At 41.1% G+C, this 72,089-nt stretch overlaps 1 protein-coding gene across 1 annotated transcript; it reads left to right on the top strand.

The window, feature by feature from the left end:
- Positions 1–3,897: 3,897 nt before the first annotated feature.
- On the top strand, positions 3,898–57,617 carry LOC124744161. The gene is made up of 3 exons (XM_047248916.1): positions 3,898–4,152; positions 26,114–26,263; positions 57,123–57,617. Exons 1-3 carry the CDS (start codon positions 3,898–3,900, stop codon positions 57,615–57,617), a joined length of 900 nt encoding a protein of 299 aa, XP_047104872.1.
- Positions 57,618–72,089: the final 14,472 nt, after the last annotated feature.

Below are 72,089 nucleotides of genomic sequence, written 5' to 3' on the forward strand. Positions count from 1 at the left end.
CAAAATAAATTGTCATGGAAACACAGAAGTTGTTACGTTTGTAATGCTTTTATTATTATTGACTGAAAAGCGCACAATGCGCAAAGAGAAATTACAAATTACAAATGAATATTGCAGAGCAAGTTTTATAATTGAGGTCTTCCTCATTTTGCAGTTTTGAGCGTGGTATCTCCCACAATGTTTCTTACACAAATCACAGACATAGTCTTCGTTCGGCTGGTGAAATATCTTGTTTTGGCAGAGTATCGAGGGTAATGAAATTTCTTCTTAGAAGCTACACCAGCATTGGACTCGCATTGATGTACGAAACCTTTAAAAGTTTTTCACGTTTGTGCCCTGTGTACCAGACTCATAATTTTTACTTTTCTTTTTTTCTTCTGGTATGTCTAAACGTATATTTTATACTTACATGTTAATATTGCCGTTTTATAATGTGCGCCGTACGATAAATAAACAAATAAATAAATAAAACCAAACAGTGACTGATGCAGCTTTACTTGCTTATACGTCTAGATCTGTTAGAACCTTGCTGACATTTAATCTTCTGTAAGCAAAGCTATATGAAACAAGTTTTAAACAATTATAAAGAATCAACGGTTGTTGTGAGAAGCAAACTTTTAAAAATCCTGGCATCACCCAGGAGTTCTGAACTATGGTAGGACGAATATATTATTTTCGGATTAATATTAATAAACATGACGACGTGCTGAAAACTAATGAGCGCGAATTTTTTTATGTGAAAATTCTCAAACTTTTTAAATAAAACGAACGTTATAGGCATTCTACATGTTCATTCTTCGCAGTTAGCTATTTGCACCCCTCTGCCACTAGATGGCTCCGAATTGAAGTGTATAACATGGCGGTGTGTAAAATAACTACGTCTGTCCATGAGAAACAGCGTGCTGTAATCGAGTCTCGAATTCGAAGAGTTTGTCCCAATATGGAGCACCCTCGCCTTCAGCGTGACAACGCAAGACCACACCGAACGCTGTGATATCTGCAACAATCCGACGCCATCCGCTGTACGGTCCCGACTTGCCCCCTTCCGATTTTCATCGGTTTCTAAAACTTAAAGATCACCTTCGGGGACTTCACTTTGATGGCGATGAAGCGGTGCAAGAAGAGATGAGTTTATGGTTCCGTCAAGTCAACATTCTAAGGTGACTGTAAGCCACTGGCAGAAATGTGTTCGTCCCCACTGTGACTACGTTGAGAAATAAATGTATAGACACGAAGAGTAAATATGTAGAATGTTAATAAAGTTTTTCTTATTTGAAAGAGCTTTAAGAGCTATCGCATAAAATATTCGAAGACATTAGTTTTTAGCACGACCTCGTACGTTTGGAACTATGGATATGTTCTGACTGGCTGGAAGAGACATCTAACCTCTGAAGGAGATTCCGATCAGCAGGAAATCACATAATTCTCGTGGACTTAGAAATATTAGCCGCCCAAGTTTATTTACGGAGCAGCTCAGTTTAGGTATACGTCATAATGTTATTCATTTCTTCCCGTATTGTGCCAGTTCTTTCTTCTCTGTATCTCAGAATTCCATTTGTCATGTGTTTTACAAACTCTTTCAGTGTTTAATATTACAGTTATTGCTCGCTTTCATTCAATTCAGTAATAATTTCAGTACTCTTACAGTTGTCTAAGCTATTCCTTTTTTTATTAAGCGTGTTATTTATTCCTGTATTACCTTTTCTTGACTTTCACTTCGCTCTCTATCCGGCGCTAAGTTGGAATGTCAAACTGATGTTTGATACAGGCAGTGGGCAGCACATACTGATGATACAAAACATTACGACCAACTGCTGAACAACGTCTTGGTTCCTCTTTGGTGACACAGTCCAGCAGCGATCCTGCGGGTCATGGAATCGACAAGTCACTGGTAGATTTCCGGAGGAATTCGGCAGCAGATGTCTATGCACAGCTTACGCAGTTCCCGTAAATTACGGGCCTGTGGTTAGTGGGCGCGTGACAGATGTGTTCCATCGGGTTCAGATCAGGCGAATTTGGTGGCGAAGACTTTAACTTGAGTTCATTTCATTCTAGGACGAGTCTGGACTTGTGCCACAGACTTATTCTAATGAAAGACGCCATCGCCCACGGGAATGACATCAGTCAGGCAGGGATGCAGGTGGCCTGTTACAATGTTCACGTAGTCCATAGCTCTCATGGTATAATACCGATCCCATTGGCCTACGTCCGCGGAGCAGTGCATGTTTCGAGCAACCTTTGGCCTGGCTGATGGTGTATCCAGATCCGGCATCGACCTAGCGTAACAAGAAACGTGATTAATCCGTGATATTTGAAAGAGAACACGCGATTCAGTGAATACGGGCTTGAAGTCTTAAAAACTTTGCTTTAAAATCATTGAATTAAGTTTCTACAGTCGCGCGATCTTTAATGAGCAGTGTCTTGAAGTCGTAATAACAGTAAGTTTAAACGGAAAAAATTAGCTTATCATATCAGGCTAAAACCAAAGTCCAAATCAGTTTCAATCAAGAAGAATAAACACTTAACAACTCTTATGCTGTACTTCGCTGAAGAAATATCGAGAGCCGACACAGTGAAATATCTAAGTCCGATAAGGACAGGAACTTCCAGTCTTACACAATCCTGTTGGCTACCAAACAATTGTACAATTTCTACCAAGTATCAACGAGCCTGCCGCTGATCACTTAGAGTCTCAGCTGAGGAGGTGGCGTGCTGTATAGAAGTCCTTCTCACGACATAGTGGAGATCTTGCTATTACTGGCTGGGACGGAATTGCTCTCTGGAGCTCGAGCGCCAAGCTAATAGCTGCCTCGCGGACGGATACATGCTGGCCATTTTAGGCACTTAACATGGCGGATGCATGAAGAGGCGCAGTTTACCAATGACCTGTACCGTCGGCATGTATGACACCAGGAGACCTGGCAGGAGTGATACTGACAATTTTTTTCTGGGCTGATCACGAGTATTTTTTGCTTTCAGCACGTGCCCCTATAGCCATCTCACAACCGTAATGTCAATTATGACGATACGAATGTAAGGATAACACAAAACCCAGTTCCCAAGCGGAGAAAAATCTCTGACCATACCGATAATCAAACCCCTACCCCCTTGGTTAGCAATCTGCGGCGCTGTCCGTGCAGCTATCCAGCTGAGCAGGCGCTGGAGTTCTCGGGTTGTGAAGTTCCACGTCTTCTGCACTCTGGAGGTTGAGCTAGCTGCAACCTGCACAACGAATACGTTGTGCGTGATGCCTTCAGCTCTTCCGCTTAGGTCGCCCCTTGTCAGTAGCCGGCCTTTGTGGCCGAGCGGTTCTAGGCGCTTCAGTCCGGAATCGTGCTGCTGCTATGGATGCAGGTTCTAATCCTGCCTTGGGCATGGATGTGTGTGATGTTCTTAGGTTAGTTAGGTTTTAGTAGTTCTAAGTCTAGGGGACTGATGACCTCAGACGTTAAGTCTCATTGTGCTCAGAGCCATCTGAACAAGCCCCTTGTCGGCATCGTTTATGTCAGTGGATTTTCCTATTTGCGGTTAGTATCGTTGCTGGAATGATTTCCCATGGTCTGCCTGGCTTATGCACTTTCCTTACTGAGCCATGTAAGCAGGCTGCGTTCAGTCTCGCGGTCGTCAGTGGTGATAATGTTTTGGCTAATCAGTGTATATTAGCAACACAAGGACAACAAGGACGCTACAACTGCGAAACCACATTGTTTGGTCAGCAAACGGGGCTTTGGTATACTATAACTTTGTAGGCTAACATACCAGTTGACAAAGAGATTGTGAAATACAAGTAGGTGTTTTCTTTGAGACTGTCACTGCACAATCACTGCTACCGTTGGTACTGCTTGCCGCTAGCTCAGAGTGGGTTTGAAGACCGCACCTCTTAAAGTAGGAGCCATCATGGAACACCATTCGGCGGACAGCGACTCGCTGCTGGGTCCCGGCGCCACCCTGCGGCGGCTGATGGGTCTCTGGCAGCCGCGAGGCCGGGCCGCACGCGTTCTCAACCGACTGCTCGCCGGTATGACGCTCACGTGCATCACGTTCCTGGTGCTGTGTGCCTCTCTCAAACTGTACATGGACCCTCCAGAAGACCTCGAGCAGATCGCGCTGTGTACCCTCGTTGCTACTGTCGGCGCTGGATTTATCATCAGGGTAATCTTGACAATCTATTCTTCATTTACGCCTTCATGTTATTTACAGATACTGCATGTGCTGGGTGACTTTTCGATGTGTAAAGAAAATAATATGCAGACGAAAACTTGTCTTCCATTGATATATTTGTCGAACTGTTTAATCGATTCTTGCATGACAGCACACACTACCAATGTACTCCAAAAAGCCTCGTCGAAAATCCGAATTTTTTGATGCTTTTATCTCGCGTTCAGTTGATCACAGAGATCAAGGGTCAAGTGTTTTGTACAGCCCTTGGTCTCGCGATCAGTCGTATACCTATCGGAAGAATTAGCATACCGTAGTTATACTACAGTACAGTGCTAAAATTTGAACTATACGTACTTCCTCCAGCCCAGGCAAATTGAGGAAATCCGTAGTTCTTTTGCATTAGATGTGGTCTGTGATCTACCTAAGGCTGATTATAAAAGCATCAATTTTTAATGGGCTGTTCCTGTGAAGACCCAGAAAACCGTGATTTTTAGGTACGAAAAACAGCAATTCAGGGAATGGCTAATTCTATAGTTCCTATTCATGGCAGATCTTCGAAATTCTTATCATGACCTTCTCGGGGAACTTAGAAACTTTTTTCGGTACCATTGTCCGTTACCGCGATGCAGAGATTAAAAATACTGTACTTATGTACGTAAGATATCCACTAATATCCGGTCTGAGGCGTGACTGTAGTTTTTCTGATGCTGTGAAAATATGGGACACTACAAGGGTCCTGAGGTCACCAAATTATACTTTTAGTCATCGTTTTTTCAGCAATAAAACTGTATGATGCGCTGTCTCTTTACGAGTATAATGGTCACTTCAAGCCTACACAAATATCGCCAAAGTGGTACTGTAATGAGAAAAAATTGGCCTAAAAAGTGTCTTAACATGCCTGAAGAGAACTTAAAATGATTGCCCAAAATTACGTAAAACTGGAAAGACTGCAAATTCAGTAAAATACTTCTAACAACGTATTTACTCTTTTAAGATACAAATCACAAGGTGGATGTTTTAGGTGAATCGAGATCATTCAGCAAAGGAAAAAATGTAACGTGAACGATTTTGTATTAACCTTACATTATGTGTACTTGTTTGTTGTTGATATGTGTCAAAGTATGTAATTGTGTCGATGTATATAAATACACTGTCAAAACCCTACTGACCTATAGGATTCGTTTTATGTAAACAGCACACGCTGATGTAGCGGGAAAAAGAAGAGAAGCAGTGGAGAAATGCTCCTGTCGGAGCGCAGAAAAGGCGAATATGATCTGTTTTAAAAGACACTGACAGAAAAGTGGGGAACCAATTGCCTCTTTCTCATTCCGCCTGCCTCTCCAAAATTTTTGGCATGTGAAATATATTCTCAAATTTTTGTCTGAAAGAGAGTAGCAGATTGACGTTGGAAGAGATGGGAAACAGTGCCAGTGGGAGAAGAGAAACTGATGGCGGAAGAAAGAAAGTGGCAGCGAGAGAGCAAGAGAGACCGATGAAGGCCGTAGCAGTCGGATCCAAAGAGGGCTGCGATACTGGTGGTCAATGACAGTCGCAGAAGAAGAGAAAGAACAATGGTTGCAGGTACAACCAGTGGGAGCAATAGGAAGGAGGAAGCAAGCTAGCGTTTAACGTCATTAGAGACGGAGCACAAGCTAGGATTGTGGCAAGAATGGGGAAGAAAATCGGACGTACCCTTTGAAAGAAGCCATCCCAGCAATTGCCTGGAGCGATTTAGGAAAACCATGGAAAACCTAATTTTGGCTGGCTGGACGCGGTTTTGAGCCATCGAAATGCGAGTCCAGTGTGCTATCCACTGCTCCACCTCGCTCGGTAGAAGTAAAAGAGAGAGGAGACATTGGAAATGAAAAATACAGGTGAGTTGAGACTAGCGGACTAGGGGTATGAACCATAACAGACTGGCAAATACATCTGTAAAGGGGAGAGCGCATTTTGGACCGAACTTTGAAACGCGTGGCAACAGGGAAAAATAGCTTGGGTCCCCCAGAATATTTGAACTGCCCAAGTATGGTGGAGACAGCGGTAGTGGGAAAGAGAAGGAGACATCGTGAGTTAGAGAGGACACAGTGGCTACGCGGTATGCCGTAAATCAATGGGAGATTAAGGAAGCAGTGGGAGAAAAACATATATGAACAGTGGCAGTGACAGCGAGTTGCTGAGTATGAAGTTTTAACTACAAGAAGAGACTGGGTAAAAATATTCATAATGTTCTGCGTTAAAAGAGCGCGACTATGTTCGAACGCCAAAACTTTTGTTGAGGAAAGGGAATGAGGACTAAGACAGCCGGTTCCCCACTTTTCTGTCAGACTCTTTTAAAGCAGAACATATTCGCCTTTTTTGTGCTTCGACAGGAGAATTTTTCTACAAGTCAATAAAGAATGTTCCGAGCAAACATGTGCAAATGTCAGAACAAGCAATAACACTGGAGACTTCCAGGTTCCTGTTGACAATACAAGGAAGGTATGCAGAAAGCCAAGGCTATAGGAAATTCGGTGTTTCTAAAGATGCATCGCTCTATCTCTTGGATCACCAAAGAAACTTCTTGTGGATTTTGCGACCAATTTCTAGACTGTTTTATAAGTAATTTATAAAATTACACTGTATTCATTCCAAAGTAACTAGATTATGTTCTAAAAAATGAATTTATCTAGGACGAATGAAAGCGCTAAGACTTCTAATTCAGAAATGGAACATTTCCTTTCAAGAGGTGACAAGTACCGAGATGCATATGCAATCAGACTCCTCTTAACCTGATGCATTTACAACAATACTGCAGTAACCCGTGAGAATGATGCACTAGTCTGATAAATAAACGGTTTGGCAAAATCTGGAACAGGCATTGCTGGTGTATTACATAACGCATACTCAGTATTTTCAAAAGTCAGCTCTTGTAACTCAGGCCATTGGAACATGCAGCCTGTCTTCCACCACCCATTAAACAGTACTGCCATCTGTGCGAAGTTTAGATCAACGTACAATAAAAAAATCCACGCCAGTAAATTTAGCAGTCCCATAACAGCCTTTCACTGGAGGAAAGTTAGCGATAGCCGGTGTGTGAGACTGCCCCATCTGCACAACCCATTCAGAAAGATATTTCCCACTGCGCCAAATTAATCTTGAGTGACTGCATAGTTAATCCAATCTCCCACAAATGCTGTAATACCCCGTAGTACGCTGGACGTCATCCCCAAATGTTTTACAGAATACTTCGTCATCTAAGAGAATTATACAAAAATTTAAACTTTATTGAACCAGTAAGTAAGAATGCTATGTATGCTCTGGATTCAAAATGACATTTGACCGTTTGGTTGCCTGCATTCAGGGGTAGGGCCAATCACCCTTGGCTTTTAACCTTGACCTTGACCATGTGACGTCTAGCACCCACTTTCCAACCAATCACAGTGAATTATTAAAGTGAGGTTTGTAAATGGTGCTAGATGTACAGTAAAAATTACGTAACCGCAATTTGAAAGTAAAAAGATATGTATTATTTCTGAGAAATTCTAATGTATTTACATACCTACGGTGTAATAATTAAAATAATATGTAAAAATGGTGTCGAGGTACATTATTTATGTGTAGATATACACCAGAAAAATGTGATGCATTGGGCAGAAGACAGCTAATTTTTTACCGTTTCACTGTAACATGAGGCAATTTGTTATAATTGTACTGTGATTTGGGCGGTTTGTAAGAATTTTTGTTACTATTTATGATGATCTCCATATTTTGTATTTCGGAAGATGACTTTGTAATGTAATCGAAAGTGGGTATTTGGATGACTCTGAAAAATGGTTGAACTAATGTGAGTCTCGTTTTATAGCTACATAAGCTATAAGATGACTGAGATAGCTAGTGTCTTGTGAAGTTTCTTATTATATAGTTTTCAGTGTGAAGGATAAGTCTGAACTTAAAGAAAGGATGGCAAACAAGTGCACAACTCCAAAACATTTGCGGCAATCAATGAAAATTTCATGAAATGTCTTATATTTATGAGACATGGTCTTAGTTGTTTGGAGAAACCAATTATGGCGCCTTTAATAAACTTTCTTTATAAATTTCGAAGAGTTGTTTACAAACAGTTTTATATGTAATCCACTGAAACAAGTTGTAAGCGTCTGCAGAAACACCTCCTTGTCATTAGAGCAACTAAATTCCATAGTTTTCCTGCTGCAACGTTATGGCACCTTTCAGAATAATTTGTTTCACAATATTTAGAACGATTAGGTTCATTAAACGTCATGGAAAAACGTCAGTGTTTAGTAGTGAGTATGAGGGCAGTCTGCCACAATTTTACTGTAACATGGGGTATATGAATTAGCAGATGATTGTGTCACTTGCATTTGTGTGCAGTCCTATAGACATAAAAACTAGCTGCCCAACTGGATTGAATGTGATAAATGCAGAGTTTATTGCAAAGTAAACAGTTAATATTTAAATAATATTGCAGGGTGAAAAATTGTGGTAATGCGAAAAATAAGAACAGAGAGAAATAAAAGTTTATCAATAAATGTGTTTCCATTCATTTTATAAATCATTCATTCTTATAATGTCACAGATATTCAGTCTTTTTCAGCTGTGATGATGAATCTTGTGAACACACTTCCAGTGGGCCATTACGTTTTCAGACGATTAATGTATAAAACGTTTCATTTAAATATTCAATCAACAAAACAAGTGTAATAAATGGAGAGAAACTTAAGAGTTTTAACGCATGACGTTGACTTTCTAATAGTTTACCATATGGGGTTATCGATCCCATAATGAAGTGGTGTAGTAAGAATATGGACCTAGTTAAACATTGCCAAGAAGCGCTACCAGAAATCAATCACATGAACTATATATATATATATATATATATATATATATATATATATATATATATATATATATATCTTGGCAATTTTATACCATAAGATTGGCGCAGAGCATGTCTTCCTCTCTCTCTTTTCGATAATATGCCTGCTTCTTACACTTGAATACCATAATGCCTACTCACTAGCACATACTCTCTTCTGCTGCTCCACGTCTTCCTCAGCCATTTCTAGAAAAGAGACGATCTATTTGTAATATCAGAGTGGGATTCTTAAACCACTAATTCATGTAAAATGTATATACTTAAAACCCTCCTACTTCTTAAGTCAGAAAGATAACTAGTGCACTGTCTACATTCAATAGCATCATGTACAAACCGTCCACCCATCGAACAAGACACCTGGGGATGTCTGGCGCACGGTGAACTGTGTCCCAAAAAGTTGTGTTGAGTACACCTAAGTGAGCGCAAACAGCTTTGCATTTCGCTATTGTGTCTTCTGAATTTGTTTAAATAAACGACTGAATCTTCTTTTACGAACTGAACTTTAAAGCCTATTCTCCAGGTCAGATGACGAGGCATCGTCAGTAGCTCACTGTATTGACTATCTGAGGAACCACCATGAAACTTGTGTACATGAACCATTATTACAATTGAGCATCACATAAATGTAAGTTTTTCAGCACATACATTTATTTGCGTAATAAAAGAGCAGAATTCTTAGAGTCTACAAGTAACTGATAAACAAAATTTATGTACCGGTTTTTGGTATTAGTAAATGTTGTACTTACATTTTTGTGAAGACGGCAACTGTGAAGGTCACAGTGTCTCGGTTGAGCATCATCTTAGGGAGTCTTTACACTGTTATAGCATACCACGATGCTGACTCAGCACGCAAAAATGTGATTCCTAAGAAAAACTGTGATTAGTAAAGCATTACTTATCAGGAGAAAGGCATTACTCATCAGGTTTCCTATCTTATTCTGAGCTTTTCCCCTAGGTACATGAGCTCCCTAAGAGAGAGAGAGGTAATCCGCAAATTGAACCACTTGTGGATATGTGAATTGAATCCCTTAGTGGGAAACAGATAAACTGGACGTCGCTTCTCTGTGCCGCAACTTTGCTTTAAAATTTTTATAGAAAGAATAATTTTTCATATATTAAAACGCACATAATAATTCAAGGTAGCAGCAAGTATGTCGCGATTGACAGTAATATAAGCGTCCCCAACACTCGGCGTGGTTTTGCCTATCTCGCAGCCTCGTTTGGGCACATGCTTGGTTGTTAGCTGCAAACTGTATATGCAGAACTGGTTCAATTACTCGACCGATTTTTCAATTCTTCTACGGAAGTGAATACGACCCTTCACCATCTGTTCCCATAACCAAATGTCAGCTGTTCGTTGCGCAAAATCCCCTGCGGTAACTACAGGAAGCATTTCCGAATTCCAAAAATTACTTTATTATTTTGTAAAGTCAGTATTAAAATCAAAGCATCTCAAAACGATCCAGCAAGAAGAACAACGTTCTCATTATTTCACTGTCATGTGAATTATTGCACAGTTGGTCACGTTTTAACAGCTGTATCTACCATAATGAAATCAAACTGACAGTGAATTGTATTTTGTGGGCAATCACATCTTCAAACACATTGTAGCTTCAGGTGTTTTAACACAGTGTGCACATTTCCTTCTAAGCTCCGCTCCGATTCATTTCCACTCTTCTGCATCCATTTTCTATTCAAGTAAACATAAAAAATGGATAAGATTAGTTCACAAAATGATCACCTCATGGTTTTATTTGACAGCTATGTATACAGGTAAGATTTACCTTCGGGTCCGGTTCATTCCACCCTTCAATCTGTCTTACAGTGCGCTGAGAGGCATGTTAAAGTTTCAGCTGCATTTTTAATCGATGACTCTCCAGCTGGTTTCACCTTTGTGAAATCTTCGCAGGCCTTTTAGTTCGCTTTGTTTTCCTTAAATATTTGCTGACCATCTGAAACGACATAAAGAAAACTGATATTATTAGGGCATGCCATTCCCCCAAAATTGATTTCATTCAACAACAGGTATGTAATGCAAAGTAGGGCTTACCTTGATGCTGTGTAATTAGTGCCATGAGGACATTATTTGTGATCTGTACTATGTCTCCGAATACTCTTACTCACCCAAGGTCCAAACAACAGATAGTTCTCACTATACTGCTTAAATACAGATGACCGCTGCAGTCCCCATTGTGAACAACGGGGTAACCAACATTACTTGTCTTTCCGAACACTCTAGAAGTATATCTTTCATTCTTGATGCAACACATGTGGTACATCATTTTGATGAAGTCTTTGTCTGTGGAATTACTTGTCGGTATCGGGCTTCATGTCGGTTGTAAGTAAATATTGATCTTTTGGTATGGTTTGCCACGATTATTTTTAAAGAGTGTCCATGCACAGATTCTGAGTCACAAGTCATTTATAGGAGTGGAGTCCTCACCAGACTTTGTTTTTGTTATAGAATCCGAATTTTGAGTAACCTTGCCTTCTGGAATTCTCTAGGATTTCATTCGACAATAAAAACAAATATTCATATTTTGAACCATTTCACCACTTTTTTTTCATTTTAACGCCGAACAGCTCTCCAGCTTCTAGAGACTCGAGGCTGGAGTTGGAAACTGAGTGCGATAAGCGAAACTGTAGGGAACAAATCTTAGTTTTCTTGTTCTTCCTGTCGCAACCTGTCGCGGAAAACTAGTCTCAGCATGCTTAGGTTTATTTGTTTCGTACTGGGAGACATGCCTGGTTGGTGGGAAACTGGTGTTTTCGGTAATGTACTTTCACAAGCCCTGATTCAGCATGCGAGATAAAGAATCTGCTTCCCCACCGAAAAGACTGAAGTATAAGAAAAAGAAGTTCAATTTAAGAAAGGCCTTGATGGCCTATCATCGCAGCTATCAACATCACGAGCAGTTGAAGTGAGAGAACAGAATCGAAAATTCGCTAAGAAAAAATGTGCATCTTCTTTTTATTTCTGCTTGTGCAGTCTGTCATTTTTATACACGTATCATATCTGTGAATGCAGCTCAGCTATGCATTTTCATTCAGCGTTACAGGATCCTCGGTCTAGTACCCTCCTTCACCTCCTCGTAATCGAAGAGATGAAAAAAAATCTACAAGAAGAACAAGCAGCGCGACCGCTACGGTCGCAGGTTCGAATCCTGCCTCGGGCATGGATGTGTGTGATGTCCTTAGGTTAGTTAGGTTTAAATGGTTCTAAGTTCTAGGTGACTGATGACCTCAGATGTTAAGTCCCATAGTGCTCAGAGCCATTTGAACCATTTGAACAAGCAGCAGCTGCAACGGGAAATCAGCAGAAGGAGAAGAAGAACATCTTGCTAGGCTGAACTTTGTGGAGATTATCGTTGCTGTTGTCATGGGCTTGAGTCTAAGTGAAGTAATACTATATATAGTTATAAAGAGCCATCTACGAAGCATGTTAAAATCAGTGATAATAAACTAGAAGGTATTTGTGAGGATTCAGCTTTAAAATTCGAATATGTACTGGTGCATAGACAGTCATGATGAAATCAAAAATCCCTAACAATTTCTTGCTAGATATCTTCCGGTTTTCACCAAAAAAGTGCTGAAGCTGAATCAGTCAGTTAAGACAAACGTCTAATTTCTGTGTAAGTTCCCATTGACCTAGCTAAGTGCGATTAGGGAAATGCATATGCACACCATGGACGTGAGATATCACCCTCTGATGACATTAGTGAATGGTATTTAGTCCGTGTCACAGAGTGACTTGCGACCTTTTCAAAAAACTGGAATCTTTACAAATTATGAAAATTTGCGTTAACGTAAATATAAATAGAGCATTTTTCGCAGGTACGCACAGAACACTGCCAAAAGTTCTTGCAGAGAAGGAAGTTGTAAAAGTCTATTCAAAGGACGAGGATTATTGCTCCAAGTGGTGAGGTGTGTAGCCAGCAAATAAGTGTGAGCTACAGCTCTAAATATCTTCATTATTTAGATGTATTAAACTTTGCAGGTATTTCATTTCCTACTGAACTGAATCATGTGGGTGTATTTGAGAAAAATGTGTAAATTGATCTCCAGAATGAGATTTTCACTCTGCAGCGGAGTGTGCGCTGATATGAAACTTCCTGGCAGATTAAAACTGTGTGCCCGACCAGGACTCGAACTCGGGACCTTTGCCTTTCGCGGGCAAGTGCTCTACCATCTGAGCTACCGAAGCACGACTCACGGCCGGTCCTCACAGCTTTACTTCTGCCAGTATCTCGTCTCCTACCTTCCAAAAACAGTTTTAATCTGCCAGGAAGTTTCATATCAGCGCACACTCCGCTGCAGAGTGAAAATCTCATTCTGGAAGCATCCCCCAGGCTGTGGCTAAGCCATGTCTCCGCAGTATCCTTTCTTTCAGGAGTGCTAGTTCTGCAAGGTTCGCATGAGAGCTTCTGTAAAGTTTGGAAGGTAGGAGACGAGATACTGGCAGAAGTAAAGCTGTGAGGACCGGGCGTGAGTCGTGCTTCGGTAGCTCAGATGGTAGAGCACTTGCCCGCGAAAGGCAAAGGTCCCGAGTTCGAGTCTCGGTCCGGCACACAGTTTTAATCTGCCAGGAAGTTTCATATCTAAATTGATCTGTTAATGTCTACGGCGTACTCTGAGCAAGAGTGGATGGTTATAGGAGGGACGGAGGAGGAAGACGAAAAAAAAAAAAAGTTTGAAGTTGTTCCATTGCACTTGTCGAAAAATTATAAACATGAGAAGCATGTGAATCTCTTAATGCTGCCTGTCGCAAACACAGAAATTTACCATTTCTGCTACGTTAATATCTTACGAAGCTCACACGGAGTAGAATCACTGTCCATAGTAGTCCCATTGTGGTATGTAAATGATGTTTATGCTACTTCCATTCTAAAGAGAAGTTAGCTGCATATTTAGTTGATTATTCACAGTTCAAAGCAGTCAAAAATATCATGCCTCACAGTGAGAAACAGTTCATAAAAATCGAGTTGCGTAACAAGGAATTATCTCTACCATTTGTCATTGGTGCAGATATTGAATGCTTGCTGCACCTATCAGTGACGAGAGTCTGCACATAAAGTGTGTAGTATAGCTTTCTATGTGCACTACAGTTGTAGTGTCGAATATTCAGAGTTTAAGCTGTACCAAGGTGCATGGAACGGTTTATTAAACAGCTGTAGCAGAATGCCGAGCGTATAAAAAGTTGCTTGTTGCGGAACAAGCAGATGATTACTGGCGCCGAAGAGGAAGAAGCGTTTCACATAGAAGAAATCTGCAATGAATTCTACTCAAAAATAAATGTGAAGCACAGGGGTCATTGTCATCCTACAGGCAGATTTCATGGAGCCGAGCACGAAATCTGTAATTTAAATTATAGCGTAACTTTAGAGTGCCTGCTGTGTTTCACAGTCGAACACATTGTGACTCACATTTTATAATCATGAATATCTGAGAACGAGTGGAAGAAACAGCTAAAATAAATCCTGGCCATGTTCCTGTGATAGCGGAGAATATGAAAAAATACGAAACATTTACTAAATCTGTTATGGTGGGTTATCATAATGACATAAATTTCAACTTTCTGGCACACTATCTGAAAAAAAATCATCTTAAAGTTAATGTCCAAGGAGTTAAAAATAACAAGCGGTTATTTTACTGATAGTGAACAGTTTTATTTAATCAATAAGAAAGGCATTTTCCCCTTTTGATTGAAGAACAGTTTCCACCAATTGAGGAGTTCAAAAGCATACCGACAGGTGAAACAACAGTTAAAGAAAAGGATTATCAAGAAGTGTGGAGCCTAGTAAATGCAATACCTCGGTAGATTACTCTGACTTACATTTTAAAATCGATATCTTGCTTCTGACCGGTGTGTCTGAAACCTTCCACGTACTCTGCCTTAGAACATATGAACAAGATCCTCTGTATTATGTAAGCTCACTTGGCTTGGCATGGAAGACATTATTGAAAACCACTAAAGAAATTTTGCAGCTTGTTACTGACATTGAGTAATTACAGTCTGCTGAGTGCGCCATCAGAGGTAGTGTTGTTCATTGTTTCCACAGCCATGCTGTTTCAAACAATAAATACATGGCTGAGTACGATGAAAATAAGGATGAATTGTTTGTTATATTCCTCACTGTTAACAGTCGGTACAGAGTGTACCTACCATACTCTGATATTGCGTCTACACACGTCGAACATTTTGATGTAATGAGCATACCTCATGATTCAGAGATAGGCTATATTTTAGAAGTAGGTCTTGTGGACCCAGAAAAATTGTGCCACCTTCTAGGATCAATATGCCAGGTGTTCCAAAGAAACTCATTTCCGCATTATATGGTCAGAAAAATTATATGATTCACTATAGAAATTTAAACAATGTCTTAAAAATAATCTTATTCTACGAAAAATTCACTTTATATTGTCAGTCTGCCAATCAAACTGAATGAAACCGTATATAGACATTAATGCTGAAAATATGTTTGAATTCAAAAAAGAATTTCGAAAACAATTTCTTCAAACTCATGAATAATGGTGTTTTCTCCAAAATTAAGCAAAATGTGAGAAAAACGAGCGATGTGAACTGATAAGTTGGGAAGGCTGACATGGAGCAGCTGCATCAATCACAAAACCAAGTTTCCAGCATAGCCTAATATTTAAAGAAATTTTGGTTGCAATTGATTTCAGTAGATTTAATATTGTTTTCGATAAACCTGTAGCTATAGGAATGTCCGTTTTAGATATTTGCAAGACACTGCTTGAAGATTTTCATTATGACAATATATCGAAGAAATTTGGCCCAAAAATGTGAAAATGTGTAATACAAATATAGATGGTTTAACACATCATGTAAGCACACGAAATATTTTTGCAGTTATTAAAAAGGATGTGCAACACATCCTCTTAACCTGATGACAACATTTACAGCACCCCACACTTCAACAAAAAGAGAGTTGGTTTAATCATAGATGAATTGTCAGTGGAGCTAATTACTGATTCATAAGGCTGAGACTGTATGCTCTGAAGACTGAGACACAATGTGTAATGCTTAGAGCAAAAGGTGTGAAATGTTCGTCAACAAAAGACCATATCATTGAAGATTATTGGGAATATTTGCTAAATGATCTTGAAAAATCTATTGTGCAGTACACATTGTTTCCACTATTAGACAACATAAATTTGCTTTATTCGCACACGATGATAAACGTTTCATACATCGTTGTAAGGTCAATACAATGCTTTGGGGTCAATATCGTATGAAAATGATGATAACGATAATTGTAAGGAATATAAAACCTGTAAAAATATAAATAATGTGAAGTTTAAGTAACTTAAATAGCTGTGAATTGTAGATTGCGTCTTGAAGTGAATATTACCTTTATGACAGAAATTTAGCGTTCCGTCATAATTAGCTTGTACTGCACACAACTGAAAAATGTAAATAATATAAACTGTAGGTTGTAACTTGAGGTTAATACCACGTTTATGATGGAAATTTAGTGTTCCATCCTAAATGCTGAATGTAAATACACCAAATGCAAAAAAACCTTGCTTACAAAAATGTAAATAACATAAATACCAGGAAAATGTAAATTGTGTACTTGTCAATGAAAATTTAGCGATCCATCATAATTTCGTTGTATGTAAAAAAACATTGAATGTAAATACGTGATATGTAAAAACATTGCACATATTGCATGCATTATTGATAATACATTTTATAGGATGTATGTTTTTGTTTCTTTTTTTCCTTCCATTTCTCTGTAGTTTGTTTCTATCATGCAACATAATGAGAGTGAGAGGCACTTAACACAACCAATTATACTGTATGTATGTTTTCAGGAAGGCTGAAATGTGAGGATATAGCTCCTCACCCTACATTGGACTCTTCTCTTCCATGCAGAAAATTTCACTGTACAGACGTCCTTAACAGAACTTCATTTTCCATAGATTTAACATTTGCAGTGTTGTGTGTGTGTGTGTGTGTGTGTGTGTGTGTGTGTGTGTGAGAGAGAGAGAGAGAGAGAGAGAGAGAGAGAGAGAGAGAGAGAGGGGGGGGGGGCAGAGAGGGGGGGGGGGAGAAGAAAATATTACTTAGTATAAGAGAGAGAATGGGTGTAAGCATTCACTTGAGCACGAACAACTGCTACAATTCCGCACTGCAGTGATAATGACCTGACACAGGTCGAAATCTGATCTGCGTTGTGACTGTAAATGTCATATTAAAGCAACTTAATTCCACGACTGATTGCTGCTCTATCTAACCCAATATAACCACAGTCGTTGCGTGCACCCACCCCATGGAGGCCAACCTGATGGAGATTGGGTACTGTTTGAGAAAAGATAAATTCCTCCAGCTATGAGGCCATAAAAAGAAAACAAAATATCGCATGTTTAGCTGTGATTAATTTAACAATTAAACATGTCTCCGAGCCTACGAGAGATAAACAAAGAAGGAACATCTTTGTAAATTGGAAAGGAAATCAATTATATAGATCGAGAAAGGGAACCAAAAGGAGATAACGAGCTGTAACACTGGAAGGAATGAGAATGCAGCAAGTAAATAGATCTAAAAGACGAGAAGGGATAATGTGAGCATGACTTGTATTAAATTGGGGTCAGGTCAAGTGATATTTGGCTTTACGGACAATATTTTACCTATAAGGCTTCCAACTGGTTTCTTTTACAATAATCACTTTGTAATAATAAGAAATTCTCTTTAAGAGGTCTCAGGAGATAGTTATATGGAGGAGGATTGATGGTAATTTTTGAAAGATTTTATCCTTGTGTAAGCTGGTGATCAAGGATAATATTGGAGGGAACTGGTGACCTCTCACTCTTAGGGCCGGGCGGAATTGTTTAAATGTGATGTAGACTACGTTACAGGATGCATCACCAGAGATGTATTATGTTGAAAGACAATGAACCTTATGAAGCCGTGATGTGTTATAAATTTCCTTTTTCAGGTATTTTGATGAGATGAGACCAGGGAATTTGAACGTGTTTTGGTTGTCATGTATAATTGCATGAGGTCGTGGTTTTCCACCTGGGAAAGAAGAAACGTAGTGGGACTTCACTTAGATAGACTAAGGTTTCTCGTTGCACGCAGGGTATTGGTCACTAAAAGCGATAGCAGCTGAAAAAAAGAAAATAGAACTGCATGTTGAATAGTTTGTTTGGCGTTGGATATGGTGCTAGGAACGACACAGAAAATATCGATCGGTGGTATGATTAGCAATTGAACCACAGTCATAGTGTTTCTGTTCCTTTCCCTTCTGTTATCCCGCTTATACTTTTTGTAGAATGGGACAATTTTTATAACTCAACATATCATACATGCTTATTTAGTTTTGACACTTGTTGTAGCTGCAAATAATTATGGACAGAAAAGAAAAGAATAACATCAACATAAATAGATCAACTCTGTTACGTTGAAATATTTAAAGATCGTCAAAGTGTTAACTCTTTTCTCACTTCATTCAAAATGGTAAGGATTTGTGTTTTCCCATTATGAATAGATACTGTACTAATCCTTTAGTTATTTTGACATTACCTGTGAACATACATGTGTATGTACGAATATATGGGAATTGCGCATTGAGGTGCCAAGACACATGAACAACGGTGGCAGATGAGTCAAACAACAGTGAGATGTCATGGGGCACCAAATAAGCTGCGGATGACTGTTCATGGCATGAACTGGTGGGCTGGGCAAGGGGCGTAACCTAACAGGATTTTCTTTCGTGGTGCCAGCATTGCCCCTCCAGACGCAAGAGGCCATGCACGGCTGCAGTGCCTTTAAGAAGAGGGCCACGTGATAGGTTGAATGGGAATTCCTTTTCTGTCGGGAGAGGTTGCTGACCAGATTAGGGCCCCACACAGTCGCTCTGAAGAAGGCCGTCGCCTGACCCTGAGCAGCGGGACATTCCTCACCAGTGGGCTCCACAAAATCCGAAGGGGCAAAAGCTTTTTCCGTCCCAGACTGTATCAATTACAGAGACGCTCCGCATTCAGGGGGCGGGAGGCTCCTTCAGGCATGTAAACTGCCCTAGCAAACTAGTTTGTTGCTAAGGCAAGGTGCAAAAGGATTACCCACGGTGTCTAAGCAGTGGACAAACATTCTCCACAATCCGGCGTGAACAGCATGAGGTCACGTAAGACGCCCATTAATATGTACCGCTTTTACTGCAGTACTAGTGCGATGCACCGGAACAACAGATGAGAAATGTTGCGACAGCGTTACCTCCAAATGACCGATGAGACACTTAGTTCTCCACAGAGTAGTTGCAGAGACCATGGTCAGCTTGTTACAATTCATGCTACAGACTGCAAAATATCATTTGTGCTCTGAAACAACGAACCCAGACTCAAAAGTTCGTCCATTTTGTGTGATTCTGCCCCCAATGAACACTACCATCTATGGTTCTATATCAGCAATTTCGTGCGATTAAACTTTTGCTAAAAATGCAGCCAAGAGTAAATATACTTTTTGTGGGAGTGTAACTGCCTAGAGAGTGGACAGGCTTAGGACATGGACAACCGATCAAGTTTATTACATGATACCGCAAAAAAACAACCTAATGCGATGCACTGCGAAAGTTTTCAAAATTGTTTTTGCGATTTACGTTCTTCTTTTATACATGCTTTCATGTTTCTTAACATGAAAAAGTTGCATACAGGCAAAAATTTTTGACCTGCAACCGTGTCACTGTTTTGATATTAAGTGTAATGACGCTTCCATCATGACACTGTTTCTTATGTTTTCTCTTCTGATACGTATGTTTTGATGGCTCTTTTTTTTTTTTTTTTTTTTTTTTTTTTACAGAGATAAGGTTTTGATACTTCAACAGATGGTTTCAAGAATGTACCAGCAATTTTTCACGCAGTGTATTTTGTGCCTCGTTAGAAGGGCAGTCCTACCGTTATGTTGTGGACACAATAACAGCTAAAATTTCATAATCAGGTTTAGATAAGGGACGTTATTTGCTATTTACACATTGTTTCACGCAGAAAACTGCTTTTATGGTATGTGGAAGCAAACGCTTTACTTTTAATAACATATGTACATTGAATAAATGTTAAGAAATGTCGGTGGCACGTAAACAACAGTATAGACCTCTATCCTTCACTGATGTTTTGAGTAGATCTGTCATCTTATTGTGCATTTTGATTGTTCTTGTTATATATGTACATTGTGAAGGATTTGTATGGAGTATATGTGAATGTTCTTGTGTATATTTTCCACTTTAAATATCGTGATTGTGTTCCCCATACGACTTATCGCTGCTTTACATATGTATTTGGTTGTATCTTGCTCATGACTGTTGTATTCTGGAGTGGCTTTGCTATATTGTATTTATATCCCGTGTCGCCAGAACATGCACGAGTGGGTGCGTGAATGTTAATGTGGTTTTTATATGGGTCACCCGTTTTTCCACACTTCTCCTTCCTGTTGCAGCATCTAAATAAGACGACGGAAACGGCTGGCAATGCTCCTGTATAATTTAAAGGCAGTCAAATGGAAACGAGACATATGGGACACAGTAAGTAAACTGTTATTAAGGTTATCGCCATAGGTGTTAATACATACGTCCCACTGCGAGACAAGACGGTCAGTGCCTTCACCGAGAATTGTATATGGTTGCCTACAGAACCATGGATGTACCCAGGCACGCATCTCCTCGTCCAAGGCAAATCGACGGCCGCGTAATCAGGGCACAAAAAATACGGAAATCGCATGGGGAGAGATCGGGACTGTATGGAGGTATGGAGGATGTAGATAGGCTTCGCAGTGAAACTTTTGCATCAATCTCGGCAACATGTGGGCGAGTCCACATTTGTTTCGGACGAAGAAGTGAACGCCTAGATTCTCAACCGCAAATGTTTTTCCATGAAGGCATTGACCATCTCGTAGCAAAGTGGAATAAATATATTAAAATTTATGGCGATTACTGTTGAAGTAATAAACAGCTTAGTTACTTTTTTCCACATGTTTCTCTTTAATTTGATTGCTCCTCATGGTTGGTGAGGCATCCCTACTCGAAGGAATTTCGGGTTATAAAACGCGTAGCCGAATACTGGACCAACACGTTTCATAAGACGAGAAATAGAGTAAACCTCCATTTACTTTAAAAGAGTAAAATATGAGCAATAGTGGTACGCTTATCTGCTCCTTTCTTGCTATTAAGCCGGCCGCTCGTGGCCGAGCGGTTCTGGGCGCTTCAGTCTGGAACCGCGCGACCGCTGCGGTCGCAGGTTCGAATCCTGCGTCGGGCATGGATGTGTGTAATGTCCTTAGGTTAGTTAGGTACAAGTAGTTCTAAGTTCTAGGGGACTGATGACCGGAGATGTTAAGTCCCATAGTACTCAGAGCCATTTGAACCATCTTGCTATTAATAGTAACAGAAGCTATAGAAATCTACTAGCAACTTTCTTAAGGCCGTCAGTTTGGCAAAGGGAATACGCACGGTCGATATCTTCGACTCCGTCAACAGACATGGAGATCGCTGGCCAGAGAGTTCAAGCAGGTTTAGTTGCAGAACCTGGCTTTGGGTGACGTGTTCTGCGGTCTCCGTTGGGTTTTGGCATGATGTGTGTTTGGGAGAGATGCGTCACAAGAAAAAAACTGGTACTCTATCCTCGCGGCTGGTCAGAGCAAGACCAGTCGGTTAAATTTTTTCTGCTGCAATGAGAGTGACCGCAGGGGTACGATGCTTTTGGAACGTTGAGGTCAGTTAGGGTGTAAGTGATGATTCTGCAGTCTTTTCTTATTAAATTTGTTTGAAGAGTGCTTTACGTTATTTCCGAAGTTTCCTGATTTTTAATTCTTTAAGTGCTTCGACGTCTGTTTGCGATTTCCAAAATGTGTGGCTAGATGGGTCTTTGTTAAGTTTTGTGCATTAAAACAGGTTCTTTCAATGCTTGTTCTTTGACAAATTGGTTAAATAATGTTTCTCCAGTTTTTCGGATAAATAACAGATGTAATTTTCGTAGTTAGAGCATCTTCTCTTTATGATTCCTTGTACATTGTACCAGTCGGTGTTTCGTATGGATCATGGTGTCATATAAACCCCCACTTGCTTCTTTGTCTTATATATATTTGCTTAAATATCGTTCTTTCTGCCTTCTCCATAGTTTTCGAATGTGATTTTTATAATTAAATTAACATTTCTTCGTTGCATGCACGTGGTACCAGACAGTGTTTCACATAGCTCATATTGTCAAATAGATCCCCACAGTGCTTTCTTCTTAACTTAAATAGAATAGGTACTGATCTAATATTATTACCGACAATTTGTATGTGTAATTTCTCAGTCATTATTGAGGTTTATTGTCGATCGACGCACGTGGTATTAGGCACGCCTTTGAATTAGGTGCGGATTTTTCGATAAGGCCCTATTATGTTTCTTTTGTGTCTGAGCTTCGTGTATATAATGCTGTAATGTCACTCCCGGCAACTTGTGAATGAAATTCATGTGATTTAATTGGATATCCTTCGTGAGTTCAGCTATGCCGGATCATGCTAGCCAAACTTACATGTGTAGCTTACCGCCAATTCTCTTGCACGTTTTCATTATACACATGTTGTTGTTGTTGTGGTCTTCAGTCCTGAGACTGGTTTGATGCACCTCTCCATGCTACTCTATCCTGTGCAAGGTTCTTCATCTCCCAGTACTTACTGCAACCTACATCCTTCTGAATCTGCTTAGTGTATTCATCTCTTGGTCTCCCTCTACGATTTTTACCCTCCACGCTGCCCTCCAATGCTAAATTTCTGATACCCTGATGCCTCAGAACATGTCCTACCAACCGGTCCATTCTTCCTGTCAAGTTGTGCCACAAACTCCTCCCAAATTCTATTCAATACCTCCTCATTAGTTATGTGATTTACCCATCTAATCTTCAGCATTCATCTGTAGCACCACATTTCGAAGGCTTCTATTCTCTTCTTGTCCAAACTATTTATCATCCACGTTTCACTTCCATACATGGCTACACTCCATACAAATACTTTCAGAAACGACTTCCTGACACTTAAATCTATACTCGATGTTAACAAGTTTCTCTTCTTCAGAAACGCTTTCCTTGCCATTGACAGTCTACATTTTATATACTCTCTAATTCGACCATCGTCAGTTATTTTGCTCCCCAAATGTCAAAACTCTTTTACTGCTTTCAGTGTCTCATTTCCTAATCTAATTCCCTCAGCATCACCCGACTTAATTCGACTACATTCCATTATCCTCGTTTTGCTTTTGTTGATGTTCATCTTATATCCTGCTTTCAATACACTGTCCATTCCGTTCAACTGCTCTTCCAAGTCCTTTGCTGTCTCTGACAGAATTACAATGTCATCGGTGAACCTCAAAGTTTTTATTTCTTCTCAATGGATTTTAATACCTACTCCGAATTTTTCTTTTGTTTCCTTTACTGCTTGCTCAATATACAGATTGAATAACATCGGGGACAGGCTACAACCCTGTCTCACTCCCTTCCCAACCACTGCCCCTGGACTCTTATCACTACCATCTGGTTTCTGTACAAATTGTAAATAGCCTTTCGCTCCCTGTATTTTACCCCTGCCACCTTTAGAATTTGAAAGAGAGTATTCCAGTCAACATTGTCAAAAGCTTTCTCTAAGTCTACAAATGCTAGAAATGTAGGTTTGCCTTTCCTTAATCTTTCTTCTAAGATAAGTCGTGAGGTCAGTATTGCCTTACGTGTTCTAACATTACTAGGGAATCCAAACTGATCTTCCCCAAGGTCGGCTTCTACCACTTTTTCCATTCGTCTGTAAAGAATTCGTGTCAGTATTTTGCAGCCATGGCTTATTAAACTGATTGTTCGGTAATTTTCACATCTGTCAACACCTGCTTTCTTTGGGATTGGAATTATTATATTCTTCTTGAAGTCTGAGGGTATTTCGCCTGTCTCATATATCTTGCTCACCAGATGGTAGACTTTTGTCAGGACTGGCTCTTCCAAACTCGTCAGTAGTTCTAATGGAATGTTGTCTATTCCGGGGGCCTTGTTTCGACTCAGGTCTTTCAGTGCTCTGTCAAACTTTTCACGCAGTATCGTATCTCCCATTTCATCTTCATCTACATCCTCTTCCATTTCCATAATATTGTCCTCAAGTACATCGCCCTTGTATAGACCCTCTATATACTCCTTCCTCCTTTGTGCTTTCCTTTCTTTGCTTAGAACTGGGTTTCCATTTCAGCTATTGATATTCATACAAGTGGTTCTCTTTTCTCCAAAGGTCTCTTTAATTTTCCTGTAGGCAATATCTATCCTACCCCTAGTGAGATAAGCCTCTACATCCTTACATTTGTCCTCTAGCCATCTCTGCGTAGCCATTTTGCACTTCCTGTCGATCTCATTTTTGAGACGTGTTTATTCCTTTTTGCCTGCTTCATTTACTGCATTTTTATATTTTCTCCATTCATCAATTAAATTCAAAATATCTTCTGTTACCCAAGGATTTCTATTAGCCCTCGTCTTTTTACCTTCTTGATCCTCTGCTGCCTTCACTACTTCATCCCTCAAAGCTACCCATTCTTCTTCTACTGTCTTTCTTTCCCCCATTCCTGTGAATTGTTCTCTTATGCTGTCCCTGAAACTCTGTACAACCTCTGGTTTAGTCAGTTTATCCAGGTCCCATCTCCTTAAATTCCCACCTTTCTGCAGTTTATCCAGTTTTAATCTGCAGTTCATAACCAATAGATTGTGGTCGGAGTCTACATCTGCCCCTGGAAATGTCTTACAATTGAAAACCTGGTTCCCAAATCTCTGTCTTACCATTATATAATCTATCTGATACCTTCTAGTATCTCCAGGATTCTTCCATGTATACAACCTTATTTTATGATTCTTGAACCAAGTGTTAGCTATGATTAAGTTATGCTCTGTGCAAATTTCTACCAGACGGCTTCCTCTTTCATTTCTTACCCCCAATCCATATTCACCTACTATGTTTCCTTCTCTCCCTTTTCTTACTCTCGAATTCCAGTCTCCCATAACTATTAAATTTTCGTCACCCTTCACTAACTGAATAATTTCTTTTATCTCATCATACATTTCATCAATTTCTTCATCATCTGCGGAGCTAGTTGGCATATAAACTTGTACTACTGTAGTTGGCATGGGCTTCGTGTCTATCTTGGCCACAATAATGCGTTCACTATGCTGTTTGTAGTAGCTTACCCGCACTCCTATTTTTTTTATTCATTATTAAACCTACTCCTGCATTACCCCTATTTGATTTTGTATTTATAACCCTGTATTCACCTGACCAAAAGTCTTGCTCCTCCTGCCACCGAACTTCACTAATTCCCACTATATCTAACTTTAACCTATCAATTTTCCTTTTTAAATTTTCTTACCTGCCTGCCCGATTAAGGGATCTGACATTCCACGCTCTGATCCGTAGAATGCCAGTTTTCTTTCTCCTGATAACGACGTCCTCTTGAGTAGCCCCCGCCCGGAGATCCGAATGGGGGACTATTTTACCTCCGGAATATTTTACCCAAGAGGATGCCATCATCATTTAACCATACAGTAAAGCTGCATGCCCTCGGGAAAAATTATACACATACACATAGTTCAGTTAAATCAGCCATTTCCTACAGATACGTTGGAAGACTAGGCATTGAACGACCTTGTCTTCATCTGGGTTCTCCTGTCCCACATAAGGGATGATTAGTTTAACTGACAGTAAAAAGTATGATGCACGTCCCCATTTTCTTAACTGATCCTAATGAATAATTTGAATATGTTTAGGGACTGACCGGCTATTCTTGTACATCAGGAAGTATTATCAAAAACAGATGTTCTTTGTAGTCACCCACTAGAATAGCAGTAGAACGAACGTGTTCTTCTTGGTATCTTGCGGAGAATAGAGACCGGTTCACACTTTCCAAACGGCCTCTTGCCTAAAATGGTGAAAAAATACACACTCACTTCCCAAGCCCACTTGCAAAGTTATTTAACCCTGCTGCTGTGTGTTACAATCAGAGGTAGTGGTGTTGTTGTTGTTGCAGGAGTGGCCTCACTTTCTCGCGTGTTCTCTGCTCGTAGGCGGTGCTCTTCATGGCACAAGGCGGCACACTGCGGCAGACACTGAGGCTGCTGGAGGACACCAGGCTACAGTTCTGCAATGGAGACAACAATGACCTGAAGCGACGCCGGTACCAGACACTTTCAAACAACATTTACTACTGCTGTCAGGTTAGGACAACCGCACCTGCAGCCTCACTCAAGCTGTTACTCTTTTCGAATAGCGTTTCCTGTTTGTCTACCATCTATTTTTAAAAATTTAAAGTACCCAGACAAGCACGTACAATACTAAAAGTAATGTAGTTGATCTGGTAATAATACTGTGTATCCTAATTAAAACATTCATGTCACAACCATGTCGCTCGCTTTTATTTTTCAATATAAGGAGTTTGAGAATAAGAGTGTTTACTGAACTGCTCGAATGACCGATAAATCATGACTGTTGTCTATTGAGGGTTTCGTATGTAAGGTGGTGTTGTATGAAATATGTTTCGAACTGTCTTTTACAACAGGTGTTAGACAGAGCGAGTAAAATGGAAGACTAACCAAGAATTTTACAGAGGTCAAAGGTATGATGTACGTTTCACTCGGTATCTGTTACAGAAGCAAGCTTATTACTTGGAGTACCATGCATCAAAAATTTTTCGAGAATGAGAGCCTGTCAGATCATCGACTAAGCGTAATAGAAGTAGCGAGTCGCTTTTCAGTAACTTTGAAGAAGAATGTCGGGAAGTCCCAGTCCAGTTGCCGACCGGAGAGGCCGAGCGGTTCTAGGCGCTACAGTCTGGAACCGCGCTACTGCTACGGTCGCAGGTTCGAATCCCGCCTCGGGCATGGATGTGCGTGATGTCCTTAGTTTAGTTAGGTTTAAGTAGTTCTAAGTTCTAGGGGACTAATGACCTCAGAAGTTAAGTCCCATAGTGCTCAGAGCCATTTGAATCATTTTTTCCAGTCCAGTTACGACAATGTAAGACGCAGATGAGCTGATTCAACAGCTTGCAAAAACTCTCATGAAGATATGTCCTGTGTGAGGGAGAGAAGTTCCTATGGGACCAAACTGCTGAGGCTATCGGTCCCTAGGCTTACAGAGTACTTAATCTAACTTAAACTAACTTCCGCTATGGACAAAACACACACTCCCATGCCCGTGGGAGGACTCGAACCTCCGACGGCCGGAGCTGCGCGAACCGTGGCAATGCGCCCCAGACCGCGCGGCTATACCGCGCGGCATGTCCTATGGGACCCGCCCTCTGGGATTTTGGTGCAACGTCGAAACCCCACATTAAAGGAGACGTAACTGTGTGCTGAGAAAGACAGAATACGGGGCATAACACAATGTAGTCGCTTGTCAGTCACGTTCAGCCGATCTAACGCCATGCGATGTTTTCCTTTGGAGCTTCATCAAGGATAGTGTGTACGTGCCGCCGCTACCAGCAGACCTCCTTGAATTAAGAAACCGGATTGAAGCAGCTGTTGTTACGATCACTGAAGACACATCGATGTTCGGGAAGAACTCGGCTATATACTTGATGTGTGCCGTGTGACAAATAGTGCTCACACTGAACATTTATAAGGTTCTTTGTGAAACTGTTTGAGTTGCTCTTTCATTTGATATATCATTTATAGCTGTAAGTTTAATATAATAAATATTATAAAGCGTAAAACCCTGATATTAATTTATAAACACCCTGTGTATACGTATTTCCGACATGACTCTCAACAACTTAGTCTACTTCAGCTGCGCTTCATGAATACATCTGCACTGTAAAATCGGCCTGGCATTCCATGTAACTGTATCATGTATGTGTATTACCTATATGTGAATTGATTGTCACCAAACGAACTCTATTAGTGCAGCTTTAATATGACTGGTTTGAAAATGAACTTGCTAGTTCGAAATTAGTCGCCAGCATAAGAAAACTTATCTGTGATGTTATTAAAGTAAAGAATAAAGAATTTATAGGAATATATGTATCACAACGGCCAACTAATAGTGGCGGTGTATTTATTGCCGTAAAGAACTCCATATTATCTAGTGACGATTTGATAGATTCGGAACCTGAAATAATCTGAGTGAGGATAAGCATCAAAGAGGCTCTAAATGGTAATAACATGTTTTTATATGCCACCCGAGAAGTAGAGACGGAACGCTTCAACAAAACTTGAAATTTTATTAAAAAATTATTAATTTTACTGATAGTTTCTATTTATTGATTTTGCATTGGCAATTGATCCGCTTGGGTTGTTTTAAATGTTGTTTGAGCAGTTGAGTCTATTGCAAACATTGAATACAAACAGAAGTTAATCTGATTGCGTGATTTCCAAGAATGTGTACTGAATCGCTTAATAAAGCAAACCGCATTCTACCCAAGTTCCCTTCAAAAATCGTCACATTCTGTTTCATATTACTTTACGTCTCCGATATACTATTTGACAAAAGCTGAACTGATTTCTGGTCGTAAAAGGAAGTCCTTAGAAATCTGAAATGTAATTTTTTCTTTTACTCTTCTGGCTTACCTGCGCCAATGAATGACGCTCGAGCAACTGCTCTCTGGAAACTGCTGCAGCTAGGCTCGTACCATTTACAGGCGACAAACTACTACAGGTGAACTTTGTGCGCAATGAATCCACTAATGTATATGCATTTTAAATTGCAATTGTGAAGTTTTATCTAGTGAGTAAAGAAGACTGGGAAATGGATGATGACGTCGTAAATTACGTTAATACTGATTCCCTTACAAGGTCTATTGGCAAATTTAGAAAAGTCGCTTTACAAAAGTATTCTTCAATATAATCAAGATTTCAAAGGGACTGAAAAACAACGAAAATACTTAAAAGTTGTTTGTTCGGGAAAGTTCTGTGTTGTTATAATGGCATGCAGGCAGTAACTCGCTCGCAGTTGAAGCAAAGACAACTAATTATTATCTTACTATAAATTTTTCATCAAACCAATCAAAAAATCTTTCTCTCTCGCAGAAGAGATATAAAAAAACCATATTAGAACATCACTCAATAAAAATAGAAATCCATCATTTTTGCTATGCTACTCTCCCGGTCGTAGATCGCTTCACGATTACGGGATGAGGAATCGCTGTCCCTGCTAGCAGAATCCGTGAGGAGCGGCCGACACAGAGATGTTACTGCAGACGCGTAGTGTCGTAGGTGACATTGCGCGCTGTCGTGTGCACCCAAGTCATAAGACAAGCTGAAGTGAACAAATATTAACACCCTTTTCAACATTGCGAGCAAGTTTCCTGATATACTGTTGTAATAATAGGATACTTCATTTTGCCAACTATAGAACGAGAGTTATGCGAATACAACTGGCGCTAGAGTTAGGGATTCGTATGTGATTGTTCTGCAAGTTTTTCCCAAAAAAATACTTCAAGCAGACATTTGGGTAACCAGATCGAGAGCATAACATCCTAGGACAGGTTACTAGCACAGAAAAACGTTTCGAAGCATCTAACATAGAGCAGGGAACCATTGACCATAACGTAATGATAACATCAGTGACTACAGATGTTACAAGGGATGTTCAGGAAGGCAGGGAAATATTTATGATTAGCAGAAGCAACAGGAAACTTCATTGAAAAACGGCTTGCTACCACTACTTCTTTCAGCTTATAAAGTGGCACTCTCATTCTCGAAAGATTAGTGTTGCTTTGGTACTCTAAGCTATACGCCTGATTTTCTACGACATCCTAAGTTAAACGCACATAAAACATTTTTACCCTCTGTTAAATTTTTCGTAAGTATAGTATCCGAGAAGGCAACATCAAATATTCCCCTCTGAGGACGAATATGTGGCGGATGATAAAATTCAAAATTGTACAGCGTGCCTTAGACTCATATGTGTCTAGCAACGTTTTAAGAGATCGAAAACAGCCACAATGGTTCAGTAAAAGAGTCAGAAAATCGCTACGAGAGGAAAAAGAGTTTCATCACAGATTTTAGCGAAGCCAAAGTCTAGTTGTCACACAAAAGGTGAAAGACGCCAAAATGAGAGCAAGAAGAGCTTTCAGGGAAAAATTTAACCGATCCGAGTAAAAATCCTGAGATTTTGGTCATGCATAAAGTCAATAAGCTAAAGGAAATCAGCTATTCAGTTGCTCAGTGACCATGCTGGTAACAAAATGGAAGATGAAATAGAAACGACGAAATACCGAATTCGGTGTTCTAAAATAGTATCACCCGTTGAAATTGTAATACGTTTCCTCCTAGAAACAGATGATAAGTGATAAGTGATAGCACAATCAAAAAACCGAACTAAAATCACTGAACAGTTTAAGGCTACTCTGGTTTAGATACCTGTGAGATTCTATATCAGTTACATAAAAGAAGTTGTTCCCTTTCCTACAGCTGCTTATCGTAGCTCATGCAAGTAAGGGAGTCTATCAACGGCTGCTTGTTTACATACTGAGCCATCATGTAGATGTACTTAATAACAGATCAACGCCGATGAGCCCACACATGAAGTCCTGTTTAGCAGTGTGCTGACCCACGTGTGGAACGCAATACAGCAGTGATACTGCATGGCGTGATTTCGACAGGTCCTTGGTAGGTTTCCAGAGATATGTAGCACCAGTCGCCTAAGCACGTGTCATGCCATTCTAGTAAATTAAGAGCGGTGGTTTGTCGAAACGGAGATGGAGCCCGAAACCACCCCAGACGTATTCCACTGAGTAAAGATTATGCTCATCTAGTGGCCAAGACATCAGGATGAATAGTCTATCATGTTCTCTAAACCACAGTACCATGACTGTGACCCAACACAGAGATTATCTTGCTCGAAGAATCCCTCAGCATCAGGGAAGACATCAAGTTTGAAGAGATGCAGTTGATCCACAACAGTGTTAACATAGACTACAGCTTTCAGGCAGCGGTCGAAGGTCTGACACCCCGTGACAGTGATAGCAGCAATGTCAAGGGTATGTCGTCGTCTTTACCACAGCCTCAAGCTTGGCCCAGTTGTCCTATGACGAACGGCTGGCTCCAGGGTGGGGTTGGCGGGGGCGGGGGGGGGGGGGGGGGTGTAAATACAACTGTTAGGAAGCTAATTATATGGAAGAGGGAGTGCTGCCACGTTCTTTCTTGACACGGGAGCTTCTTGATGGGCGATCAGTGTCGAAGGACTTGGTCATTGCCTTGCGGAAGTACGTCAGAGAGCAGAGACAGCTTGACACTGAGGGTGCTGTGTTAGCATTAGTGGTTGACATTGGTGCTCAGAGCGTGGAATGTGCTGCAGCTGCAGACAATGTTTGATTCATTACTTCTATTAGGTAATACAATGTATGATGTTTCACTAAGAACCCATAACTGAATCAATAAAAATCTTATCTTGCAAATGCTGTTTCACAATCTGGAGGCAGTTGAATTTTCACTTCTTCCTTTAACAACTGTGTTACGCGATTTACGACTTCAGTGAATTTCAGAATGAAATTTATATAAAAATTAATTTGGCCTAAAAGTGACTGCAATTCCTTTTCTGTGGTGGGTGTCGGGAAGTTTCTCTTGGCTTTAACAAGTCGTGAGTATGTGCAAACACAATACTGACTGCTGGTCCGCCGGATTAGCTGAGTGGTAACGTGCTCGCCTTCCATACAAGCGGGCCTGGGTTCGATTCCTGGCCGGGTTGGAGATTTACTCCGCTCGTGGACTGGGTGTTATGGTGTCCTCATGATCATTTCATCGTCACCGACACGTAAGTCGCCCAATGTGGTGTCACCTGAAATAAGACTTGCAACCTGGCGACCGAACTTCCCCGGCCTCCTGAGTAACAATGCCACACGATCATTTCATTTTTTAATGACTAATAATAATGCCCAAGTAATGAACTTCTCGGAATACGAAACGGCAGTTTTACAAGCTGAGTGTTAGTTATGCTGCATGTAGGTGATGAAATGCATCACAATAGTGTACTATGTCTCCTGGATAACTATGGGGAGCACTGAACCGTGAATTTACTTTCAAAACCTTTTCTTAAGAATTTTCTTTATTTACTAGCAATTCATAAAGAACATTAGCACATTTAATCACACTATGTGAGCGTGGAAGTAGCTGCCAGTGGGTAACTGATGAAAACAAATCAAATTTCTTTCAACAAATGAAAATTTTATTCCTAAAAGCCTTTCTTTTATTTTTTTGAAACAGATTTAGAACTATAATCAGAAAGCACCCTCTAAATATCAAGTTACAATTTATTCAGAGGCAGAAAGAACAAATTTTTGACAGTATGAGCTTTCGGGCTGAGAACCTTGCCGCTCCATTTTGACACGGCCGTAGTCACGACCGCTCACAACAACCTCTGAAAGACTACACCGGTGCAAATCTGCAACACACCAGATTACTTTAACCTAAAAATTTTAACAACTCACACAAGCACATAAACTATGCACCCCGTAGGAGGGATGGAAATGGTACAAAACACTAACATTAAAAGATTAACTTGCCACCGAAGGTGCAACTTGATTAAAAAAAAAATCTCTTATGGTGGAAGGGTGGCAACTTTATATACTAAAATATCCATTTACATAAAAACGCATGAAATGCAGTCTTACATAAAATATACAAGGTTAGCCAAACATGCTCTACATTACACATATACCGCCTCTCAAGATGATAGGCAAGATAAAAACATATTTCAGAAATTCGGCCGTTACACTTCAAGCAGTAAATTCGTTAACACCGAATCCGACAAACATGACAGTGGCAGCAATTAACGTACGGCAGACCGAGAGACTGACAGACAGACACTAACTGCCTAACAAATGCGGACGAGAGACAGACGAGCGAGCTGGGGACGAGAGACTCGCCAAGAAAACAAGTAGAATTTAACAAGTAAATGAAACAACACATCAGCAATCACTTAACTTCTAATAAACTGCGGTTTCTGGCGAAGACCTGGCGCAGCACCCGCCAAATGCTCTCCCGAACCGTCCGCTGCCAGACGCTTCAACGGACGCACGAAGGTTCACCGATCTCCCGTCTCACGGCGTCGCAGCTCGCACCGGCCAGACCGATGTCTTGGGTTGACTCCTGTTGCTCGCGTGTCGGCCGCTTAGCCACTGCCCTTCGCCATACGGCGTGGCCCACTGGATCCTCGTGGCGACCTCACATGCGCCGACGCTCAAGACGGACAAGTCATCTTGTGTCTCAGTGCGCGACCGACCAACCGATCGATCCAACCACCAATGATCATTGCCTGAACAAACTCGAGCAAACTGGCGGCCTAACACATACTAGCACTCCTGACGACAGACAGACACTGACTGCCCCACACTGACCGGGCTGACCAACTGACCAGACTCGCCGCCTAGCGAGCTCATAGCGCCCCTTAAATGCACGTGAGCAGGCTACCTTTCCCCTTCCCCACCAGAGGGAGACACCTAAGCTGCAGTTGCCACAGCAGCGCCACCGCCAGAAACGGAGGGCGACTGCTTCACACAACGCGCTGCGGCGCGCTCTTCAAAACAGCAGTTTTTTCCACGGCTCAAGCACAATAACATCGTCTAAGTATATTATACATTTATTTGATTTTAACCTTCTAATACCATGTCTAATAGGTATTGCAAGGTTGCTGGCACGTTTTTTAACCCGAGTGGGAGGCAACCGTAGTGGTGGCGACCATACAGAACTGTTTATGCAGTTTTCAGTCGATCTTCGTCCACCTGCTCAGCTGGGTGGTAACGTGCTCGCCTCTCATGCCAGTGGGCCTGGGTTTGATTCCCGGCCAGGTTGGAGATTTTCTCCGCTCGGGGCTGGGTGTTGTGTCGTCCTCATCATCATTTAATCCTCATCACCGGCGCTCAAATTGCCCAATCTGGCATCGAATGGAATAAGACTTACACTTGGCGGCCGAAATTCCCATAATAGGGGCCTCCAGGACAACGATGCCATACGCTCATTTCATTTCCATTTCAGTCGATCTTCTAATTCTACTCCTAACTGATGATTATCACTTGATGGATCTATTGTTATAAATTTACAACATTGGCCTAAATTATATAAGGTCTCTGTTTTATTAGGTGAGGGGTAGGTCTCTGTGACTGTCCATTGGTTCAAATACTGGTACTCACTATGAAGCCTATATATTTTACTGACACCTCAAGAGTTCATTGGTACAGTTACAGCAGTTGCTTTCTATGATCCCATCATGAAGTTATCGATACACATGGTCTTCCATCACAGGCTGTAAATGTTGTGGAACTAGGTAAGGTTTCTTATACTCAGGCGGTTCATTTGCAGTAGGAAAACTATGTTGAGTTGCAGTTATTTAAATGTTCTGGGATATTATGCCGTGGTTGAATGGATTTCACCTTAAAACCCAACGTTTCGTCTCCATCTGCAGAGGAGTTTTCAAATGGGATTGTAGCTTTGTGAATGTCCGATGCACACCTGGCTAGCTAGCGAGCCAGGATCTGAATCAAGCAGTCAAAGAAGCTATGAAGCCCTTGAAAATATCCTCCACAGTTCGGGACGAAGGACTGGATTTCAATGTGAAATCCATTCGACCACAGCATAATGGCCGGGTACATTTAACTAATTGTGACATCTTTGGCCACGAAAGTTTACGTTTTACAATATGTTGAGTTAGTGCCGTGACAGGCAGTGGTCTAGGAGGAGTAAATAACTCAGTTTTTTTCTTCTAACAAACTCCCCATGTTCTCCTCACCACATCACTGGAAATATGTTACTTTCCCTTCAGCACAGCTAAACTGACAGACTGTCCTGGTGTCATGTGGACTGGTTTTAAATCTCTGTTCAACTCATCCTCGTCCATCAGTTCTAAGTTGACTGTCAGAACACCGTGTGGTAGTTTTACTTGTTTGGAACTAAAGTTATCTAGATTGGTGGGCACAACACGGCTTCTGCTGACTTCTTGTACACAAGACAAACTATGTAGTATAAAACAGTATGCTTGATCCAGTACTTGTTATCTGTCAAGATCTCAGCCACAGACAAAGAATTAATCAGAAAATCTGTTACTACATTAGACCAGATCACTTTACACATATATTTTGGTATCATATCCAATAAGGTGATGTCAATGGATTGCGTACACAGTTTATATGGCCACCTCTGGCATTAGGGCGATCCTTGTGACAGTGTGTTCCGGCTATAAAACCGAGATGAAATGATGTTCCATTCAGCTCTACTATACAACATTCAGATTCAACTTTTGCATGATATTAAATCAAGAAATTTAAGCCAAATATGTTTTCATAGCTATTGATGGCTGTAGGGATTACTTCTACTCTCCTCCCCCCCCCTCCCCCCATCTGGAATTCAAAATTGAGTTAATTAAAATTTCCCTCACTTACCCTGTTTAACCCCCAACATGATAAATTCAGTTTTACATTACCAAGTACGCTGCTACTTGATACGGATACTTGTGATCCCATATATATAAGATTGCACAATTTTCCTCTCAGGGAGCTGGTTAGAAAAAAGTCTGGCACTGATTCCGCATAGATGCCCTATGTTTTCTCTTACTGGGAGTGTTGTACAGTGGCGTTGTCGCCCCTTGCCTCATTTAATGGAGCGGTGCAGGGTCCACCCTGTGACCAACTTTCCAGTTCCTACGAACGCTTGTTCACACGATTTTGTTCAGGGTGCCCTAACTGCTTACTTGTTTGACATTGTTGTTTACTACAGTGACACTTAATGTGAACTGTATGAACACATTTACAACAAATAATACCTGTATTCAATATTAATTTCATTCCCCAGGGGTCTGGCGACGATATCAGCTTCTTTTAATGCTGTTGCGGCGGGTGCTGCTTCAGGAATCCACGTGTGCCTAAGTGACACATGAGATGTAGTTTTCGCAAAAATGAATCAAGTACTGTCTACTAGGTTGCCTGTAATATTGCCTTATTGGAGCTTTCTTCCTTAGTCAGATCATTTGTGGTAATATTAATCTTCTTAACGTGGGCTACAAAGCTTTCCACTAATTCTCCCTCCTTCTTAGTACTGTGTTACGCTGCTCACGGCAGTACCTTCTTGCCTTTTTCCTCTTATTCTCTGGTAGAGAATAGATCACCACGCCAAGCCGTCTAGAACCCCATCACATTTGGTGGTAGAACTAACTTCTGAAGACCTGGATGTATGGCCAATGTACAGACAACAGAGGCTACCCTACAATATAAGTAAGTACCGACTGTAGTTTTTTCCTATCCTTCCTTCAGCTGATTTACCGAAAAATATGGTAACCAGCAAAGCAGTGTTAGCATCAAGGACAGTCTATGTTGTCAGTACATACGAATATTCAGTAGTTAGTTCTGTCACCAAATGTGACCGAGTGTCGGGATGGCCTTGATTGGCGATTGATTCTCTACCGCAAATGGATGTGGGTGCAACAGAAGGATGCAGCCCTTGGATATCAGTACATTTTATTATTGATCACTGAAACCTAGCAAGTGCGAAAAATACCCCACCACAGTGTCTTCTGACGCAACTGCCGTCCTTATCAGCAGTGGTACGTACTGAGTGGCTACTTGTTCTGCATCAGGGCCTGTGGATGCCTCATGTGACTGAGACCACAGCAGACACGATTGCGGCGTCTACTGTTGTCCCGCGGAAGTTGACCAAGCGACGGTAGGGCGAGCTAGTGCCCAAACTCTGCATCAGAGGGTGGATGGCTATGGCTGGCTTCCTCATGGCCCAGCACTGTAGGGTACGAGAGAGCTTACTTCAAGCCCTGGAACGTGGTAAGGTGGCTTGGACCTGGCGAATAGGGCTGCAATGGTGGCAGAGTGTAGGCTGGGTGGTCAGGCAGTAGTCGAGAGTTCGAGACCCAGTGAAGGTGTAGACCGCTGCGTCATAGGTACGTCATTATCTTGACAGCAGCGACTGACAAAACTGTGTTGACATGAATTGTTGGCTGCGGCGGACAGTGCCTGAACCGTGCATTGCGACTACAGGCACTGTTTGATTCATTACAGTATTATGTTCATTTGAAACAGTATGTTTGGTTTCATTACGTGACGCCTACTCTTTTGAAACAGTTACTCAGTGCTGAATATTGAAGTATAAATTGCTATAGTCAGGAGCTTACAACTAAACACCTTGTTTAAATTATTTTTTATGTGTATATGTTTTCAATAAGATATGGATGTGCTAACGCCGTTTTGGTAGTGAGTCTGTCATGGCTTCACGTCTTCTGCATTCAAGGCAATTTCACGCAGAAGTATTGTGTGAAAGACTGTGTTGACATTCAGTGTCGTTTCATAGCGGTCAGTGGTCATATTGGTGTATAAAATGTTGCACTGTGCTCGGTTGAACAGTGTCCTAACTAGTGATTAGGCAGTAGAAGTACCTGGTCGATGACATTCGTTATTGAATTATAAGCCTACTTGGAGGCTGATTTTATTCGAAAGCATGTTCCCGTTCTGCATAATTTATTCTGTAAATACGCTATCGGCATAGACAGCTCTTAGTAGATCGGACTCTGTAATCTGATTGTTAGATGACGTTTCGTGGAGCTGTTCCGCTACATGTATCGGTTGTAAGGCTAGGGATGTTATAATGTTCTAACGTAATGCGATCACCACCATTGCACATTGTAATTGTTCCCTGGTAAAAGAGTATGAGAAATTATTCCAAAGTCCTGAACCTGGAAATTTGGAACGAAAATCCAAAGATTTGTTGAATCTGATACGAGGCAAAAATGGAGTTCAAAGTAGTAATCATCGGGAAAAGACATGACAACTTATCTGGTTGTTGTTGTTGTTGTTGTTGTGGTCTTCAGTCCTGAGAGTGGTTTGATGCAGCTCTCCATGCTACTCTATCCTGTGCAAGCTTTTTCATCTCCCAGTACCTACTGCAACCTACATTCTTCTGAATCTGCTTAGTGTATTCATCTCTTGGTCTCCCTATACGATTTTTACCCTCCACGCTGCCCTCCAATACTAAATTGGTGATCCCTTGATGCCTCAGAACATGTCCTACCAACCGATCCCTTCTTCTGGTCAAGTAGTGCCACAAACTTCTCTTCTCCCCAATCCTATTCAGTACTTCCTCGTTAGTTATGTGATCTACCCATCTAATCTTCAGCATTCTTCTGTAGCACCACATTTCGAAAGCTTCTATTCTCTTCTTGTCCAAACTATTTATCGTCCATGTTTCACTTCCATACATGGCTACACTCCATACGAATACTTTCAGAAATGACTTCCTGACACTTAAATCAATACTGGATGTTAACAAATTTCTCTTCTTCAGAAACGCTTTCCTTGCCATTGCCAGCCTACATTTTATATCCTCTCTACTTCGACCATCATCAGTTATTTTGCTCCCCAAATAGCAAAACTCCTTTACTACTTTAAGTGCCTCATTTCCTAATCTAATTCCCTCAGCATCACCCGACTTAATTAGACTTATCTGGTACTTATTAGACTTATCTGGTACTTTATGTAAAAAACTTAAAAGTCAGACTTGTATTACTCTAGAACAAAGGTTGATAATGAAAGCTAAAGTCGGTTCTAATGTTTCAGCAGTTTTTGTGAGCCAGTTACTGGGGTTGTTAACAATCTACGAGTAGAATGGAATCCTACAAAAATATGGGAGAGGGGTGGAAAGATTTGAAAGAGTTGAAAGATAAAATGGAATTTGGGCTAAAAGATATTACATTACATTTATCGTTTTCCATGGATCCCTTGGAGAGGAGTCTCTGGGATGTGGAAAGAGTCAAAGATTTTTTTTTTTTTTGAGGAAACTGTGAACAAATTAGAAGCGAGTGGACAAACCACTGAAAAACTGAATTTTAATTTGTAAAAAAAATATGATAATAAAAATTAGCGTATTAGAGGAAACATTGATAAAGAATTGTAATATTTTACAATGGAAGTAAATGAAGTAGTTGAAGGGATAAAGTGGGCATCAGGGACAGCCAGTCAGAATTATAAATTTCATTAAAAGGAAGAAAATAAATCCTGTGTATTACTTAAAAGCCCCAGTTTCTCTAGAGAAGAAAGAAAGATAATGGGGTCAATATTTTTTTTTTTTTGAACATCTGATCCCTTGTGGAGAGAGAATGGAAGAAATGGGGTACACTACGACAGGGGTGGTAGCGTGGTTAGGGAACTCGAGGAAGAAAGTACAGTGCATTGAGTAGCAATGAGGTCACAAGAAGTAGCTGTAGCGGAGAAATATTTATCCAACTTCGAGTTTAACCCAAAGGGAACTTTACATCTTGCAGCTTTTATTAATGAGTTATGCGGCTGATTTATAATATTTTTTATTTGCATTACGGGTTGAAAATCCATGAAGTCAAGATCGCACACGATGATCTCTTTTTACAAAATAACAATCTTTGTTACAAAATGTTTCTAAGATGTAGCGGCATAACGCCCTTCTTTTGTGACCATCGTTCAATTACATTGGCCACGAACGATGAAAAGCTGTTTTTAATTCTGTCATCTACGGATGGTGTTATTTTAAGAAAGATTTTAAGGATGTGTGAAGCAGTAATGGTACCAACACTAATCAAAAATGTTTTGTGATTTGAAGATGGCTAGATTGTTATTCGAAGCTAGAAATCAATCCAAATGAAGAAGATTTCACGTGGGATCTTGACTTCGTGGGGTTTCAATCCCAAACATAAACAAAAAATGACAACAGTTCACGTATCACCTGATTAACAATGTCAAAAAACTTTATTTATAAAAGACTAATAAAAAAACTTAGAAAAACAAGGGCTCTATTGAAGGTATAGAAGAGCAAATCTATCAGAGACGTACCAGGTTCGTAAGAATCTGTGAAAGGATTTTTAAAGGAGTATTGATATGAAGAGAAACAGAGCGTAAAAATTTTTTACTGGTTTACTTGTCAGAGGAATAATATCAGAAAGTACGTAAGACCTATAAAACTCGTCAAAACGGTAATTAATAGTCTTTGTAGGAATCAGTTGTCGAATCCAGTAGAGAGCAGTCAGCTTGCAGTAGCGTGTTACAAGGATGTGTCAACTGCCTTCGCCTGAACGACCTGTGTGTGGATGATGACCTGACTCGAACGTCAGTAATGGAAATTCATAACTTGCAGTTTAAGACGATTTTGCGTCTTGTTCTTACATGTGGTTGTCATTACCCCTAGCAAATGTAGTGGAACCTAGTGCTGCTAACTCAGTAGCTGTTTTGGTATATTTTAGTTATTGTTTTTTGTCATAAAGTGATGTGGCCGTCGTAGAGTGAGCTATCACTCACTTCTGTTGTCAAGTTCTTTATATGTGCGTTCGCAGAGCTAGCAATTTCTCGACATCGTTCTTTCAGTCGCCGTGCTAGCAGGTGCAGTTCTCGCTATCAATAGTCCAGAGTATGGTAGAGTGCCAGTCTCAAAAGTCCTGTCCTGAATTCTTTGCAGCTGTATGATGTGGGTTTCGGCCGCATTGCCCCAAGCAAATGTTGCATACTTGACGAGAGGGTTGAAGCATTTGTAGACAGCGATACCGACATGGGTGAGCATGGTACAATGTGGATTAGGAACTGGATATAGGTCCCTGAGTCGTCTAAGGGCCACACCTCATACTTCTACTGACGCCACGTTAGATGTCTGTCCAGTTTGACGCCAAGGTATCAGGCAGGTGACACAGTGTTGACGGGTGTTACTCTGACGGTGACGAGAGGCAGAGCTGCTGTTCCCGCCCAGTTAGTAATGATGATGGCCTGTGTCTTGTTTAGTTTGAACGCTAGCCTTCATTTTGTCGCCCCGGCGCCGAGTTGATTTATCGTCGTCTGAAGTCGCCGTCGCAGTATTTGTGCATTGAGGCCCTTGGTGCACAAGTCTGTGTCATAAGCGGACAAGGCCAGCTTCGCCCATGCTTTTGTGGACATATCTGGTGTATACAACGTATAGAGGATCGTGCCAAGCACCGATCCTTGTTGTACACTGATGGTGACGGGACGATATGTTGACATACCGTCGGCAGCAGGTACGTGGAAGGTACGTCAATTCACATGGTTGTGCACTAGTCTCGCGTTTGGTGTTGGGGTTCAGCATGTTAGTAATTTGTACACAAGTTCGACATGCCACACTGAGTCCAAACAATTCGTGGTAGTCGAAGGCCTCCATTGTAACCTCCGCCAAACACAGTAGCCGATTATAGAATACCCTTTTCAGAACACGAACTGGACGACTGGTAAAATGTTTTCTGCTTCCATATGATCGAGAAGGCGTCGCAGGAAGAAACGCTCGAATACCATGGACACTCCATAGAGTACGCTTATCAGTCGACAGTTTTTCGGGGAGCGGGTTTCTATTCCAGGTTTGAGAATGACTACGATCTCTGTGTGCTTCCGCAGTTCAGGGAAGTTGTCAGTTCTCATTACTGCGTTGAAAAAGGCCGTCAAGTGCCGGCGGTAGCAGGTGGGAAGCATGGCGTTGCAGATGAGGTCCGCCTTCCTTGGTTCGAAGCGCTGATGCTGACAGCGGACCTCTTCAGCAGTAACTGACCTTAAGTCTTCTTTGTCTACGTGTTCTCCCAGGAATAATGACAGCATTTCCTGAGCCAGACTGACATGTGCTTGGTCCATTGGATCGTCGAATGGCTGGAAATTATTCGCATTGGGCTCGCTGAGCAATCCGTGTTGTTTTGTCGAGTAAGCGACTTATCTCTTTCCCGACAAAGCCGTCGCTGACTCTTAGAGTGGAAACTCTATTGGCGTATTTCTCGGTGCATGTGGTTGAGAAGACGCTTCGTTGTGGGATTTCTAACGATCTGCCATTTACAACAAATCCTATTGTCTTCGGTAATTTCGGCATGAAGCTGGGGTGCAGTCGACGTGTATGCAGTTGCTGATGTGCCTCTTCCGGCAGAGAGGACTGCGTCCAAGACGCTGCATGAAGAACGTTGCAGTGCTTTATAAACTCTTTCCTCTGATGGCTCAGAAAAAATTGCGACATTCGCCGAGAGATGTTCTTGAAATAGTTCTCAACTGGTGTTCTTCGTGTCAATGCCTCTCTTTGGGATGAAGTTGGTTAATTATATGGGGAGGAAGATGAAATTAGTATCTTTGTAATTCATTAGCAGAGGAAAATCTAGAAGAAGACAGTAAATAGAGGTGAAGAAACTGAATGCTGTTAGGAAAAAAAGCTGAAGATTCACATGTACGAGGGTTGCCCACAAAGTAATGCACCACATTTTTTTTCTCAGTCGAAAACAATGCTACGAATGCGAAACGTTACGTATGTATTATTCGAAGTCTTCTGAGTGAGCGCGCCAAGTTTCCGTACCTTCCGACAGATAGCGTAGCTGCAGGATAGTTTCAAAATGGCGACTGCAGGTGATGTACATTACAAGTAAAGTGCCATCACTGAATTTCACACTGCAGAGAAAGAAGCTGTGGGGAATATTCACAAACGCTTGTCCAAAGTCTAGGAGCATCTGCTGTCGACAGAAGTACAGTTTGTCGCTGGGCCGTTCGGCGGTGCTCCACGATTTGCAACAGTCGAGGATACCATCCACGGCTGTCACACTTGACATGTTGCAGCGAGCTGGTGTTGTCATTTTTGAGGACAGGTGCATTACGACTCTGCAGTTGGCGCTGCATGTGTCAATCAGCAAAGGGAATGTGGATGCAATTATCCGCACTCTTGGATAGGTCAGGGATTGGTACCAACAGGGGATACACACCCTTGTTTCGCGCTGGAGGAAGGCCACAGAACGGGATGAAGATTATGTGGAAAAATAGGGTATGTAGAAAAAAAACCCTTGGTTTGGTGTGTGTAATTCTCATTACGTTCAGTAAAGAACTGTTAAAGGAAAAGAATGCGGTGCACTACTTTCTGGGCAACCCTCGTACAAAGAATGAATAATGAGTGGACACAAGACCTGCTGTGCAAAGAAGTTGTTGAAGGAAATGAAGTATGTTGTACACCAATTAGCATTGGTAGAGATATACTGGGTAAAGTTTAAAGATCTGACAGGTTGTCAAAATAAAATTAGTACTACATCTGAGAAATATTAGAGATATATGAGTAGCTCAACTAGCACCCATCTATGTACTCAAGATCACTGATGCACGCCCATGCGGTGGCACTCTACTCGGAGGTAAGCTGGCTTGAACCCTGGTAGTAGAAAAGTTTCACTGCTAGTATGTAAAATATGTGAAATAGATGGTTAGAAAATACTGTGCCATACGCCTTGTTTGTGTTACCAGACAGCAATTTGAGCTGAACGCAAATGTGGTTAAAAATGTTGGTTATCAAAAGAACTGAAGCTAGAAGGGAATTCAGAAAGCTCAATAAGAATATAAACAGCTAAGAAATTGAGGATGGAAACTGGAGGTTAGAACAACAAACTTGAGTAGTAAAGGAGGTAATAAATTCCAAAATACTATATCACGGACGATGATAAACTATTCATAAAGACTGATGGGACTATAAATATTGGTTCAAGGAACACATAAATAACAACATTTATTATGTTAATTTATGGTCATGAGTTAACAAAGGAATCCAACGAAAAACTTAAAGTGATAGTTTATTCTGATGAGAGATATCAGAAGATTAAAGTTATTAGTAAGACTTGTTTGCCTGGGAAAAGTGTTACGATTTTACTGTCAGCAGATCTCTATAAACATTTGCCAAAATGTAAAGGGGAATGTAGTTCTATTTCTATAGGGCTTCGACTGCTTTAAATATATAAAGAATGAAAGTAGGGATGCTGTATGTGCTCAAATGAAGATGGAATGTTTTGAGCAACACATTACATTCACAAAAGGGCTAAAGGAAGACCAAGAGAAAGTAAAGATCTATATTATCAGATAACGGCCCACCGTTTAAATCTAAAATATGGAGGGAGTGTGTGGCAGCACATCATATATTTCATCCTTTGATTTTACCAGTAATCTCACTGAGAGATGCATATGTGAAGCAGGATACTTATCTAGAAGTTACTATAACAATAAACACAGTAGCAAGTATGAAACATGTACTGAATGAGGTCAAATATGAGCGACCGCACATGAAGTTACAAGGGAGGAAATCATATCTTATCTACCAAAGATAGGTAAAAAGCTAGAGCGTGAAGTTGAATACTTGAAGAAGGTTTGCAAAAACAGACATAATGTCTTATGGGATAACAGCAATCAGTGATTTTATAATGTTACTTTAAATCCGTCTTGATTGCAAATTTTTTTTTTTATTATTCATATGACCGGTTTCGGTTCATTCAGAACCATCTTCAGATCTGTAAAAATAATTATACTAATTTACTATTTCACGAAAGCAAATCTTTTTCATCCTATCTTATCAACATCAAATGTACCAGAACGTACCTGATATTTAAGTTACAGGAGTAACCCGTCCAATTCAGCAACTTTCACATGCTACGTCACATAAAATTGGTTGGCAGAGTGCACGTCATTTATATTAATTATGACACTATTACCGACAGGTGGCGTCTGGTACATTTGTTACATTCCATTTGCACATACTGTATTCAGTAGATCTTTTTTATATTAAAAATACGTAATTAAAATATGTAGATGTCAAAGCTAAAATCTGTACTTGTCAGGATTAAAAAACAGTAAAATTATCATTTTTATACGATCTAACAGGCATAGGGCGATTTATATATCTATGGTGCTGGTGTGAACTTGTTTTCTTCTACGGTCTGCTTCCGTGGTTCCCGCCACTTTGGTGTTGTGCCGCGGTCCGCTCAGTCGTCTGCAGTCCATCGCCGCGGGCAAGAGGGCCGCACAGGAGGGCCCCGTCAACGACGCCAGGCGTTGCACGCGTCTTCCGGCTTCTCCACCGCGCACCATCTCTCATCCCTTGGCCTGGATCTCCATACGCAACAGTTGTCATCTTAGTAGGTCGTCATAAATGCTAAAATAGGCGTTATGATTGAATTCGCTTTGTTCGTTGAGGATTAAATCCGGATCTTTATTTTTATGGGTGTATATTGCGATCTCTTCTAAAATGTTAAGGAACCGTCCCTTGTGAGCCCTAAGCAGGATGTCTAAGTTGTTTTCAATATTCGTGACTGAGTGCTTTGTCGCAGCCATATGCGCCCCAAAAGCTGTTTTGTTTTGAGAGTAGGTGTGCTCCCTGAATCTGGTTTCAAAGTTCCTACCAGTCTGCCCTATATATTGTTTACAGCAGTCATTACATTTGATTTTATATACACCTGAATCCTGAAATTTATTCCTACTATTACATATTCTATGCCGGAGCTTCAATTTTAAAGTGTTACTTGTTCGGAACCCTATTTTAACGTCGGTTTTACGACAGCATCTTTCAATTTTGTCTGCAATTCTTCCATTGTAAGTGAGAGCTACATATTTTTTCTTGTTGTTCCTCTTAACTGCTACTTGCCTTCCTTCTGTTTGTTCCATTTGCCTCTTCTTTATCTTCCTATAAATAATCATCACCTGCTTACACGTATATCCGTTCGCTACGGCCACTTGTTTTAAAATACTTAACTCCTTTTCTACTTCGTGTTGGCTTAGTGGCAATCTTAGTAGCCTGTATACCATCGAAGTAAAATATGCCCATTTGTATCGCGGTGGGTGACAAGAGCGCTCGTTGATAACTAGATCTGTACACGTAGGTTTTCTGAATATGCTAAATTCATGCTTCCCATTTTTCTTTATTAGTGTTAAATCTAAGTAATCTGTACGGTTGTTTTCTTCAAATTCCATGGTGAATCTAATTTTCGGGTGTTGAGAGCTCATTTTTTGTGCTAAGTTTTCGATATCATTTTTATCTCCTTTGTATAATAAAATGGAGTCGTCCACATATCTCCTGTAATATACAATTTTCTCAGCGATATTAGGATTTTCATCAAAGAATTTGTTTTCTAAGTGATTTACAAAAATGTCAGCCAGCGTCCCAGCTAAACTGTTCCCCATTGCCAGCCCGTCTTTCTGTTGATAAATTTTACCATTGAAAGTAAAGTAATTGAACGACAAGACATGTTCCAACATTTCCACTAGTTCAATCACTTCCCCCAGTGCCAATTTACCATGAGTGAGGAGATTGTTCTTAATGATCTCAATCGTTTCTTTTACGGGAATGTTTGTGTACAGATTGGTGATATCCAACGAAGCTAGTGACGCATTCTGAGGTATAAGTACGTCTTTAATTTGCTCGGCAAATTCGTAGCTGTTGCTAATGTTGAAAGTCCGACGATATGTATATGCCGCCCTCAATCTGTTATTTAGCTCTTTATTTAATTTATAACTTGGGCTGCTGGTGTTATTAACGATTGGGCGAATCGATTTTTCAACTTTATGGAGCTTTATTTGTGATCGTAATTCGGGGATTCGCGGATTCATTACTTTCAGTTTAAACCTTTCCTCCTCTGTGAATAGAAACACACTGTTATCTATTTGTTTCCTTATTTCTGTTTGAAATTTCTTGGTTGGATCTTTCTTGACTTCTACTATTCCGTTTTCCATAAAGAACTTTTCAGTTTTCTCTATATAGTCTGTATCGTGTATTAAAACCATAGTGCCGCCCTTATCTGCCTTTGTGACGATAGCCTTACGTGATTCTAACTTCTTATTCAAGCCCTTAAGAGTTAGTAGTTCGTTTCTGTTCTTGTGAGCAGAGTGCATTTCATCTATAATCGACTTCTTTACTTTAATTGCCGTGTTTGTCTGTTCGTATCTATTCATATTTGCTATATCACATGCAATTTTCACTTCTGCGACAGTCTTTTTTATTGTATTTGAGTTAATTGCGGGATTTAGGTTATATTGCAGGCCTTTATTTAAAAGATTCTGCTCATCTTTTGTTAATTCTATCTCAGTTAAGTTCACGACCCTCTCACAAAAAGTATGCAACTTTTTATACGCCGTTTCGTTATCAGTATTAAAATCTACACCTAGGTTAAAAAGCTTCTTCTGATGTCTGTTTAGAGTTAATTCTCGCTCCCTGCCAATTCTATTTTCAATCTCTCTGCTTACGTATGTGAACTGTAATGGAGATAAAATGTCACCTAAAATCAAGTGAAGATTAAAAGCTTCTCTATTTAACTTGTCTTTCATTTTATATGCTTCTCGAATTTGAGTTTTAATCCATAATACTTCACTTTTACGTTTTACTATTTGTGCTATGTTTGACATATTCCTGATTTTTACTTTTGCGTAGTTAGGAGTAATCCCTGCGTCTAAGCATGTTTTGTTAAATTTTATTTTCAAGTTTTCTTTCATTATCTTTGTCCTAATACGTAAGAACTTCGTAATGTATCCCGAAGCCTGACGTGGCACAAACTTTGCAAAAACAGACATAATGTCTTATGGGATAACAGCAATCAGTGATTTTATAATGTTACTTTAAATCCGTCTTGATTGCAAATTTTTTTTTTTATTATTCATATGACCGGTTTCGGTTCATTCAGAACCATCTTCAGATCTGTAAAAATAATTATACACTCCTGGAAATTGAAATAAGAACACCGTGAATTCATTGTCCCAGGAAGGGGAAACTTTATTGACACATTCCTGGGGTCAGATACATCACATGATCACACTGACAGTACCACTGGCACATAGACACAGGCAACAGAGCATGCACAATATCGGCACTAGTACAGTGTATATCCACCTTTCGCAGCAATGCAGGCTGCTATTCTCCCATGGAGACGATCGTAGAGATGCTGGATGTAGTCCTGTGGAACGGCTTGCCATGCCATTTCCACCTGGCGCCTCAGTTGGACCAGCGTTCGTGCTGGACGTGCAGACCGCGTGAGTCGACGCTTCATCCAGTCCCAAACATGCTCAATGGGGGACAGATCCGGAGATCTTGCTGGCCAAGGTAGTTGACTTACACCTTCTAGAGCACGTTGGGTGGCATGGGATACATGCGGACGTGCATTGTCCTGTTGGAACAGCAAGTTCCCTTGCCGGTCTAGGAATGGTAGAACGATGGGTTCGATGACGGTTTGGATGTACCGTGCACTATTCAGTGTCCCCTCGACGATCACCAGTGGTGTACGGCCAGTGTAGGAGATCCCTCCCCACACCATGATGCCGGGTGTTGGCCCTGTGTGCCTCGGTCGTATGCAGCCCTGATTGTGGCGCTCACCTGCACGGCGCCAAACACGCATACGACCATCATTGGCACCAAGGCAGAAGCGACTCTCATCGCTGAAGACGACACGTCTCCATTCGTCCCTCCATTCACGCCTGTCGCGACACCACTGGAGGCGGGCTGCATGATGTTGGGGCGTGAGCGGAAGACGGCCTAACGGTGTGCGGGACCGTAGCCCAGCTTCATGGAGACGGTTGCGAATGGTCCTCGCCGATATCCCAGGAGCAACAGGGTCCCTAATTTGCTGGGAAGTGGCGGTGCGGTCCCCTACGGCACTGCGTAGGATCCTACGGTCTTGGCATGCATCCGTGCGTCGCTGCGGTCCGGTCCCAGGTCGACGGGCACGTGCACCTTCCGCCGACCACTGGCGACAACATCGATGTACTGTGGAGACCTCACGCCCCACGTGTTGAGCAATTCGGCGGTACGTCCACCCGGCCTCCCGCATGCCCACTATACGCCCTCGCTCAAAGTCCGTCAACTGCACATACGGTTCACGTCCACGCTGTCGCGGCATGCTACCAGTGTTAAAGACTGCGATGGAGCTCCGTATGCCACGGCAAACTGGCTGACACTGACGGCGGCGGTGCACAAATGCTGCGCAGCTAGCGCCATTCGACGGCCAACACCGCGGTTCCTGGTGTGTCCGCTGTGCCGTGCGTGTGATCATTGCTTGTACAGCCCTCTCGCAGTGTCCGGAGCAAGTATGGTGGGTCTGACACACCGGTGTCAATGTGTTCTTTTTTCCATTTCCAGGAGTGTACTAATTTACTATTTCACGAAAGCAAATCTTTTTCATCCTATCTTATCAACATCAAATGTACCAGAACGTACCTGATATTTAAGTTACAGGAGTAACCCGTCCAATTCAGCAACTTTCACATGCTACGTCACATAAAATTGGTTGGCAGAGTGCACGTCATTTATATTAATTATGACACTATTACCGACAGGTGGCGTCTGGTACATTTGTTACATTCCATTTGCACATACTGTATTCAGTAGATCTTTTTTATATTAAAAATACGTAATTAAAATATGTAGATGTCAAAGCTAAAATCTGTACTTGTCAGGATTAAAAAACAGTAAAATTATCATTTTTATACGATCTAACAGGCATAGGGCGATTTATATATCTATGGTGCTGGTGTGAACTTGTTTTCTTCTACGGTCTGCTTCCGTGGTTCCCGCCACTTTGGTGTTGTGCCGCGGTCCGCTCAGTCGTCTGCAGTCCATCGCCGCGGGCAAGAGGGCCGCACAGGAGGGCCCCGTCAACGACGCCAGGCGTTGCACGCGTCTTCCGGCTTCTCCACCGCGCACCATCTCTCATCCCTTGGCCTGGATCTCCATACGCAACAGTTGTCATCTTAGTAGGTCGTCATAAATGCTAAAATAGGCGTTATGATTGAATTCGCTTTGTTCGTTGAGGATTAAATCCGGATCTTTATTTTTATGGGTGTATATTTCGATCTCTTCTAAAATGTTAAGGAACCGTCCCTTGTGAGCTCTATGCAGGATGTCTAAGTTGTTTTCAATATTCGTGACTGAGTGCTTTGTCGCAGCCATATGCGCCCCAAAAGCTGTTTTGTTTTGAGAGTAGGTGTGCTCCCTGAATCTGGTTTCAAAGTTCCTACCAGTCTGCCCTATATATTGTTTACAGCAGTCATTACATTTGATTTTATATACACCTGAATCCTGAAATTTATTCCTACTATTACATATTCTATGCCGGAGCTTCAATTTTAAAGTGTTACTTGTTCGGAACCCTATTTTAACGTCGGTTTTACGACAGCATCTTTCAATTTTGTCTGCAATTCTTCCATTGTAAGTGAGAGCTACATATTTTTTCTTGTTGTTCCTCTTAACTGCTACTTGCCTTCCTTCTGTTTGTTCCATTTGCCTCTTCTTTATCTTCCTATAAATAATCATCACCTGCTTACACGTATATCCGTTCGCTACGGCCACTTGTTTTAAAATACTTAACTCCTTTTCTACTTCGTGTTGGCTTAGTGGCAATCTTAGTAGCCTGTATACCATCGAAGTAAAATATGCCCATTTGTATCGCGGTGGGTGACAAGAGCGCTCGTTGATAACTAGATCTGTACACGTAGGTTTTCTGAATATGCTAAATTCATGCTTCCCATTTTTCTTTATTAGTATGTGCAAATGGAATGTAACAAATGTACCAGACGCCACCTGTCGGTAATAGTGTCATAATTAATATAAATGACGTGCACTCTGCCAACCAATTTTATGTGACGTAGCATGTGAAAGTTGCTGAATTGGACGGGTTACTCCTGTAACTTAAATATCAGGTACGTTCTGGTACATTTGATGTTGATAAGATAGGATGAAAAAGATTTGCTTTCGTGAAATAGTAAATTAGTATAATTATTTTTACAGATCTGAAGATGGTTCTGAATGAACCGAAACCGGTCATATGAATAATAAAAAAAAAAAAAAAAAAAAAAAAAAATTTGCAATCAAGACGGATTTAAAGTAACATTATAAAATCACTGATTGCTGTTATCCCATAAGACATTATGTCTGTTTTTGCAAAGTTTGTGCCACGTCAGGCTTCGGGATACATTACGAAGTTCTTACGTATTAGGACAAAGATAATGTAAGAAAACTTGAAAATAAAATTTAACAAAACATGCTTAGACGCAGGGATTACTCCTAACTACGCAAAAGTAAAAATCAGGAATATGTCAAACATAGCACAAATAGTAAAACGTAAAAGTGAAGTATTATGGATTAAAACTCAAATTCGAAAAGCATATAAAATGAAAGACAAGTTAAATAGAGAAGCTTTTAATCTTCACTTGATTTTAGGTGACATTTTATCTCCATTACAGTTCACATACGTAAGCAGAGAGATTGAAAATAGAATTGGCAGGGAGCGAGAATTAACTCTAAACAGACATCAGAAGAAGCTTTTTAACCTAGGTGTAGATTTTAATACTGATAACGAAACGGCGTATAAAAAGTTGCATACTTTTTGTGAGAGGGTCGTGAACTTAACTGAGATAGAATTAACAAAAGATGAGCAGAATCTTTTAAATAAAGGCCTGCAATATAACCTAAATCCCGCAATTAACTCAAATACAATAAAAAAGACTGTCGCAGAAGTGAAAATTGCATGTGATATAGCAAATATGAATAGATACGAACAGACAAACACGGCAATTAAAGTAAAGAAGTCGATTATAGATGAAATGCACTCTGCTCACAAGAACAGAAACGAACTACTAACTCTTAAGGGCTTGAATAAGAAGTTAGAATCACGTAAGGCTATCGTCACAAAGGCAGATAAGGGCGGCACTATGGTTTTAATACACGATACAGACTATATAGAGAAAACTGAAAAGTTCTTTATGGAAAACGGAATAGTAGAAGTCAAGAAAGATCCAACCAAGAAATTTCAAACAGAAATAAGGAAACAAATAGATAACAGTGTGTTTCTATTCACAGAGGAGGAAAGGTTTAAACTGAAAGTAATGAATCCGCGAATCCCCGAATTACGATCACAAATAAAGCTCCATAAAGTTGAAAAATCGATTCGCCCAATCGTTAATAACACCAGCAGCCCAAGTTATAAATTAAATAAAGAGCTAAATAACAGATTGAGGGCGGCATATACATATCGTCGGACTTTCAACATTAGCAACAGCTACGAATTTGCCGAGCAAATTAAAGACGTACTTATACCTCAGAATGCGTCACTAGCTTCGTTGGATATCACCAATCTGTACACAAACATTCCCGTAAAAGAAACGATTGAGATCATTAAGAACAATCTCCTCACTCATGGTAAACTGGCACTGGGGGAAGTGATTGAACTAGTGGAAATGTTGGAACATGTCTTGTCGTTCAATTACTTTACTTTCAATGGTAAAATTTATCAACAGAAAGACGGGCTGGCAATGGGGAACAGTTTAGCTGGGACGCTGGCTGACATTTTTGTAAATCACTTAGAAAACAAATTCTTTGATGAAAATCCTAATATCGCTGAGAAAATTGTATATTACAGGAGATATGTGGACGACTCCATTTTATTATACAAAGGAGATAAAAATGATATCGAAAACTTAGCACAAAAAATGAGCTCTCAACACCCGAAAATTAGATTCACCATGGAATTTGAAGAAAACAACCGTATAGATTACTTAGATTTAACACTAATAAAGAAAAATGGGAAGCATGAATTTAGCATATTCAGAAAACCTACGTGTACAGATCTAGTTATCGACGAGCGCTCTTGTCACCCACCGCGATACAAATGGGCATATTTTACTTCGATGGTATACAGGCTACTAAGATTGCCACTAAGCCAACACGAAGTAGAAAAGGAGTTAAGTATTTTAAAACAAGTGGCCGTAGCGAACGGATATACGTGTAAGCAGGTGATGATTATTTATAGGAAGATAAAGAAGAGGCAAATGGAACAAACAGAAGGAAGGCAAGTAGCAGTTAAGAGGAACAACAAGAAAAAATATGTAGCTCTCACTTACAATGGAAGAATTGCAGACAAAATTGAAAGATGCTGTCGTAAAACCGACGTTAAAATAGGGTTCCGAACAAGTAACACTTTAAAATTGAAGCTCCGGCATAGAATATGTAATAGTAGGAATAAATTTCAGGATTCAGGTGTATATAAAATCAAATGTAATGACTGCTGTAAACAATATATAGGGCAGACTGGTAGGAACTTTGAAACCAGATTCAGGGAGCACACCTACTCTCAAAACAAAACAGCTTTTGGGGCGCATATGGCTGCGACAAAGCACTCAGTCACGAATATTGAAAACAACTTAGACATCCTGCATAGAGCTCACAAGGGACGGTTCCTTAACATTTTAGAAGAGATCGAAATATACACCCATAAAAATAAAGATCCGGATTTAATCCTCAACGAACAAAGCGAATTCAATCATAACGCCTATTTTAGCATTTATGACGACCTACTAAGATGACAACTGTTGCGTATGGAGATCCAGGCCAAGGGATGAGAGATGGTGCGCGGTGGAGAAGCCGGAAGACGCGTGCAACGCCTGGCGTCGTTGACGGGGCCCTCCTGTGCGGCCCTCTTGCCCGCGGCGATGGACTGCAGACGACTGAGCGGACCGCGGCACAACACCAAAGTGGCGGGAACCACGGAAGCAGACCGTAGAAGAAAACAAGTTCACACCAGCACCATAGATATATAAATCGCCCTATGCCTGTTAGATCGTATAAAAATGATAATTTTACTGTTTTTTAATCCTGACAAGTACAGATTTTAGCTTTGACATCTACATATTTTAATTACGTATTTTTAATATAAAAAAGATCTACTGAATACAGTATGTGCAAATGGAATGTAACAAATGTACCAGACGCCACCTGTCGGTAATAGTGTCATAATTAATATAAATGACGTGCACTCTGCCAACCAATTTTATGTGACGTAGCATGTGAAAGTTGCTGAATTGGACGGGTTACTCCTGTAACTTAAATATCAGGTACGTTCTGGTACATTTGATGTTGATAAGATAGGATGAAAAAGATTTGCTTTCGTGAAATAGTAAATTAGTATAATTATTTTTACAGATCTGAAGATGGTTCTGAATGAACCGAAACCGGTCATATGAATAATAAAAAAAAAAAATTTGCAATCAAGACGGATTTAAAGTAACACTTGAAGAAGGTGCCGGAAATTAATACTTCAGGTAGAGAAAAGAGACGTGACAAAAATTTTAACAGTACTGTAATAAACATGGATGCTTTGGTTTTAGTTAAATTTCATATAAAATTCAAAGAGACAAATTCAGGGAAGGAGGTTAAACACATTACGATGAATATTTGTGTCGCTGAGGCTAAAAAAGACTGAGATTAAGAAATACAAATGAATCCTGAGACACAAGAGAATACATTATAGAAATGGGTATAAACACTACAGAGGTGGAGGAGGTAAGAATAGGAAATGGGAACCAGGGAAGCAATAAACCATTTCGCTGGTTCATGTAGATTAGTGGAGGATTTGCTCATCTAGATATTAAATGTGAACTGAATATACTTGTATTTTGGTCCTATGCCTTACTTTGAGGACGAGGTATGAATAGGTAGAATGAGTGAAATAGTGAATTAGTATTTTGCGGATCAGCCACCATTTATGAAAAGTCAATAACATAAGGCTGAAAAATTTGAAAAAAATTAGTGTACGGAATATACACTCCTGGAAATGGAAAAAAGAACACATTGACACCGGTGTGTCAGACCCACCATACTTGCTCCAGACACTGCGAGAGGGCTGTACAAGCAATGATCACACGCACGGCACAGCGGACACACCAGGAACCGCGGTGTTGGCCGTCGAATGGCGCTAGCTGCGCAGCATTTGTGCACCGCCGCCGTCAGTGTCAGCCAGTTTGCCGTGGCATACGGAGCTCCATCGCAGTCTTTAACACTGGTAGCATGCCGCGACAGCGTGGACGTGAACCGTATGTGCAGTTGACGGACTTTGAGCGAGGGCGTATTGTGGGCATGCGGGAGGCCGGGTGGACGTACCGTCGAATTGCTCAACACGTGGGGCGTGAGGTCTCCACAGTACATCGATGTTGTCGCCAGTGGTCGGCGGAAGGTGCACGTGCCCGTCGACCTAGGACCGGACCGCAGCGACGCACGGATGCACGCCAAGACCGTAGGATCCTACGCAGTGCCGTAGGGGACCGCAGCGCCACTTCCCAGCAAATTAGGGACACTGTTGCTCCTGGGGTATCGGCGAGGACCATTCGCAACCGTCTCCATGAAGCTGGGCTACGGTCCCGCACACCGTTAGGCCGTCTTCCGCTCACGCCCCAACATCGTGCAGCCTGCCTCCAGTGGTGTCGCGACAGGCGTGAATGGAGGGACGAATGGAGACGTGTCGTCTTCAGCGATGAGAGTCGCTTCTGCCTTTGTGCCAATGATGGTCGTATGCGTGTTTGGCGCCGTGCAGGTGAGCGCCACAATCAGGACTGCATACGACCGAGGCACACAGGGCCAACACCTGGCATCATGGTGTGAGGAGCGATCTCCTACACTGGCCGTACACCACTGGTGATCGTCGAGGGGACACTGAATAGTGCACGGTACATCCAAACCGTCATCGAACCCATCGTTCTACCATTCCTAGATCGGCAAGGGAACTTGCTGTTCCAACAGGACAATGCACGTCCGCATGTATCCCGTGCCACCCAACGTGCTCTAGAAGGTGTAAGTCAACTACCCTGGCCAGCAAGATCTCCGGATCTGGCCCCCATTGAGCATGTTTGGGACTGGATGAAACGTCATCTCACGCGGTCTGCACGTCCAGCACGAAGGCTGGTCCAACTGAGGCGCCAGGTGGAAATGGCATGGCAAGCCGTTCCACAGGACTACATCCAGCATCTCTACGATCGTCTCCATGGGAGAATAGCAGCCTGCATTGCTGCGAAAGGTGGATATACACTGTACTAGTGCCGACATTGTGCATGCTCTGTTGCCTGTGTATATGTGCCTGTGGTTCTGTCAGTGTGATCATGTGATGTATCTGACCCCAGGAATGTGTCAATAAAGTTTCCCCTTCCTGGGACAATGAATTCACGGTGTTCTTATTTCAATTTCCAGGAGTGTACATAAAGTAATTAAAAAATTAAGTAGAAGAAAAAATGAAAAAAGTGAGTCGTAAATAAAGATGGGAAGAGAAATCACTGTATTTTTTACCAGAGTATACTGATTTAAATCACGAAATGTCCCGTTTGATGACACAGCCCATACTGAGTTATCTAAGCCTGCTTAGCAGTTGTGTTGATGCTAAAGCGTTTTTATGCTCTGCAGAATCTATTTTGTGAACGTGTTAGTGGTGAGAGCAAACTCAGGACTGTGAGTGTCATTTCACTACACACCTTCATAAGCAGTCTTTGGCATAAAATGTAGGGTGGCTTGCGTAACACAGATGTAGATTATAACTCATGACTATTATAACAGTGCCCTACAGATAGCATAAATAATAATCATAATAATAACAATAATAATAAACATTAAATAAATTCAATACTCATGCTGATACTTGAAAAAATTACATTTCAGCCCCCTGAACGGGGCTGGAATCTTTTCTCTTTATAACCCGGTTTCATTACCATACAGTAGTACTAGAGTTCCCATCACTTTATAGACAAGACATGAATTTTTTTGCAATAAGTGACGAAATAGAATAACGTAACCGAAACTTGAAGGAACATCTGGAGCGAATGGAGAGACAAGGATTCCTAAGATGTACTTGTAAAACAAACCAAAAGGAAAAAGGGACATGGGACAGCCAGTTGAAAGAGGAAACTGAGGCCAAAACAATTCAAAAGGCCTAATGTGTGAAAGGCAGTGGAAGAAGAAGAAGAAGAAGAAGTAGAAGATAAAGAAGACTAATGCTGCTTTCATTCCTTCAATAAGATCTACAACTATAAAAACGGATTTCTCGACACTTTTGTCATTATTTCAAAAGTATTTCTCTGACATACCACCATACTATGCTACCACGAATGCCTTTGGAATTAATGATTTTTCACTTTTAGATCGGCGGTTTTGACAAATATGGGGTACAATGAATGTAACTTCCTAATAGTTCTTAATTGCGGGGTGGCTTTTATGGACAATCACGAAATAACCCAATCATGAGCCACAATCCAGTCAAAGCTTCAATATGACAGTTCCCTTCTGTTTTTTAATATATAGTAATAGACTGTTGCCCACATCATTCAAATACTCGGGGTCGAAACAATAAGGCGTGCATTCCGCTGCATAGTGGAACATCAAGAGCTGCTTAAAACTTGACCTGACGTTCTGCAGAAGATGAACAAAAGTTATTGTTAGGTCCAGGACGGATTAAACAGTCCAGTACTATATCAGTCACGTGTTTCTGACCACCGTTACGTATAGATGTTTCTTCCGAAGAGCCCTCCCAGAACTGCGATGACGTGTTTCTTTGTCTGGGCAGATGGTGGCAGTGCCGGCGGTGACTGCCTGGGCCGTGTGTCCGCTGCTGTCCCGCATCGTCACGAAGACCGACCAAGAGGAGATGGGGGCTCAGTGGCAGCTGCCGGTGCCTGTCTGGCTTCCAGCTGACATCTACGCTTCACCAACATTCGAGTTCTTGTATGTCGTCCAATCTTTCTGTGTTCTGGTTGCAACCGAGTCCTGTCTCAGCATAGACATCTTCTTTGTTCGTATGATGCTGATGGTGGCAGCCGAGTTAGAAGTTCTGAATGACAACCTTTGTGCAATGGAACACATTCATTTCCAAAGTTTGACAACTGAGGGAGAAGGACTTATTTCTGGACGTAAAAGAAAAGACCGACAATTATCATTATTTACCAGTGGCCAGTCCCTTGGTGAACAGACATTGACAGAGAAAGCTGCACATGAGTGGCTTCATCAACAACTGGTCAAGAATGTGCTTCATCATCAGGCAATCCTAAGGTTAGCAGTGTAGATATCATGTGTAACAGACTCTCTTGAAGTTCTCATAAACTTTTCCTTTCACTTTTGCTTCTGATTGCTCATTTTGTTGTGTGTACTAACCCAAAACGAAAAAAAAAGATAACCACTTTTTAGTTCCTTTGTGTGAGGGGACTGCCTCTGAGACTAAATAATAGCTTGTATTCTTGTTTACCATATCCATTGCCACAAGGAACATATGGAACTCTGAGCCAATTACTGCCATGAAATAAAGTTCAGAGAACTTACATCACATGATAAACAAAACACAGGAACTCGAACTCGGGACCTTTGCCTTTCGCGGGCAAGTGCTCTACCATCTGAGCTACCGAACCACGACTCACGCCCGTTACTCACAGCTTTACTTCTGCCAGTATCTCGTCTCCCCCAGGCTGTGGCTAAGCCATGTCTCCGCAATATCCTTTCTTTCAGGAGTGCTAGTTCTGCAAGGTTCGCAGGAGAGCTTCTGTAAAGTTTGGAAGGTAGGAGACGAGATACTGGCAGAAGTAAAGCTGTGAGTACCGGACGTGAGTCGTGCTTCGATAGCTCAGATGGTAGAGCACTTGCCCGCGAAAGGCAAAGGTCCCGAGTTCGAGTCTCGGTCGGGCACACAGTTTTAATCTGCCAGGAAGTTTCATATCAGCGCACAATCCGCTGCAGAGTGAAAATCTCATTCTGAAATCACAGGAGCATTAAGGAAGCAAACAAATTCTAAAAACCTGTAATGACCAAACAAAAAGCTTCAGTAGAAATATTACTTTTATCATGTAGTACATAAATATGCCTGACACTGGAAATCTTAAGGTGATGATTAAGATAAACATACATTAAGTAAATACAAACTTAAGTCTGACTTGTGATCAACTCACAATAAAACTCATAGAAGAGGTTCTATAATATGATAATTTATTTGAGTGTATATGTTGACTCACAACGCTAGTTAATTGTATATAAAATATTATATGGCACAAAAAGAGTTAATATGAGCAAATACAGAAAATAAAACGATTTTATCAAATTTCATGGAACTTTCCATAAAAAGATTTACATTCCTTACTGATATTTGAAAATTTGCTTAGAGCTTCAGATGTGGAGACAGGTGTCTTAATTTCTGCAAAATCAGTGGTATATTACAAGATTGTAATTTAAATAAGGATTCAGCTCCCAAAAATTACAATGAGTAATGCAAAACCTACATTCTCGTTAATTTAGATAAGATAATTATCATCTTGTACAGTGCTACCACACATATCACAACTCTTCTTTAGGTGCAACACACTCGCAACTAACTCGTTCCTGACTAACTCTAAACAAAACATGCACTTAAATGGTTGAGTGGTATGTGCTGCTGCAGTTACATATTTTACATTGATTATTGTCTGTCTTGTACATGTATTTCACATAATTACAGTTTTAAAAGATAAAACTAATTTTGTATTTACACAGTGTTTCGAAAAAGGCTTTAAAAGTTAAGAAATTACAAGATTTACAAAACATAGGGCTCTCTCCCTGAGACCCACTTTGTTTAACAAATTTTATATAACCTTTTTTAAAATGTCAAGGACTATCTGATGACATAAATCAAACCAAGTATGACTATTTTTTCACAAAGAAATAAAACAAACTAGGTTTACATACTTAAATGGGAAATCATACTACAAAAAAGCTGTCCAAAATATAAAGCTTTGTTCGTCAATAAAAAAACAAAATTACATTTACGCAGTAAAGTGAAAATTCATAAGCGCCTTAAAACGTTTTACTGCATTGTAAATCTTTATATATCAATTTTTACAAAACATCTTTATAACGTTATGGTAGTCCTAGATAAATCAAGTAACTGTAATATGTGTTTTGAAGGTCAATTTCACTAGAAATAATATCATACAGAAAAAATTACTGCTTATTTATAATATTAATATTATACATAATTTTATGATCCTTTTTTGTAGCAAAAACCTTAGTTTACTTTGTTATGTAGTGCGTTTTTTTAGTCATTTATTGCATGCTTAACTATGAAAATTAAAAGAAACTTGAACAGTTAGCCCAGTGTTTCGCTGATGCAAGTCGAACACGTGCAGTGCTCGTTGCTTTAACAAAATAGTGAGTAAGTTATGCTTGTAGTAGGCCACTGCGCACAAAGACATCACCGAGACAGTGAAAGGAATCAATTGGGATTAAAACCGGTTATATTTGTTTTTTAATGAGTCACTAGCCAGGACAAGGCGTAGGACACGTAAAAGGCTTTCGAAAACAGAGTCAAGACTAAATAAAGTTAACAACTATTTATTTGCTCTGATTATTAACATAAATCACAATGAGATTAACCGAGAGAAAAGTTCTCTGTATTTCAAATTAAATTGCAAAATGACACTGGCACAATGGTAGGTACCAAAATCTGTGGAACACTGTACGAGGCTGGCCCAACAAGATCTGCTTATCTGGCAGGTCACTTAATCAGAGTCTACTTTACAATAAGAATCCACAAATATAACCAACATAAGGAACACAAGTCCAGTGGAAAAGTAAGGAAGTAATGAACTGCATAGAATATGGATCGTGCTACCGCAATTGCGCCAGTTACAATCCCTTATACAGGCACCGTGCCCCGACAAGCCCCAGTAGCGGCCAGAGCTGACGCCGTCTCTATGGGCTAACTTCACGACACTCATCTCTTTGCTCTCTACAAACTCTATACTCTGTTGCCAATGGATCGGGCGGAAATTGATGCTAAGTTCATGAAAAAGCAGGGAAATAGCGCGGAACTTTGTTTTGGTACAAATTACATTTTTGAACACGAAGTTGGGACTCGGCTGGAGCAGTGTCTTCACGATTGGTCAACTTACAATTTTGTCCAAGGTGACGCAGTACTATTGGCTGAACCACATTTTTATAATGAACGCTACAGACTGTGCCACAATGGCGAGTTTGTGCCGCGGCGTCTGAGGGTTTGAAGTCACGCAGAAAAAAAGGAAAAGGAAAAGTTAAAAGAGTTTCAGCGATTGTCTTTCTGCCGACAAGTGAGGCTATAGAGATACTTCCGACAGCACGACACCTACTATGGCTGCCGTCTCAGATGCACTGCTCCAGTACACTCACTAGCTAACTGCGAATTATCTGCAGAAAACAAGATAGTATTGCCTAGCGATATGTGATAGTACAGTCACATTGTGGCAGTAACAACACAAACTGTTTAACTGACCGCCAGTTTTACCTATTGCTATTGCCTCAGTTCTTAAGACTAGCAGACGAAACAGTTATAGCTAGTTTTAACTCTTTAGGTTTTATTAGATTCACTTAATGGTAAAATATTCATACGGCATGTGTACGGCTCACTGTTGAAAATACAATGTAGTCAGTAACAACCATCTCATCTGTCCCTGTAAAGTGCATGAATGCTTAGAGGGAAGGGCTACTTGTTACTGGGAGCTGCAGTGTTCTGTGGATAAAGGAACACCTCAGAGAAATACAATTCTGATGTTTAAAATGTTACACAATGACATTGGCACGCAACGAATGTCAAAGTGGCATGAATATTCAAATGGTTAGCAGTTTAGTGCAAGTGTCCAAAATAAGCATGAGTAGTGTCATTTACACTCTGCATATAAACAGGAAAGATTACGCAGCCTGCTCATCATTCAGAACTCGCATTTGAATGTTTATGTTTGTGAGAAGATTATGTCAGGCCTCCTGTACGAAGGAGAAACGTCCACCAGTGTTTGTCGGAATTCGACAGCAGCACCGTGGCCTTTCGAGATTGAGTGTTGAGGCCTGTCTTTGAGGTCTTCAACGAGATAACGCAAGACCGCAAGTTGCTCGTGCTGATCTCGATACAGAGAGTTTTGATTGTTGCCTTGGCCAGCACGTTCTCCACCTTTATCACCTTCTAATGAATTACGGGTTGTAACTGAAGTAGCATGGAATGAGGTACCTGTGTCCGTCATTCGACTCGATGACAATCGGGATTGGAGCAGTTACTGCCAGAGCAACTAAATTTCTCACGCTGTGTACTGCATATCGCCTAGAACTTTAATCTACATCTACATCTACATGACTACTCCGCAATTCACATTTAAGTGCTTGGCAGAGGGTTCATCGAACCACAATTATACTATCTCTCTACCATTCCACTCCCGAACTGCGCGCGGGAAAAACGAACACCTAAACCTTTCTGTTCGAACTCTGGTTTATCTCATTTTATTTTGATGATCATTCCTACCTATGTATGTTGGGCTAAACAAAATATTTTCGCATTCGGAAGAGAAAGTTGGTGACTGATATTTCGTAAATAGATCTCGCCGCGACGAAAAATGTCTTTGCTTTAATGACTTCCATCCCAACTCGCGTATCATATCTGCCACACTCTCTCCCCTATTACGTGATAATACTAAACGAGCTGCCCTTTTTTGCACCCTTTCGATGTCCTCCGTCAATCCCACCTGGTTAGGATCCCACACCGCGCAGCAATATTCTAACAGGGGACGAACGAGTGTAGCGTAAGCTGTCTCTTTAGTGGACTTGTTGCATCTTCTAAGTGTCCTGCCAATGAAACGCAACCTTTGGCTCGCCTTCCCCGCAATATTACCTATGTGGTCTTTCCAACTGAAGTTGTTCGTGATTTTAACACCAAGGTACTTAGTTGAATTGACAGCCTTGAGAATTGTACTATTTATCGAGTAATCGAATTCCAACGGATTTCTTTTGGAACTCATGTGGATCACCTCACACGTTTCGTTATTCAGCGTCAACTGCCACCTGCCACACCATACAGCAATCTTTTCTAAATCGCTTTGCAACTGATACTGGTCTTCGGATGACCTTACTAGACGGTAAATTACAGCATCATCTGCGAACAACCTAAGAGAACTGCTCAGATTGTCACCCAGGTCATTTATATAGATCATGAACAGCAGAGGTCCCAGGACGCTTCCCTGGGGAACACCTGATATCAATTCAGTTTTACTCGATGATTTGCCGTCTATTACTACGAACTGCGACCTTCCTGACAGGAAATCACGAATCCAGTCGCACAACTGAGACGATACCCCATAGGCCCGCAGCTTGATTAGAAGTCGCTTGTGAGGAACGGCGTCAAAAGCTTTCCGGAAATCCAGAAATACGGAATCAACCTGAGATCCCCTGTCGATAGCGGCCATTACTTCGTGCGAATAAAGAGCTAGCTGCGTTGCACAAGAACGATGTTTTCTGAAACCATGCTGATTACGTATCAATAGATCGTTCCCTTCGAGGTGATTCATAATATAGTATATGCTCCAGAACCCTACTGCAAACCGACGTCAATGATATAGGGATTACTCCTACTACCCTTCTTAAACACTGGTGCGACCTGCGCAATTTTCCAATCTGTAGGTACAGATCTATCGGTGAGCGAGCGGTTGTATATGATTGCTAAGTAGGGAGCTATTGTATCAGCGTAATCTAAAAGGAACCTAATCGGTATACAATCTGGACCTGAAGACTTGCCCGTATCAAGCGATTTGAGTTGCTTCGCAACCCCTAAGGTATCTACTTCTAAGAAACTCTTGCTAGCAGCTGTTCGTGTTTCAAATTCTGGAATATTCCATTCGTCTTCCCTGGTGAAGGAATTTCGGAAAACTGCGTTCAATAACTCCGCTTTAGCGGCACAGTCGTCGGTAACAGTACCATCGGCACTGCGCATTCTTCCTACCATATATTCGCACTATTTGCTATCCTCCCCAACGTTGCAGTTTTAATCCCAAGCGATGAATTTGTCTTCCCTTAGAGTGCTTGTGATGCTGATAACATGCAACATACACGCTTGTGGGACAGTTACGAGAGAGACAAAGGCTATGCCTCAAATGACAGAGAATGACTAACAACAGCTGACTTTGAGCACAGGATTTGTAATATGGCCGTAACTGTGTTCCTAGGCGAAGGCAAGAGAATAGTTTGTATCTTACAAAAATGGGAATAAAAGGACTACTGGTAACAGAAGTAAAAATACGAAAGTAAATACTCCATGTCCCTCCATAATCACACATTATAAAAAAAAAAAAAATGGAAGTAGTTGAGTATGCGTGCAAACTAAAGTCATTGCTCAAAGCTGATTCTAAGTGGTGGCACAGATATTGATATTGCATTTAACAATAAATATATCGTTTATTGTAATTTGTACAAAAAAATCTGTGCTACAGTTTAGAAGACAAGTTGCAGAACAATTGATGTCCAAGACGTATTTGGAAAATGGAATGAGATCACATAAAGTAAGTTTACACGTATTATCAAGATAGAGTCCCAGAGTCATGAAAGAAGCTAAGAAGAGTAAGAGGAACAACTTCTCTCTGCCTGAGGATGTTGCGGCACATCTACGTACGCCATAAAACAGTGTGTTAGCGACAACATAGCTCCGCAATATTTACCAGCAATATAGCCACATATTTTAATTGCAGGCGCATGTTCAGCTAAATTGCCGTCTACTGTTTCCGGCAATGTCTGCACCAATACATTTCTGCATCGGTAATATTCACAGGAGCCACACAAGGACCGCGGAATGGAGGAAAGCGACCTAACAAAAGCGAGAGCGGCTCTCGTGAATTTTCTTTCCACAAGCGAAAAAGTTAGCAAGAAGAGTAGAAATCGGACTTCATTGGATCCTTTTTTTAAGTGAGCGAACTCCTTACAAAACCTTAACTCGTGAACTATTGCTGAATTCATACCTTTTATAAAATGCTGAAACACTTTTTGAAATATCCTTTAAAAGGAATTCGTCCGGGAGTTGTTAAGACCAGTACCAATGTGAAAGACTGTAGTCTCGTTATATTTGCGATCACCCTTTAGTTGTACCGGTGAATCATACAGCCGTTAGACATACCTATTAAAATTACAAATTTCATCGATATACCTCTTGGTACCAGACGTTTCATTAAAGAAATTCATTAGACTGATATGAAATAACAATCAAATATTTATGATAATACTTTCTTGTGATTCAGCAGTATCGGTTCACCAGTAAAGTGAAAGAACTATGAATTTCATCAATGAAATACATCTACGGCAAGAGTTATCGTATGCGAAAAATAATGTGTACAAACAAAAAAGTGTTGGAACGTTGTGAGGATGTTCTTTTTCAGGTTGCAGTCTCTGTATATATTACGTACTTTCTGTGTACTCGAAACAACCTCGACAATATGTGGACGGTCTCCCCTTGCGATTTCCATATTTCTGAAGACTTGAAACAGATATTCGTTGCCCTCGATTTGCTTCGGATGAAGAGGTACACGAGCCCACGGTGGTACGGAAGTATTATCAGTTACGGGTATTACTTTTGAAATACTTGTTTTCCATCTATGTCGTTTTCGAACCTTCCTGGCAGATGAAAACTGTGTGCCGGACCGAGACTCGAACTCGGGATCTTTACCTTTCGCGGGCAAGTGCCCTACCATCTGAGCTACCAATGCACGACTCACGCCCCGTCCTCACAGCTTTACTTCTGCCAGTATCTCGTCTTCTACCTTCCAAACTTCACAGAAGCTCTCCTGCGAACCTTGCAGAACTAGCACTCCTGGAAGAAAGGATATTGCGGAGACATGTCTTGGCCCCAGCCTGGGGGATGTTTTCAGAATGAGAAATGGTAGAGCACTTGCCCGCGAAAGGCAAAGGTCCCGAGTTCGAGTCTCGGTCCGGCACACAGTTTTAATCTGCCAGGAAGTTTCAAATCAGCGCACACTCCACTGCAATGTGAAATTCTCATTCTATGTCCTTTTCATCTGAATTGCCCTTATACGATGTCCATTCATATTAACATGACCACCTGTCAGAAATCTAAATAACAACCTTTTGCAGTACGGACCACTGCGCGACGTACAGTAACAGAGTCAGTCAGGTACTGGAAGGTACAGATAGCGGTGTGGGGCCATGCCGACTTCGGTGCTGCGACTAGCTGCGCTAGGTTTCTCGGTTGAGGTTCCATGGCGCGAACAGCCCAATCGAGATGGTCGCACCTATTCTCGATTGGATTTAAATCCGAGGACTTTGGTGAGCGCGGGAGTATGTTAAATGCATCCTGGAACTCTTAGTACCACGAATCTGTACTGTGAGCCGTATGACACTTTGCATTGTCATACTGACGGATGCCATCGTGTCGAGGAAAAACGATCTAGGTTGGACATTGTTCCCAAGGATAGATACATACTTCCGTTGATCCATTGTGCCATCCAGAATGACAAGATAACCCAGCGAATGCCCTCCAGCCTGGACCCTTCCGACGGTTGGTGCAGGGTGCTGTACTCCATACAAGCAATGGTCATGTGTCCGATGGATCATAAAACATGATTAATCTGAAAAGACTGCCTCCGCCACTCAGCGGACGGCCAGTTGCGACACTGGCGTGCAAGTTCCAGCCTTCGACGGCTATGAACAGCAGTCAACAAGAGTGCACGAACCAGGCGCCTACTGCGGAGGCCCACACGCATCAATGTTCGAAGAACTGTAGTTGAGGACACACTGCTGGTAGCCCCTTGTTTCACTTAGGCAGACAGGTACTCAACGGTTGCACGTCTGTTCTCCCGTACACACCTCTGCAGCCGTCGTTCACTCGCGTCATCTACTCCCACACTTGTTTCGGCGCCAGTTTTCGATAGCGCCTTTTGTCATGCACGGTATACTTTAACCACGGCGGCACGCGAACAGCTTACAGAGTTACCCATTTTGGAAATGTTTCCATCACTGACCCGAAAGTCAGTGATCATACCCTTTTTGACCTCAGATAAATCGCTCCGTTTCAGCATTATGACAACTACCTCCCTGTTTCCCTCGTCCCCCCCCCCCCCCCCCTCCGACGCTTTATATGTCCTCCACTGCTAGTTTTGCCATGTGCCGTCTGCAACTGCTATTACTTGTTGACTTCGAACGTAGGCAGTGGTTACATTAATAGGACGGGACCGAGTAGTTTCCAGATTAAAAAACATATTGATGAAAGAAGAAAAGTAAATTCACCAAAGTGAATATTATGGAGGAATGCGTCTATGCAGAATGATGTTACAAAACGTAATATAAAATTGTTGGTAAAGCTGCAAAAGGAGAGTTGATAGTCCTGAAGAGTAATAAAAACTGTGAAATATTCCCGTGTTAAAATGGCAGCAGTTGGAATGAAACTCACATAAATTCAAAACAATACGATTTCTAAATTGGAACGATAAACACTGGAAAATTTGACTGTTTAGCAGAAGTGGTCAAAATTATACTGCATCATCATAAGCTCTTAATGACTTCCCCTTCTTATTTAAAAATGCCTACCTCTGTGGCCGAGCGGTTCTAGGCGCTTCAGTCTGGAACCGCGCGACCGCTACGGTCGCAGGTTCGAATCCTGCCTCGGGCATGGATGTCTGTGACGTCCTTAGGTTAGTTAGGTTTAAGTAGTTCTAAGTTCTAGGGGAGTGATGACCTCAGATGTTAAGTCCCATAGTTCTCAGTGCCATTTGAACCATTTAAAATTTTTTTTTTTTTTTGCTAATGACTTTATATGCTAAGAGCATAACATGAAACAAAGTGGCATGTAATGTCTAATAGAACAGAAAGAATTTAATTTAAGAAAGTCTTATTTCTAACCTGTTGCTCGTTTTGTTATAGATCTGTCTCCCTGTTGCAGTCAGCAATGAATGTGTCTATATTCAGTCTCTTATTCGTCAACATGGCAAACCTATGCTCAAGCTTGTTTGTCGCCAGCATAGTAAGTAGATTCTTCTGTACTTTAGTCATAAAAATAAAAAGTGATGTATTTTTGAGCTTATTGTTATACTAGCTTGTAGAATACTGTGCAAAGTGGTTGAAAGATTGGAGTCGAATTCAGGAGGAGTAGGCAACAAGTTCAGTCCACTGCCCTCCTGACATGTGTATAACTTACAGTCATACATTACACCAAATATCTTCGAAATCATAAATTATTTAGTAGCTCCAAACACAAATTCGGTGCGGATGGAATACAGCGACGCGAAGCAATTTTGGGACACAATGACTAACTTATCGTCTCAAAGGCATGCTGAAAAACACCCCACACCTTACAACACGTGAGGCAAGACTCCGGTAACGCAACATCGCGTCACTCAGCTATGTTTGCCACCCCCGCAGCAAAATAGCAGGGAAACATCAGTGTGCGAGGGTGCTACTAATAGTGAACGGTTCAGTGAAGAGTTGGGCGATAAAGTGCTGCAGACCTAGGTGTCGGGCCAGACAGTCTCCTTCAGGTAGCCGCCGGCCGCACCCCTTGGGGTCCGAGGTTCGACGCCACCAGGGTGCCCTTGGAATCCTGTGAAGCCTTCGTCTTGCCACCGATGGTTCTAGTCTTGTGACACGGCAAATTACTCTACTAAAAGATACCATAGCCGTCGTCGAAGACATCAAGCACGAAGTGATGAAGGTGATCCACAATAACATTAATGTAGTTCACTACCGTTACGGTGCTTTTGATTTCTATCAACTATCCCACGGAGGCCCGGGGAAATGTCCAATGTAGCATATAGACCAGCAGCGCTTTACGTACGTGGCACGGTGACTGTTTGGAAAGCCATTCGCATGGATGACGGCGCATCGAGACGCGACGATGGACCTGATATAACATGAAAGGTGAGTCATCAGACCAAGCGACAAGTTCCCAGTTATCCACTGGCCAGACTCATTATAAATAATCCGGTAGAGTTCAGAAGAAGTAATGTAATCCGAGATTACGATATTATAGAAAAAAATTGACTTCCTTTACTATTCATTTAACTCAGAAAGCCGTGAATAATGTTGCTACTAAAATCTTTGATCATTTACCAAAAGATGTTGAATATCTCGCAGATAGCAAAGCTAAATTTGACATAAGCTGCAAAATTTCCTTCTCAGTAAATCCTTTTGTTGGGTATTCTGCTCGTCTTTTTATTATACACTTGTAGCTTATTTTATGCGAAAGTGTTAGATACTTACTTGTGTTTTTAAACTAGATACTGTATTTTATTACATGAACTGATATGTAAACGGCCAGCATGTGATAATATTTAAATACGAAGTAGATTAACATTCTGTAAACTAACTCGTTGCACCTTATTACGGTATCGTGCAAAGTGACTCATGATAGTAACTAATTAACTAACGGATGAAGTCGGAAGAAGGGTACTACAGAGACAGCGACGTTGCGCAAAGCAAGAAGAATGGTGATCGAAACGTGACTACGCTATCAGAAAACGGTCCAGACGTATCTGAACTTTAGGTGAAGACTGAAAATGATTGGCTAATAACTATTTTGTGTGATACAGACACCTTCGTATAACACTACTTCGGTGTACTTCCTGGTTTCCTATTTCTTTATTGTGACTAAATGAGAGTACAATGTTCGTCCTTGGTACACTGGTGTAGAAGGTGTGCAGAAATCATCTAAGTGCAAAATCGGTGCATTTTACACGCAAAAACAACAGTTTTCTTTCCAAAGTTGATTAAATAATTAATAATTTCCCCTGTCATCACCATCATTCGTCGGATACGTAGACTTTGGGCGACACGTAGCGTTACCAAGTGTCACCATCTTTTCGTGAGCGTTTAATACCTGTAAATTGTTTGATACTCAAAAATTTTATATCAAGGTGAGTACTTCTTTTGGGGGCACCAGAGAATCCAATAATACGTTTTTCCATGCAACTTAAGGGCAGAATTATTGGGTCTTGTGCTCGTTTTGTAGTAGTTCTATTACAGCCTATGAAATAAAACAACTTTTTGTAGCAGGTAACACTGCAAAATATGACAAAACAGTGTCGACGTTATTGTGGTTGTTACATTGATACATTTTGTTTACCGCACAGATATTCTCGATTTGTGTCAAATCTTAACGTGATTGAATATTTTATGTGCTTCACATGAAATCAGCACCCAAAAATGCGCAAAAAATGTTTTATCTTTAAGGAAAAAAATTTCGTCGTTATCCAGTGGACTTAAATAATATAACAGCGACAGAAAGCGAAGTTCAGAGGACAGTGACTACTAAATGTTTTGTTTAAAAAGTCGTGCAAGCTATCTTTATTGGAGTAGAGAATCAAAACTTAAGTAGTTTACTTTCTGAGTCATTAGTATTCTCAGAAATTCCTCTCCTGTGCCAATTTTTTCATCTCAGAGTAGCACTTGTAACCTACGTCCTCAATTATTTGCTGAACGTATTCCAATCTCTGTCTTCCTCTACAATTTTTGCCCTGCACACCTCCTCTCTAGTATTGTTGAAGTTATTCCGTGATCTCTTAACAGATGTCCTACCATCCTGTCACTACTTCTTTTCGGTATTTTCCATACATTCCTTTCCTCGCCGATACTCCCGAGAACCTCCTCATTCCTTACCTTGTCAGTCCATCTAACTTTACAATCTTCCGTAACACAACATCTCTTGTGTTTCCATTATCTTCTTTTCCGGTTTTTCCACAGTCCATGTTTCATTACCATACAATGCTGTGCTCCAAAGGTACATTCTCAGAAATGTCTTCCTCAAATTAAGGCCTATGTTTGATAGTAGTAGACTTCTCTTGGTTAGAAATGCCCTTTTAGCCAGTGCTACTCTGGCTTTTATGCCCTTCTTGGTCCGTCCGTCATGGATTATTTTGCTGCCCAGGTAGCAGAATTCCTTAGCTTCGTCTATTACTTGATAACCAGTTCTATTGTTAGATTTCTCGCTGTTCTTATTTCTGCTACTTCTCAAAACTTTCGTCTTTCTTCGATTTACCCTCGTTCTACATTCTGTACTCACTGCACTGTTTACTCCATTCAATAGACCCTGTAATTCTTCTTCACTTTCATTGCGGATAGAAAATTCATTAGCAAATGTTCTCATTGATATGCTTTCATCTTGAATTTTAATCTCTCTCTTTGGCCCTTTCTTTTATTTCCGTCATTGCTGCTTCGATGAATAGATTGAACAGTAGGGGCGAATGACTAATATGTTTTTTTACACAGTTATCTATAGCAAAATTGAGGAATTAGTTATGATCCCAGTTGAGAGTGTTGTTAGAAATTTAATGCGGCAAGAGGGTTGTTCTCCAAATAGAGGCTTGGGGGCGTTGGCGATCGGAAAGCGGGTGTTCCATTGGTGCCCGCACCGGGAGTAGATAGGCAGTCGCAGCAGAGCACAGAGCGGCAGCATGTTACGTAGGCTAGCGAGTGAGTGTCGGTCTATTACGAGCCTCGTAATGTGCGGAGAAATTTTTAAGTCATCTTGAGAGAGATTGTCCGCCGCTCGTGGTCTCGCGTTAGCGCTCTCACTTCCCGAGCACGGGACCCCGGCTTCGATTCCTGGCGGAGTCAGGGATTTGCACCTGCCCTGAGATGACTGGATGTTGTTGTGTCGGTCGTCTTCATCATCACCATTCATTCCCATTACCGTCGGAGGAAGGCAATGGCAAACCACCTCCATTAAGACCTTGCGTAGAACGGCGGTGCGGGTCTCCGCATCGTTCATCTACGGTCTGTCGAGAAGCATGAGAGTTCATTTGTTGAGAGGGATTGCCACCATACTTGATTCGCACTGTATAAAACTGACCTTTGTAGTTAAAATTAGAGTCTGTTCTGGCTTAACGAGCTTTTTTGTGGCACTGGTACTAAAAGACAGCGTGGCGAGCGAAGCATCAAACTTTCCATTTTCACACCTTTGCTAGGCCTGACTGTTATTTCATAGACATATAGTTTATAGAACGGTGAATAGGATTTGGATTCTGAACTGGGGAAAGAAAACAGTTTAGCTGAAATGTTAACATCTTGTGCTTGTGATACAAAGGAGTTCTGAATATACGAGTTCTTTCTTGAAACCTTGCTTAAACGAATTCAGGAGCTACTTCCTCAAGACTCACAGAATCAAATAAGATTTTTCTTAGCTATGGAGGGCTGAAAATGTAGTCAAGCGGGGTGCAGACTGATTTCAGGTTACCTATCACAAGAATTTACAAGCTCTTGTTGCACGCTGGATAAAATATTAGTATAAAACTGAATAGACTAAAACGAATTTCTAGCCATCCACCCCATTGGTGTTATAGTGTAAAAGAACCAAAAATTTCAGGAGAATCTGTAGGCGTAGTTTAAAATACTTATTTGCTATTCAGAAAAATGTAGCACCACAGGTAATGCAATCCCACTGTGAATGCTCTTCTCGGGCATTGGACGAGTTAAATGGTGATCTAAAGCAAGTAGATATCGTCCTGAATGCTGTCAATAGACTGGAAAGTACTGCGAATGTGTGTGCTTGGTGGGCTGTAATAGACACCATAGGTAGATCAAGTGCTATCCTTCACCCAGACACCGACTCATCTCCGGGAAGTGTTGGATCACCTTATGCACTCCACGTGTTTGCCTGAGGGACGCATCCAACATACTGAAGAGGCTTTTTTGGGAGTAATTAAGGGACTGCATCTAGCTGCAGTTTGTTGATGGACACTGGTGCCTGTTGTCTGGTATCAAAGTTCATATTCTGATCATTCATAGAAAG

Source organism: Schistocerca piceifrons, chromosome 1 (genome assembly GCF_021461385.2).
Source record: "Schistocerca piceifrons isolate TAMUIC-IGC-003096 chromosome 1, iqSchPice1.1, whole genome shotgun sequence".
NCBI lineage: Eukaryota > Metazoa > Arthropoda > Insecta > Orthoptera > Acrididae > Schistocerca > Schistocerca piceifrons.

Bases quoted from the DNA above. Each gene is read 5' to 3' on its own strand.
- LOC124744161 (XM_047248916.1), top strand. From the start codon at position 3,898: ATGGAACACCATTCGGCGGACAGCGACTCGCTGCTGGGTCCCGGCGCC. The intron at 4,153-26,113 runs GTAATCTTGACA...CTCTGCTCGTAG, and splicing joins GCGCTGGATTTATCATCAGG to GCGGTGCTCTTCATGGCACA. The intron at 26,264-57,122 runs GTTAGGACAACC...TTGTCTGGGCAG, and splicing joins ACATTTACTACTGCTGTCAG to ATGGTGGCAGTGCCGGCGGT.